Consider the following 60,948-nt stretch of genomic DNA (forward strand, 5'->3'; position numbering starts at 1 on the left):
CCACACAGGGGGTACGTTAAAATCGGCTCAGCTCAAGGCCCTCCAACAAAGATGTGGCCATGTTTTCCTGCCTTCAAAAATGTCACTGAGGAGTCTTGGGACTCTTTGATATGTTCTAACCTTCATTAGCATCATCTCTAAGGTGCAGGCAGCTGCCTGCGGCGCCCTGGGCTTTGTTATGTGTAAATGCCGCATGAATACATTTTTAAAGTATAAGTGATGAGATACCTCTTTCTAATCATATACTGTGAATAATGGCTTGTTGTTAACACGTTGTTAGATTCCCTGTAGAGTTGTTGCGTAGTTTTGCAATTAAAATGCTATACTTAAGACATTGATAAAGATTAAGGCATGTTTTTTCAGCAAAGTCTTCTGCCAAATTTGTCAAAATAAGAGATAAAAACTGTCTTCATTAGTAGTTAAAAAAATATTATGCGCTTCAATGTGCACTCTGTAACCCAACGCCCACTCTGGACTATTTCCAGGTGATGCCGAGTGAGCGTTTGAGTGACAGGCTTTAATTAGAGGTACTCAACCAGCTCTTTTTCTTGTGCAGCTTTGTGAGTACGAAGTGCCGCCATTGGTCCCCTAAAAGGACTCACAGGAGCAGATTATCAGTCCCGACGATCTGGAGATGCAAACATCTGCTGTAAATCCAGCATTGCTGAAATATGATGTCCCTAATGGGATAAATGCTCTCATTAGGCTGGCTGCAGCTTTTGGAGAGCTGGTACCAGCAGCAGCACCAAGGACAAAAGCAGAAGACAAATGGTTTGGAAGCAGCTCCTGGACCACCAGTACTGCACACACTCAGGGGAAGTAAATGAGCTAGTAATAAGACCAAACACAGGTTCACGGCTGCAGGGAAGGTTTGTATGAGTCTGCAATTAGTACGGCCTGCCCTCAGTGAAAGTAACAGCCAAACACGGCAGTAAATCAAGCTCTGTTTGGTGCTTCCTAAGGATGGCATTTGACTGCTAGTAGGTAAATTAGGAGACACAAATGCCTTGGGGAGGGGGTTGTCTGGACAAGGCATCCAGTGTAAAAGTCTGCCCAATCAAATGTGCACTGGGGCGAATCCTTGTGAATAAGGGAGCAGCTAAAATAGGTCTGGGTAAATACAAACTATAGAGCACAGAGTATTGTGTGGTTTGATTAAGAAGAAAAAAAATGTGGACACATCCGTATGATGTCATAGAAAGTGGATCCCTAATATGGTCAGCTCAAGCACACATACAGCTACAGCTGTCAGCACAGAAGGTTTGCTGTTCTGACCTGCTGTTTGCAAGGGGTGGCCAATCAGAAGAAAGTTGGCTTACAGGAGAGGAGCTACAAGACAATAGATGAACCACTTGCTTTGACACTTAATCATGCAAAGCTACTCTAGTGAAGTAGAGCATAAACAAAAGCACCAATAAGTCATGAATAAGTTAGAGGTTTAGACAAAAAAGGATCAGTTATTAAGGTATTCTGAATTAAAAGCTACAATCAAGTTCAGTTAGCTTTTTTCATTATTTGTTTACTGTGTGTTTTAGTAGGATTTAGAGTTGTTTGTTGGTGGTTTAGCCTTAGGACACAGGTTAGCGGTTTCTTGTCAGAGGATAAAACCACGTGACCACCAACCTGTCTAAAATGTCCAGTCCAATATGAAATAAAATAGTTTTCAGAAAAGCTTCTGAACGACTTATAATTGATACACAACACTCACACATAAAATACTAAGTCCCTATACTTATATTTATTTAGTTACATTTCTATGAATTTTATGTCCAGCAATATATATATATATATTTTTTTAGAGAGTGTTTATTTCGGAACTTTAATTCTGAAGTCACACTTCTAACATTTCTGGTGAAATTTTAGCACGGTCTGTTTGACTTGATGCGCCCTTGCACAGAGAGATGCGGCGACTGTGGTGCGCGCGCATAACGTCAGAGCTGGAGATGTTTCGTCAAATCGCGTTAATTAAGTAGCACCATACCGGATGTTAATCGAAATTACCGACAAAATAAAACGCAAGCTAGGTTTCAATTTGTTTAAATGTGATATTCTGTATTTGTAATGTAATAATAATAAAGATAGTAATGACAATATGATTGTGCCTTGGTTTGTTACATAATGCTAAACTTTTAAAATTATTGTGTGATTTTTTAGGTTTTCATTATTTTGCTTGAAACATTCTTTTCCTTCTTCATTTCATTTAAATAAAGAGGTTGGGTATTGGTAGTTTAACATTTTCTGAGGGTTTTGAATGTGTGGTTGAAGGCTTCCAGAATAAATCTAAAGCGGATCCAAGGCAGAAGATTTTATTTTTTCTTAATTAATTTTACTTCTTTATTTCTTGTTTTAATTTATTAATTTATTTATTGTTTGATTTTTTTAAAAAAAAATTGTGTTGATTTATAGACATTTTCTTAAAAAAAAAAAATCAGTACCCTTAAAAACAAAACAAAAAACCCCTCATTTTGGAAGCATGGCGTTCCTAAAAAGCGGGAAAGCTGTTAAAACGAATCACTCGGAGCGCCTAAAACGAGCCTTTATTTTGAGCGGCGTGACCGGAAATGCCGCCCGTTATCGTCGCCGCCTTCACCCAGCTTCCAGCAAACACACACCATCTCTTAGCGAACATGGCGGCAACTTGATAACGGCAGCGAGCCGAGGATGGTGAGGGCTTGAAAAAGAAAAAGAGGTCTGTCACAGGCTGTAGGCCCATCCGCCGACACAAAGGCATACAGCTTCGCCATGTTGGAAGAGGATAGCGCCTTTGTCCCTGCACGACCGAGGCCGGGGGAAACGTAAACGCGTCGGGAAGTGTTTCTAAAAACGGAGTCGAGGCTACGCAGAGGAGCGGAGCGGAGCGGCGCGGCGCGGAGGAGAGCTCGGGGCGGGCGGGCGGGAGGATAGCGGCTTCACCGGTCAGCCATGGAGGATGCGGCCCGTGGTCGCCAGCGTTTGATTTCCCACCCGACCCACGCTCCTTTTAATGGGAATTACCGCTGATAGCAAAGGCAAGCCGGGACAACCCACCGCCCGACACTTGAGGGGAGGAAAACGCGAAGCGGACCCGACGTCAATGACTGTTGCGGCAGAGGAGCCCCCACGGTGGAGTCGGCCGGTTCCCAAAATATGACCAGGGGTGCTGGGACGTGTTGGCAGCAAGAAGATGACGACGGCTTCCAAATCTGGCTAGAGCCCCCCCGCGACAACCAAAAGCCATTCACCGACTCAGAGAGGGCGCAGAGATGGCGACTGTCCTTGGCATCCCTCTTGTTCTTAACCATCCTCCTCTCTGATCACCTGTGGTTCTGCGCCGAGGCCACGCTGGCCCGGACCCGGGACAAGTTCGCATCCCCCCACCCTTTGTCACCTCAGACATACTCAGCACACAGCAGCCTCAGAGGAAACCCAGATGATATTTTTATAGGAAACTCTACCAAACATTTGTGGCGGCTCGAAACTTGCCACCGGGATAGTTTATCTAACGACTGCTTTACTTTCTTGGATGCCGACGAGTTGTGCAGGGGCCTTTCCGACAGAGAGGGGACGCGGGCTGTAAATATGAGCAATTTGTACCTTTCCTTTTGTAACTCCTACTCCTTGCTGGATTTGTTGTACGGCTCGACGAGTCCGGACAATTTGAACTGCAGCCTCGACGCGCTCGGCGACGGCGACGCGAACCGCTGCAGTCTGTGCGTCCAGGCGTACCAGCGCTACGACCAGCACGCCCAGGAGAAATACGAGGACTTTGAGCTCCTCACTCAAAAATACGAGCCGGGGGCATATTCGGTGAGGACGTGCATGGCGCACTGCAAGGTAGGCTGCAAACAAACAAATAAAACCGGCAAGAAAAGAGAGAAAAACAAACAAACAAACAAAAGGGATGGGGTGGGAGGGTGTTGGGGAGAGGGGGGGTGATGTGGTGGTGGCCATCTGTTGATTTGGGCCCGGATAGATGCCAGTTTTGTGGTCCTCCTCCTCCTCCTCCTCTTGTCGCCATGGAGACGGATGACAGATTCAAGGAGACTCCCGGCTTCGGGCCTCATGTTCATTCATCTCCTCATCGTGTTTAGGCCCCATGCTAATGTGCAGATGGAGGCCCTACTCGTGTGTGTGTGCGCCCCATCCCCACAGTCCTCCCTTTTACAAGCTTGTGCGCTTCATAATACCGAAGACCGCATATGGTTCAGTAAGACCACTGGATAATTTAATGCAGTGGTCCAATTTACCCCCCCCCCTCCAAATGTGTCTGCTCTTTTAAATGTACAAGTGCCCTTGTAGCTCACCTGGTTGAGCAGGTGGCTCAGTCCGCTGCTGATCATTGTCTTCTGGCCTCCCTGTTAGCCCCCCCCCAGGAAACGCACATTTAATGAGTCCTGCGTTTTCTAACAGCCCAAGTTGTCTTTGTCTGTTCTGTTAATCAGTTGAAATCAAAATCGCATAAGTCTTTGGAACTACACAGCAGTATTTTACTACTTGAAGTCTAGAAGTGCTTTAAATTTCCAGATGTTGCCAGCATGTTTAGCAGCTCATTTTACCGAAAAATTGGAGTAATTATGTACCAGCCATCAAGCTGGGCCAGATCGGACCCTTCCTCGGGCCTGTTTTGGCTACTGTGCCGCATAGTTGACACTCCAGTTTTATGGCCTTCTAACAGTTTAATGATCAGGAATGAGGCAGGCACCTTATGCAAACAACTCTAGGATCCACGTGTGTGTGCTTGTGTGTTGCTGCAGTCCGCCAGGTGTTCACCACCACTGCCCCACTCCATATCAAGAGTGTTTCATTACAGTCAAGAGGTGGTTTCCCTGCCTAATGTGCCGGAAGTCTCCTTCCCGCTGCTGTTTGCTTATCTCCATATCCGCGCACACACACACACACACACACACACACACACACACACAAGCAAACGGCCTCGCGTTGGCTCCAGTGTTTGATCGTTTACCATCTCCTGACAGAGCACGGCGAGGTTAATGTGGGCTGTAATGGGTGCCCAGTTAAGAGCTGCCTCTGACAGTCAGTTGGTTCAGCACCATGGAGCTGTCCACAGTGCTGAATGGCGCTCCCCGGCTCCATTCACAGAAGCCCTGGCCAATCCCAGATGGCCTCCATTCACCCAACCAGCGGCAGAGACACAAGCACAGGCGTCAAGCGAAAAATCTAACCAGGCCATCTGCCTGCTTATACAAACCCGATGTGTGGCATGCACAGGAGCGGGGCCTAGTTTGGAAAAAGTAGCTAGGATCTAGGGGAAGGAAACGTGAAAAGGCAAACCAAATCCCTCTTTTGTGTGCATTTGCAGTCAGCAAACTATGATTCACTTTCTTCTTTATATCTCTGTTCTATTGAATGTCTTAATGCTGGTAAAGACAGCAGCCTTTTTTAGGTTCGATAATGCATATTGTTGCATATAAATACTCTGATTCTTTGAGTGCAGAAAGGCGTTGGAGGCAACTGCTCTTGAATTTATCTCCTGCACAACAGTGGATCAGGATTTATTTTCTTTCTTGACAGTTTTGCTGTCAGTGTTTAAAGCCAGGCTCCATATTCAGTCTGCTGTTACAAGTCTCTTTATATTTGGAGTATTTGTGGGATCTCGATACAGACTTGGATTAGCTACAAAAATACATACAAAAAATGCAAATGATAGATGTTTTTTTGCTGGGCAAGACACTTAAAGACACCTTGGGTGTTTTTTGGATAAAAGATAAAAGTAGCACAGAGATCAATTCCAAGTCTCAAAGCCTGTATCAGAGGCTAGTTTTTGACAATATAAGAACAAACTGAATGGATTTATTGTTCTGCTTAGTATTTTTAGCTGGACAAAATTAATGCATTTTTACTGCACGTGAGGATCAACAAAGGCTATGCACAATTTTGTGACAACAAGCATCTCAAGGTAAAACACACTGGAATGTGATCCAGGAAAAAAAAAAAAGTCAAGTTTAATCATCTGCAGTTAAAACTCTTACAATACTTACAATAAAGGGAACAATAGCAAACGTACATAAAAAAACATTAGTACGAAGCTTTTCATTAAAATATATATGAGCAATTTATATAAATAGATGTACAAATGTACAAAAATGCTAAATCATATACAGAATAACATTCTGACCCTGTGCAGCCAATCGCGTCTATACAATGAGCAAAATGCACAATGTTTAAATTGAATGGCATCAAATTTAATCTGTGAAAGGGGCATCCATAAAATGGAAATCCCAGTAGGCGGTTATTATAATAGGCTACAGGAAGCAGCTCAACATTCATTCTTCAATTTCTAGTGTATGAATCCAAAATGCTCTTCTTTTTAACAGTAATCTGTCTGCATTCCCACCACTTTTAGGAGTAATTGTAACCACTATTTCTATTTCTGTATGTATGTTAGGTAAATTTTCAATGTACCAGGGTACATTGAAAATTTATAATGTGTGAAAATTTACCCATTCACACATTGTCAATGTGTGAATGGGTAATAACTTAGTTATGTAAAATTATACTTTTCTTGACTCTTAACAGCCAGTGGAGTGACTTTTCTACAAAGGTTGAACATCCAAAGGATGCAAAACCTATGCTCATTACTAAGTGCCCTGCTGCACTGCCTCTTTGTTGATGCCAGCAACAGTGAGCATTACTAGCTAATAGTAGTGTAGAAAGAGTCCACTAACCTGAGTGACAAATGGCTGACTCGCAGTGCCAACAATTGGCTTCAAAGTGCTACTGACAGTATCAGTTGCTAAGTTGGGTATCAAGTCTGTGTTAGCAGTCAAGCTAATGTTAGCTACAGTGCAGAACTAGTTGACTAAACGACTAATGGTTGCTGTTGTCAGTAGTCGGTACCAGACGTACTAGTCGTTAAATCTAATTGTTAACATTTGAATTGATGCCAGTCCTAAATGTTATGCAGCCAGCTGCCACCAGATAGAGCACTGAATTTGAGAAACACCATAAATGGATCTTTTTGTTAACACTATTAGAGATCACAGATACAAGCGGTGAAAATGAGCTTTTTCCTAAGGGTGGATGGGCTCTCCCTCAGGGATAGGATGAGTTCAGTCAGTCGGGAGATGCTCAGAGTAGAGTAGTCCTCCACATTGAAAGGAGCCAGCTGAGGCTGTTGCCTCCTGACTTTTTGTTTATTTTTTCAAAAAATATTTCAGTAATACAAGAGAATCTTTTGTAGTAATATCTTTTCATATCATATTTAACATCGGTTTATTTTAGGTTTTTCTTCTTCCCTGTCTGTTTGGAGTATTATGTACAACGCTCATAATGGGCCAGTTACGTCGCATAGTTCATTATTGAAGAAGTCATATATTAATGGTTTCAAATGCCTTTGTTTAAACAGTTTTTGACATTAAATTATTCTCAAATTGAACTTTATATCTGACTGTTTCTTAGTGTAAGACTAGTCGGTTAGCCTAATTGTTTTTTTCAGGTAAAAAATTAGTTGCCAAGATTATCCCTAGTTATCCAATATTAGCTAAAAGAAAGCCAGTTTTATCTAATGAAACCGGTTTGACCAAACCGGCTAAACCAACAGCAACAATAGCAGGGTGTTTCATTCATGTAGAATTTTTGTTTCTCTCTCGGCTCAGAACCGACTCAGTGCTGTTGTTTTTCAGACTATTGTTAGCTAAAGCTAGTGTGCTTGCTCACATGGAAAAATACTGTCTTGAGTGGATAAAGCTAGCTGTTTTATCCAAACTCCCAGGGCTGATCTGGCATCTTGGCTGTCCTTTTTCACATTATTTTGAGTTAGTGTTACTAACCAACCATCACCAGATTTGTGCAGTGTAGATAAGTTACAGCAGACTCACTGTATGTCACTAGCTAAGGTTATCACTAGCAAAATCTTTTCTGAGTATAAAGGCTAGTTGACTAGCCTGCCATATTTGCTTCATCAGCCAGGCTGTGGGTGTCATTGATAATACGAGTGTTAAGGAGGTTGTTAGGTCTATGAGTTGGACTAAATGATATCTGGAGAAAAATAAGAATGTAGAGTCATAGTGTAAAGGAAAATAAATAGCTGATCTTGCTGGACTATTGAAGTTTCCCGCCATAAGTGTGAGACGGCTGTGCATTTTACTCCAGCCGCCATGTCTGACATTCTTTCTTCTCCCCTGCTGAACTCAAGCCCTGCTCATGATTTCATGTTTTATCCACTGCCAGTCTTCAGGCCCATTCTTCACACTCACCTCTTGGCATTTGAAGGGAAAACAGTCATTTAGTCAAGCTGCTAATTTCTTTAACAATGACCCTTCTCTGTCACCTTCTAGATTATAGGGTTGCCCGAGTCCTCCGTATGGTACGGAAAGAGCAGCATGACTCAAAGGATAATGTCGAGCTCTTGTTGAGTTAATGGCTACCTGCCTTGGAGAAACTTAGCGGTTCAACTTGTGTGCCCGCTCAGATGGAAAAGTGTGAAAACATTAAACAAACAGAGGCCTGACTCACTGTCTGGTGCACGGTTAACAGTGCAGACAGGTACAGCAGGCGTTTGCTAGAGGACAGTCTCTGACATTTTGAGCGAGGATATTTGACATGTAGAGTCGCGTTTGTTGTGCAGGAGTGACTCCAGTGGTCCGCAGGTGGTGCTTTGATTCCTCTCGCCTGAGGTGAAACATCACACAGCAGACACAGCCAGTGTGCTGTTCCTCACAATGGGATCCTCCATCATCGGACTCTGTGAAAACCCACCATTCATCCTGACAGCAGGGCGGGCTTGGAACATACAAACCAGGGCAGATGCACTGAGCAGCGGTATTTTCCAGCTTTTGTTTTTTTTTGTTTTTCATCTCGAGCGTGAACCAAAATGTCAGACTCACTCAGAGTTTTACAGGAAACAGTGAAGCTCTCCAGAAAGCATTTGACTGGAAAACGACTGTTAGCTAACAAAGGCAAGGGGTCACATTAATTAGGGTGTTCCCTACTCTGGAAGCAGGTGCACAAAACTCACGGTTTGCTATGAGCCTTGTTTTTAAAGTGGTGGTTTAGTAAGTTTTGTAAAAGCTGGTAAAATGAGAAGACTGGTTGTCTGTCTCTGTGTTAGCCCTGTGAGAGACTGGCGACCTGTCCAGGGTGTACCCTGCCTTCTTCCCTACCGGTGCTGGGACACACTTCAGCCTCCCTGTGACTCGATTCTGGACAGTATTTAAAAAAGAACATCATGCTATGTTCAGTAAGAGTTGAAACTAGAGATTGACTCTGTGAACTCATCAGAAAAATCTATACTGAGGTCACAGTTTGAGGGAGCCAGAGACTCATTGTAACCATAGATCTCTATAAAAACCAGACTTGTTATTCAATGCAGAGGAATTCTCAAGAAAGTTAATTTCTGTGGCATATTTGAAATGACATCAATTGACCAAAGTGCTGTAAAAGGTATACAGAATATACACTATATATACACTATATACATATATCTATATAGATATATAAACAAATTAATTAAATAAAGCAGTTTGCATAAGAAGAGCCAGAGTAATCTGCTCAACTAGACCCGAAAGCAAGCGAGAACAAATAGGTTTTTAAAAGTGTTTTAAAACGATTAAGAGACTTGGCAGCTCTTATGTGAAAAGATAAGTTGTTCCAAAGATTAGGAGCCACCATGAAAAAAAGCCTCTCTCGCCTCTGCTTTCAAGCCTGCATCTAGAAAGATCACAGGCCTCAGTGCTCCTGCAGGATTGTACGCCTTCAAAAGTTCTGTTAAGTAAGGGAGCGCCAAACTACTGAGATCCTTAAAAACAAGCAATAAAATTTTAAACTGGATCCTGAAATGGACTGGAAGCCAGAGGAAGGAGGCCAGTATAGGTGAGCTGCTGCTTGGAAGTGATAATGAATGGATTATTCTCTCAAAATCACGTGGCACGGGGTAGGTAAAGGTAACCTCACTGAGGAGCCTGAACTTGATTTAGACTTCTGCAGGAAATCGACGTCTTTCTCAGGAGGTGCACGTGAGGTTATTTGGAAGTTTACAGCGTGGGGTTAAAAGGAATTTCACAATGTCACAATTACAGTACAATTTCCATTTAAAGCATAATTCATGCATTAGTTGAAAGAAGCTGATCTTAACAAGAGAGCTAATCTGTTTATCACACTGTCAAAAATTACAACAAGGTTCCTTGCAACCGGATGACAGTAATCGGCTAAGAGTGTTTCCTCTAAGTTTGTGTTTTGCTTTTGTTCAGATTGAGGAAGTTCATCTTCAGCCATCATTCTTACTTTTGATCTTTTAAAAAGATCGCAGGTTTTTTGGAAGTGCAAAAATATCACATCTTACTGGGAAAGTATTGCGGTAACAATGAGGAAAGTGTTTGGGTATGATGTGCTGTGCGAGGCACGAGTATTGTATTTTGGACTATTGGAAAATATAAGAAAGGAGTACTGTTACTTGTTTAAAATTATGTTGCTGACAAGCAAAAAGGTAATAACAAGAAACTGGCTGAAAAGTGACCCCTTAAAACTGGAAGAATGGACCGATGTAATTGAGGAAATATATATAATGTAGAAAATGACCTACTCTTTGAGATTGAAATCCGACAAATTCCGAAAACATTGGACAAAATGCATAGCCTATAAGACCCACTCAACCCCATAAGGCATGGACCCTTCTTTGCTGAAATGGTTTCTCGAATTCAAGCTGCTTCTGTTTTTGACCCTTTGAGGTGCAGGCGGATGGCTGGACTCTGACAGACTGGTACTTTGTGCTTCTCGCCTCTGGGGTCAAACTTGCTTTGACTGGGGATGGAACTGGACCTGTCTGGGAGAGGACTGCCTCCGTCTGGCTGTCTTTCTGTGGATGTAAGGGGCGGGGTGGATGGTGTTTTGGGATGGGGTCGATTGGACGTTACTTTGGGAATGCCCTGGCTGGCAGGAGTTCCTCTCTGAGACAGTTATGGTTACATATGTGGGGTTTTTTGGGGTTTTTTTTGCATCTCTGAGAATGAGATAAGGGAATTCTGTGAGATATCTGAACATAATGTGTAATCTGCCCTTTTTTTTTTCTTTGCCCCACAGATTCTGTTCATTCTGTTTAGTCTGTTTCTTTTGAGTTCCCTCCCTTTTTCTTTTAATTTTGTTTATACGAAAAAGAACAAAATAAAAAGTAATTTAAAAAAAAAGATTGCAGGTTAGCAACACTTCTGTATTGGCATTGCTTTAGAGGCTCAGAAGCTCCAAATATCTTTCATGGATTAGAGATATTTCGGGCGGCATGGCGCCGACGGAGAATGAGAAGGGCGAAATGGATGAACCAGAATTGGTTTGTAAAAATGGTGCAAGTTCATCCGTCAGATACACTCCATGGTATCTGCATGGTGTGTATCTACCATTGCCTGGTAGAGCATGCAAGTGGGTCGTCATTATTACCATGTTTTTCGAAAAATACGGCACACTTAAAATCAATCCTTTGATTTTCTGAAAAATCAACAGTGCCCCTTATAATCCCGTGTGCCTTATGTATGAATTCTGGTTGTGCTTTCTAACCTTGAACTGATTTTATGTGGTACACGGCGCTCGAAAATCTGTCAAATGTTTTAGTACGACTTTGATAAGCTACGAAGCCGCACCGCTTGATGGATTGTCGGAGCATTACGGCTATCGTAGGCAGGAGCCTCGCGGAGTGATACGTACTGTGCATCAACATAATATTACCGTATTGTGTGTGTATAACCTCTTTTTACGTTTTGTGGATATTATACATGGTTATGCTGAGGATATGTCGGCCAATTTCCACTGGAAATACCTTTTCGGTTAAATTGTCAGCAAGGAATTTGCATTTGCACTGTTAAATTTGTATATAGCTTTAATGCACATAAAAAAAACAGCTGCTTGTTTAAGTGAAAATACATTGATGGGATTTTTTTTTTGCACTAATAAAGTTGTGAAGTTGTAAAGTATTTTGTCTTGCGTCAATGATATCGTCAGTTATATCGTTATCGCCAATTTTCAAATATATATTGTGATAAATATTTTTGGCCATATTGCCCTGCTCTATAATCAAATTTGAATTCTCCTTACACGAAGACACAAGGAGGGGCTAAAGACCTTTAATGCTTTATCGTCCCCTTTGACCCACTGTCCTAACAAGCATCATGTTGTAGTCAGTAAGACTGCAAACTTCTGTCTGAGCCCATAAACGTTTCACTGTAAACATCTATACAACTTTTTGTAATAACAATGCTGGCTTTAGGCAGTCTAAGGAGCTTGGAAAGAAAAGCATTGAAGTTTCTTGAAGACATTTCATCTGAGAAGCTTCTTCAGTTCTAAGAGCAACTGGTAGAGAGTCCCTGATTTTAAGCCCTATGGGAGTGTCCCCATGAGGGTCATGGACCCCCTATTGATCCTCTGCCTAATCACACGAGCCAGGTTGTGAAAACTGGTGTAGATCACAATCAGTCAAGGTTTCAGGTGAACCCATTGTGAAACCTAGCCCCACCCTATCATGTGATTTAGTGAGGTCAAATGGCCGTGGATGTGAGTGGGCGTTAAGCCGTCTGGGAAGGGATCTCAAAACTGGATTATAGATGGCAGACGGTTGGTGTCGTAAGCCACCTCCTCTGTTCAAAGATGGTCGTTCACAGTGGACATAGATGGCTTTTTTAGGCACTTTCACAATGGCTTCACTTTTCAGGCCTTGATCCAGAGGCTAAAGTTGGCTCGAACGTTAAAGAGATGCAAATTGCTGTTGAATGCGTTCATTTTAATGAGCCTGGCCTTATTTCCAGTTGCATGGAGTTACTTGCTCAGTAATAAGAAAATATTACCTACAGCACGGTTACACACTTTTTCCCCCTTCTCATCTCTGCGATCCCTTCATGGGGCAGATGTAAATAAAGCTGGAGTTGTGGTGTTCCACATGTAGCCTGGAATATAGAAGAGGAGCAAGCATTAATGGATTAGTGTTTTCTTAAGTGGCAGGTCATTTCAAATGTAACATTTCAAACAGCTCAACAAATAAATCACCAAACACACAAACTCTTTCTGCACAGTGCATCTGCTCAAAACGTTAGTGTGCTCCACTCTAAGAGATAAAGATGCAAGAAAGCCAGGAGAGGAAGAGGAGATTATTTTCAAAGCTTATGGAGTCACAGCAAGTGAAGTTTGATAAACTGGAAAATGAAAGCTTACAAGCAACGTATTATTTCACTTTGGAGATATTAAATTCAGATGTGTTGTGGAATTATTATACAAACTCATACTAAGCTGGAGTTTTGCAAAGGTTGCATGGAAATACTGTACCGGGCAGTTTTGTGCAGGTTAGTTTGCAGTACTGTGGAGAAATTTACTGTATTTACTGATATAGAGCTGGCTGTGGTGCTCAGGTCAATGCTAGGCTACGTCAAGGGTAGCAGACACTAACTTATATTTAAGGTGATGGTGTTAATTAGATTCACCCAGTTTTTATGGAGCTTATGAATCAAAAAATCAGCAATATAGTGTGTGATTCTTGTTGAATGCAGCTGGCTGAATGCACAAAGAGCAGTGAATATTGCAGTAGTGTCACAGGTCAGCTGATCACAGCCTAGAAGTTGTTTAGAAGTTGTTTTTCACCTTTATAGCCACACAGGGGACGTTAAACTGGGACTTTAAACGGTAAATGTTGGCATTTTTGCTTAAAATATACTAACATAATGATAGGATGCATGGTTTGATTCAGAATCCTGATGTTTTGTTGTTTGTAATGAAAGGATTTGTATTCCAACTGAGCAAAATAGGAAGCATCCCAGTGGGGCTGCACACCTCTCAGAAGGGCTCTATTATCTTCATTTCCAGCTTTTATATGTTTTTATTCTTCATCTCTGTGATCTCCCACCAGAAATGATGAGCCTGCATCCAAGTCCATAGTTTAAGTCAGAAACGTAAGTAAAATGATGCATTGTATTCACCCAAATAATGCTCCATTAAGAATTCTTTAATACAAATAAATACTGCTTTTCAGGTAGTTTTAATGTATTAAGTTGAACAGAGCTGGAAGTGAAAGCAATTATGAACCATAATAATATATCCACCGGGCAGCACGGTGGTTAGCACTGTTGCCTCACAGCAAGAAGGTCCTGAGTTCAGTTCATAATAATAATCTATACTTTATTAATCCCATAGGAAACTAGGCCTCTGCATCCTTCTCTTAGAACACCTGCTCATCTCATTGAGCTGAAGCTAAACCAGTGCTCCACCATCAGGCCGGGGTCTTTCTGTGTGGACTTTGCACGTTCTCCCTGTGATTGCGTGGGTTTTCTCTGGGTACTCTGGTTTCCTCCCACAGACTAAAGACAAGCAGGTAGTGGGGTTAGGTTAACTGGTCATTCAAAACTGCCCAGAGGTGTGACTCTGAATGCGAATGGCTGTCTGTCTCTATGTGTTAGTGCTGTGACAGACTGGTGGCGTGTACCCTGCCTCTCACCCAAAGACAGCTAGAATAGGCTTCAGCCCCCCCCCCCCCCCGTTGGTCTGATGTTGTTTCTATGAAATGCTGTGTTAGCTTTTTACCAGATGCAACAGGACTCAAACCTTCCAAAAAGTTTATGGAATATTTTCTCCAAACGTCTAAAATGTGAGACAAGCCTTGCGTTAGATGAGTCGTCGCAGAGTCCTTGGAGTAATTGGAGATCGGTCACTCCTGAAAAAGTTAGCCACTAATCCAAGTTTTTTCCATTTGTGGATTTGTGGCTCCATCTGTGGTTTGCTCGAGTCCCAAAGTGGCTTTGTAACCCTTTCCAAACTGATAGATGTCACACACTTTGTTCCTCAGCTTCTTCAGATTGTGGCGTGATGTGTTACTTTTTGAGGCCTTGGTAATGTTAACAGATGTTTTTACCTGGAAACCATAAAGTCATGCGCTTCACACATCTGCAGTAGAAAAGTTTTTATTATCTTTTATTATTGAGCCTTATCAGCTCACAACAATAACTCAGTCAGCTGGCTAGTTACACCTACTCAGTAGCCTGTTTGTGTTTTGTATTATTACTGTAATCATAATCAACCAAAAAGATGCAAAAATGTGTAAGTGATAAATGAAATCAAATTTTCTTGAGGAGGCCCTCAATAAAAAAGCCCTTAGGCTGATCTCATCTTAATTTGGACCTCTGCATCTTCAAAATTTTCTCAGTTCTTGACGCAACGACACAAAAGTATCTGCTGTTTTTTACTGAATCGCTGGGAAATATGCTTCGGGAAGAATAATGAATTAACGGTGCAGGTGTCTGCACCGTTGTTCCTCCTGGGTAATTTTACTCATTTGTGGATTTGAAAGGCAGAACTCTCGGCACCTGCATGGAAAGTAATCACAGAGTCTCTGGAAGTAAAAAACTTTTCCTGCTTGTACTAGTGCTTCTGTTATTGCTCTGTTGCTGCTGGTTATTTGGATGCTTTTTGTACTACACCACATCATTTCGGAACACAATCCCTGACCAGTCCTGCCACAAACTCATGTCCTCCGCCCCTCCCTTCAGGTCCGATTGAAAGTCTAATCTTAGCCGGTGTTGTGTGCAAATGGAAAGGAGGACAGCATCCACAGCATCCTCGCTCTTTACATCCTTGTCAACCGCACACATCTGCATTGATCTCAGCCCGTTTTGAGCCAGAGGGACGGGTGGCAGCGATATCAAGAGGTTGATCCCTATTGATTTGAGCCTAGCGCTGCATGTTCACACGTCCTTCATTTGATAGTGGGCAGCTCCTCTGACCAAAATAGGGCAGCTGCTGAGCTCAGTGAAGACATCACGTTATTATCTGAACCTGTCTGATTGTGCCATTCGACCTGGGAACAAACGTGTGTTTCAGAGAGGGCATGTACAGTTTATAAAGAGACCAGTGTTAGAGTATCAGCCGCCTCATCTGTTATCTCTCAACCTACAACATGGACATCTATGCAATTGTGCAGCAAATGATGTGTAACAACAAGGATATCAGCTCTCAGATGGGGGGCCTTGAAACTAAACCTAAACACAGATGGAGCTCAGTGAAGTAATGTGTTTTCCTGTTAGGGTTTGGAAAAGGCTTATGCGCTACATTTTGAAGAAGAAATCAGCAAAATCTCATTACAGTTGAATATAAAACCAGTGTGATACTTTTACTTTACTATGTGCTGGATGGACTTCTCCTCCTCACACAGTCATCTGATTTTAAGATTAAATTGTCCTGTAAAGACTGTCCCATCTATATTAGTTGTTGTTTTTCATAATTAGCTTGCTCAATTGAGAATGATCCATGTTGCATGTTCTTTATCATACTATTTCTCTTGATTGCAGGCATGGTTGTGAAAGTATCTGGTCAGCTGTGTCTCTGTGTCAGCCCTAAACCAGACCAATTTCTCTGCAGGCCAATAATATTAGCTGATATTAGCTATTTGCCAGTTTATTGGTATCTGCATTTACACCAGTGAATACATGAAAATTAAAGAAGTGACAGGAGAAACACCCTTCAGCTATGTTATGAGTATTGACTTTGCATAGTTTGTCCACCAGAGGCACTCCTGTTAGCAACACATATGTTTGGACAAACACAACCAGCTGATCCAGGCAGAGCGTAAATGAGTATATAAATAATTACATTTATATGCAGGGAAATCTGTTTAATTTTTGTGCATCTGAAAGAAAAACAAATGTTAGCCAATATACTGACATATCTGAGTTATAATCACAAAATATTGGGATTAAAAATCATATATCGATCGGGATCTAATACAGTGTAACAGATGGATGTAGATTCCTGTTCTGAAAGTGAAGCCATCGTGGGAGTGCTTTAAGACTGCATTCTTTTTAATGGTGAACAGGGGCCGTCCAAATATTCCCTACCTAGTGCTCAATCGCTAGTTTCAGGTCATATTGAATAAAACTTGATTTATTTTCTAAATCCTCAGAGTCAGAATGGAGGGTTATTAATGTTATGCTGAATAGCCAACAACTTGCCAGTCAAAAGTCTTTTAGCCAGTGACTGTGCAGTGTCTCTGAGTTTCACAGTCAGATCCACCCCACTCAGTTGTCAGGTCCGGTTTCAAAATAAGAAGATGGTGACAGCAAAGCAAAAATGCTGACTGACTACTGCCTCTGCTTTAGTTGGATAACTGGTTAACAAATGGACACATGGACTAAGAATGCTGATATTTGGAAAGGATATTCTGAACCCAATCCAAAAATCTCAATTGGGTATGGGTGATAACGGATTGCTAGCACTAGCATTGTATAGTGAAGGTAAAGCAGAGGATCGTTGTATGTTTGCAGCAGAATCTGACTTAACCACTAAATGTGGTCATGTGAGTCAGCATGAATGAAAGGCTCCGTCGGTGCCTCTACCATTGGCTTCTCTTACTCTGCCTCACTCACATGTTTGTGCATCATGTGAAAGCACAGAAAAGACAAACTAGCTTGCCTAAACGACAGCAGCATGCAAAGTTAAGACTCTCACACTGAGCTGAAGCGAGACTGGTGAAAATAAAGTAGGTGGAAACTGTAAATACAAGTTTAAATTATTTGTTTTGTTCCCGTTGGCATTTATTATTTAGGAGTAACTACCATTTCAGTCGAATTTGATGTATTTATTTGCTGCATTTTACTGTGCAAAGTGGAGCCTTTCTTGAACAAATGACCCCTGGAACTGGCAAAAAAGATGATTTGCTGCCTACCGAGGATGGCTGGGACACCAAGACATCTGTGGATAAAAAGGAGCTATTCATTACTGTGTTTATTATTTTCTCTTCTAATGAATTACTCATTTAGTCTTTAAGAAATGTGATAATTAAGGCTGTCTCTTGAATTGTCTTATTTTGTACAAAATAAGATTTTACAGAAATATGGGAAAAGGGGGGCAAACTCCAGCTAGACAGTGCATCAACTGTCACCTAATTTTCTGTGAAAAATCGTTATCCTTTCATCAGGAAAGGGCCAGTATCACTGTGCAGATCCCTCACTGTGTTGGCTTTATTTTGAAATCAGCTTACAGATGGATTCTTTGTGTAGCGGTGACTCTGTGCGTATACATCAAACCAGCAGTGATTATGACGGCTCTCGGAGTGGAAGTGGCTCACATACGGGTGCTGCTGCAGCTCTGACTCGCTCTCTCGCTCAGCCCACAGAACCTCCTACTTGACAGCAAGACATAGATACAGACTCTCTTATCCACAGATCTCTCCCTTATGTTACAGTGTTAATGTGCTTTAACTCATCTGCATGAATATCCTGTGATCACACATGCTTTATTAGCCATTATTTATTATTCATATTAGCCAACACGGTGCGTGTGAGTCTGTTACAGTCTTACTGAGCCTCCTGTGCATTGACGAATGAGAGACTGTTGCGGTGCATTGCATTGTTCGCCTGTCTAGGTTGCAATAAAGCCACGGATGGACGCACTAGCGAGCGATTTCCGCCATTGTGCCTTCCTGCGGTGGTTGTGAATGCTGACCTTGGAGAGGTTTTGTCCCTTCAAGATGCCTGGCCCACTCCACGACGCCCCCTTTTATGAATGGGCCGATCCCTGAGCAGAATGGTAATGAGTCAGGGAGAGGAGAGAGGGGAGGCTAGCTGCTGCAGTGCACGGCAGCGCTTCCATATTGTTTTTGAGTGTCCAGGGAGCAGATCCGATGAGATCACTGGAGATAGCGGCAGGGCTGGGAAAGAGGAGAAACTACCCACTCAATAGGCCTCATTCAACCTTTATGGCATTTCAATTAGAGATGACACATGGAGTCATTTCTCTGACATAAACTAATGTTGTCAAATCAAGGGCAAAGACTTAAAGTAATCATAGCCAGATCATGTTGGATTATGGGAGTGGAAATTTAAATATTTCAGTGCTTTGGTTTGGAGCACCATAAATTTACTATAACACCAGTTCTCGTTACACTGGCTCTAGCCCCAGTTTGGACCCATGGCATTTAAAAGGGTCTTTGAACAACGCTTCAGAACAACATTTACCGTTGTTCTGAAGGCATCACGAGAAACCTTTTCTGCCCTCATCACCTAGGTGTCTTACAGGTCCCCGTTACTTTTTTAAATTTAATTTATTTTTTTGTAATTTTGGCTGTAAAATTACAAAATAATTCTGCTCTTTCAGGAACAATTAGAATTTTCTCTCAAAAGTGTTGAGGAGTTACAGTAATCTGAGACGCACATGGTAAAAGAGCTGATTTTTCTGTCTGTGTTCAGATAAACATACCTCGTGAATGTTTTGTGCTACCATGATGCAACGAATATCACTGTAAAGCTCGCCTTCTCTTCTTTCCCAAAACATTTAATTTTTGACTCTAGCACAAACAGTACTGGAGTTAGTGCCAGTTAAAGAGTGCTTGTAAAATGAGCTGCCCGCCCATGGTCAGTAGCTTAAAAATAAAAAAGGGTTAACAGTCTTTTGTCTGTCTCATTGATGTCAAACTCATTTTACATTGTGGGCCTCATGCAGCCCACTTTGATCTTAAGTGGGCCGAACCAAAGAAAGTCCCCTTTCTGTCGGTGTAAAGATGCTTAACTACGCATTTAATCCCATTTAATATAAAAAGAAGTGCAATTTCAGCAGTACATCTCAGTAAATGCTGCTGTACTAAGTAGTGCTGGGCGATATGACGATATATATCGTGTGGACGATAGAAAAGTGTCTATCGTGCCATTTGTCTTCTATCGTTTCTAACCCTAATTTTATAAATTATTACATAAAATATATAATTAACCCTTTACAACCGGTCGGAGCAGGCACACTCCGTTTTGCCTAACTATTTTTAAATCCCTGTAGAACTGGAACCACGTAAGGTAGCAATATTTTTTTTTTTGCATATGAAACCGTAGGAGTTGTACTTACATCTTATTCCATTAGCTTGCCCGAGGTCACGGTTTCCTTCCACATATAGCTTTGCAAAAATTGCATAAAAAGCACTTCCAGCAGCAAAAACATAATATTCCAGACTTGCAGCAACAAAAACATAATATTCCAGAAACAGGCTTTGCCGATCCGATCAGCTGTTCACAACACTTCCTACGTTGGAATATAACTCAGCGCGAACTATTGCATGTCCGCCAGTGATGTCATTTTCGCGGAAAAGGTAGTTTTGTAGCTTCAAAGCCTATGTTGGTGTTTTTAAAAGTCATGTTTGACTTTATGCTTTTCTGTATCGTTTCTGGGATGCTTAGAAGTCAAATTACACTGTTGGAAATAGTTTATTTTGATGCACATGCTGTGTTTTTGCAAATTTGCATTTATTTATTTTCATTTTTCCTGTAGTGTATATAAGAATTAGTGTATCTCAAAAATAAAACTATGAAGACACTCAAAATAAATTTCTCATGGTTGGAAACTATTTTGTGCAACTTTTTTGTATTTACAGTTTTGAGGGATAAGCCTCTGAAATTTCTCTAACTAGATATATAATATATACATGTAAAAAACAAAACAAAAACGATTTTCAATTTTTTTGTAGTTTGTTGCACTTTTTTGCAATTTATGTAGTTACTATGGACTTAATGCATACATATTATTAAAATTTGGGCTATAAGAGTTGTATTGATGTATAGCAACTAGAAATGCTCCCACAAATGGCACTACAGCATGTAAAATGTAAAGATAAGCTCTGGCGGACTTGGTTCTATGGTAGGTCTTAAAGGGTTAAATAGCCTGTGGCAAATATATTAGTGTTGTCTTGTCACTATACATACTCTTAACTTTATGCAAGAGAAAATAAAGTATAAAAAAAAAGATATTTTTCGCAAAGAAACTCCGTCTTGTGTTTTTGACACATGGTGCTGCTGTACGTGCACCCGGATTTGCAACATGCTTTACGGTAACTCAAAACAAAGACTGCACCCTCTCCACTCGCTGTTTACAGACTGCATACTTTCCAGATGACCACAGGTCAGGTGGTATATCGTTATAAATATATCGTTATCGTGATATAAAATAATTCATATCGTGATAAATATTTTTTCCATGTCGCCCAGCACTAGTACTAAGTGCAAAAAATCTGTCATTCGTAAATAAACACCTGTATTAAACTACTGACAAAGTTCTGGTAGTTCACTGCCAAGAAAATGCTTTTTTTCTCTAAAAAGCAGAAATTTCTAAAGTAGAAACAATAACTTTTCTGTGATTCCATGCTGATTTCTTGCTTTGGTGTAGAATGAATGGTAATGGTGGAGGTCTTTATCAGTAGATAAACACTGTAAAACTTATGAAAATATAGTTAAAAGTCCAAAATCTATGTCCGCCATATTTTCCATACAAGGCCCTGGAGGCCTGATTCTGGCCCTGGGGCCTCGTATTTGACACCCCTGGTCTATTTTAGTGCAAAGATAACAAAAGGTAAAAAATTTCTTTTGATGCTTGTGTTTTCTGTTTTGACTGTGGGCAGGTCGCCATCTTTGTTTCGACTTTCAAAGAGAGACTCAACATGATGGATAATAATCTGAAAGTCCTCCTCAAGGCACTTTGTATTGCAAGGGCAACACCTACAATGTTAGAGTCCAACAATCAGATAATCATCTATGAGCATGCATTTGGCAATGGCGGGAGGGAAGAACTCACGTTTAACAGGAAGGGATGGTGATCTGCTGTGACCGGTTGGGGGGTGAGGGGAAAGAGAATGTCAGGTTTTGAAATGATAGTTTAAAAAAACAAACAGATGTAACCTTTTTTAAAAATTTAATTAAATGTAAATGTAAATGTAAATATTCAAGGAAGGAACTACAGCAGCCACAGTGTACTGAATGAACGCTGCATGCTAGCCTATTAGCTTCACTTAGCTTGTTTATAATGTAATCCAATGACAGACTGAAGAGACCAGAGTGCACCTACCCACAGAGGCAGATTCATTTTAAATTAGGCCAATGTCCCCCTTAGAGTCATCTTCACATGCACCTCTGGATTGATTTCAGTGCTGCTCCTGTTGAAATCCCATTTTTCCTGTTTCCACCTGCACCTCTGTGGCGAGTGTTGGATTTCTCCCAGTGTGTCAAAACATCAAAAGGAATGGAATTTTGTTTTTGTGGCCTCAAAACCCATTTAAAGTTCACCATGTGCTGGGTCACAGTGGCACAATGGTCACTAAGATGCCTGGGCACTTGGATGATCTGTGCAATAGAAATTCACAGTGCATAACCTCATAAATGTGGAAAACATCTGCCTGGTCGCTCTCCTGATCTGACGAGCAATCTTTGGACTTGGAAAGTGTGAACTCTTTGAATGCATCCATTTGCTCTCTGGGTGGTTTCCAGAAATCCACCAGTCAGGTCATTTTAACAAAGAAGCTGATATTTTCTCTGCTCAGCTTTAACATCCATGTTACATTTGCAGATCACACCTACAAACCATTCAAAGTCCCAAGCACCAAGTTGTCTGAACATCCTAGCGATGCTAGTCTGTTTTTAGATGATATGTTAGTGGTTGATGCCCTGATACACAAACTGGTGGGTTTTTTGCAAAATTTAGACTTGATATTTTTCGGTTGTTTGTTTTAACAAGATGCAACCAGCAACTTTTCTGATATGGTGTTAGTGAATTTTGAGCCAACCTTGCAAAGCCTTACGTTAGAAGTTAGACCTTGCAGTCCCCAATAAGGTAGGGTTCATTTAAGGGTGTGAGAATGTGTGTTTTTTTTTGTAACAGGTGCTTAGTCTCTTCTTCCCACTGCAAAAAAAAGAAAAAAAAGACTAAAACTTGGAAAGCCATTAATGTAATGCTTTTCTCCTGTATTCTAATAAATAAGAATGATTCCAGATCAGCACTTATTGGCCAACAGTTGACCAGATGGCCTGGAGCCCTAGTTGTTTGGTCATAGTCAAGTCCGGATCAGATGGACACTTAATCATATTCTTATAGCTTTGGATTTATTCCGTGTGAAAATGTTCTGCTACTTCCTGTTTGAAGATTAAAAAAAAAAGAGTGTATGCCCCAAAGAAAAGACAGATGCGTTATAGTGACACATCGTTCAAAAATCCTCCCTGGAGATGGATTGCATTTACTTGCCAAGCTGTTCTCCTGATTAAGCAATAATGGAACAACGAAAATTTAATTATAGTAAAAACATTCATTAGTTTGGCTACGTAATTATGAGAAAATGAAGACATTTCAAGCAGGATGTTCTTTTCCTGTGAAACACCTAAGGGTCAGGCAAATGCCTCCATTCATTTAAGCACATGGCATCAATTAGTCTAACAGAGCTATTGTCTGCATAGGTATTTAAATGGATTATTTTTACAGGGGCTGATATAAGCCTGAATGCATATCCCAGTCCCTTTGTGCTATATTACATTATGGTATTTAGCTAATCTGGAAAATGCCTGTTTGATGCAGGGTGGTGGGGGTGGTGGTGCCCTTGTTTATGAAGCACTCAGCGGTGTTGTCCGTGGTGGTGTCATATATGAAGACTGATGACAAGCGATCCTGAGTGCTGCCTTCAGATGATCACATCTAAAATTCCCCACCACTTGGCACTAATGGAATTATCTGCCTTTCCCTTTAGTCAGGTACCGCTCTCTTTAGCTGCCACCCCCCCTTTTTTTAAGCCAGGTGTGCATGTATATACAGTACAGTGAACTGGGTAAAAGGTTCTGTTAAGCTCTGTGTGGCCCATTAGGATGATTGAGGATCATGTCTGTCCTGGTAAATGAATTGTCAGTTTCTGGACATGAGTTTTGTTTATTAGAGCATAGTGTGACAGTGAGCAACAGATTATTTTTTTCTTTTTTACAGTAAGGTGATTTACAGTATCACAGAGTACACTGCCAGCCTGTGAGTTATAGGATTGCATAATGGTTTTTGTGTTTTTAAAAATGCAGCCCTGTAGGATACAGTGAAACCTAATTTACTTAGCTTTACTATCTGCAGTGACGGCACATGCCATGTTCGGGAGAACCAGCAGCTTTTCATTCAGGATTTGCTGCAGTGGTGATTTCATCAGCTTCCCTCACTGCTCTGAAATGAACTATATTATGCACAGTACAAAAGGTGGCAGAAAAGCCAAGGAGAGGCGGGGAAAACACAAAACAGGAAGTGACAGAGGGAAAAAAATGCTTTGGCAGAAATTGGTGGATGTGGACATGAGCAACTGACCATAGAGTCTTTTTATCACGTATACTTTTTCAAGTCTACTTGGAGTTCGCTGCAAAGGGTGCATGGGTAGTTGGTGCACCGTGGTGTAGTGTGTCCGTGGACGAGTCAGTGAATTTGCAAAAAAAGGTGGGAGATGCGAGCACGTCCGCTTGGAGCCTTTGATGACGAAATTTAGGTCGCTCAGACTTAAGCGGACCTTTGCATACTTGCGCGTGTGGAAAGCATAACATCAACCCAACTACATTCAGACTGACAGCTCAAAGAGTTTAGTGAAGAATCGTGGACACATTCCCGCCCTTAATGGACAGTTCGACGGTTGTGCAGGTCGCAACTTCTCATTACCAAAGTAGCAGCCACCTCTAAAACTACGCCCTGTTTATCGTATGTTTTTGCCTTAATTGGACTATAATTAACATGAACACCATGCTGTATGGAAGAAATCTCGACCTTATTAGGAAAATATTTAATAAGGTTAGTGAAAAACAAGGTCATTGCTTTTTATACAGTTTAACCTCTTTTAGCAGCCAGAACAGACGCCATCTGCTGGCCACTCTGAACAATGCAACAGACTTTTATCATCAGCTTCACTTTTTATAGGTGTGAATGTGAGTGTGAATTGTTGTCTGTCTCTATGTGTTAGCCTTGCAGTAGACTGAGATTTAATCAACCTGAGCTCTCTCATCAGTGTGTTCTTTTTGAATTGATGCTTTACCCGTTAGGGCTAATATTTAGATGTGGCACCTGGACTTTGTGTTACACATTTAACAGTGTGGTGCATTTAAGGAGGTTTTTTAATCATTACCAGTGAACATGTTAGAGCTGTTCTTTTACAGTGAAGCCTGTCTAATATCAAGGAATACCAGTTTAAGGATATGTCAAAACAAGGAGAAAACATTTAAAATTACAATTAATCTATTCAGTCAATATAACATGTACTGGTTGTATCTGAAATAGCCTTTCATATTTCACTGTATAATAGTACTGTCTGCAAACTAATCTGTTAAACTGGTCTCTTAGTAAAAGCAGTACGTCTTTGACATCAGTGGTTTTAACAGAAAGTATTTTCTGTGGTCTGGTTAAGATAAGATGCGACTGATATCTTGTCCTTGGGTGTTGCACCCAGTGATTGAAAGAAAAGGCTATCTGTGGTATCCCATCCACAGTTACAAATCCACTTAAAATAAAACTGTCTGTAATCAAACATCCTCCGTCCATTTTACACTGATTCCAATAAGAGATAAATCTCCTGTAAATGTGTAATGACACCATTTTGAAATTACCCCTAGCGACTTTTCCTGCATTATAATTCATAATGATGCAAAGTCAGTACGGGAATTGCCAAAAACAATCCTGCGATAAACCAGTGTAGACAGGTAATATAGACCAACCAGTGTCTCTTCTGACTTTACATCTATCATTCAGGTAAATGTAATTCGCTATAAAAATTCAGTATAGTTGTTAAGAAGTACAAATTCCATTAATAATTCTGTTAATCTGTGTTTCTGTGCACTAAGAGTAAATCTGTCACAGAGAAATAGAGAATTATTCGTTATGGATGGTTAATAACAGCTTGAACATTCAATTTCTGGTTAGAAATACTACATTTTGAGTTGGAATTCACTATCATGTCAAAAAGTCAGAAACATCTGCAAATTCCACTGATAAATCTCTAATTCTGAGATTTTGGTCCAGTGATAGCATCACAGAGTTAGTGCCGATTTGTCAGATTTGTGCATGATACGAATCTAATGTTCCACCACATCCTAAAGGTTCTCAGTTGCACTGAAATGTGGTGACTGTGCATCCCATTTGGTAACAGTGAACTCATTGCATTGTTAAAGAAAAAGTACTTTGAGATAAGCTGAGCTTTGCGACATGGTGCATTATCCTGGGAGCAGCCATCAGAAGATGAGCACACAGGTCATGAAGGGATGGACATGGTCAGCAACAATAGTGTCGCTGTTATCATTAACAGCCCCCCCCCACACACACACACACACCACAATAATAGTATGGTGTCGTATACTATTATACTAAGGTATAATAGTATACGACAAGGCAGAATGGATAGATCCATGTTGCAGAAATCACCAATCATCAGACCAGGCAGGTTTTCCAAGCTCCTGTGGTTTATTTTTTGTTTTTTGTTTTGTTTTGTTTTTTTTGAGGCTGTACAAATTATAGCCTCAGTTTCCACAGAAGTGGCACCCAATGTGGTTTTGTAATGTTATAGCTCATCTGCTTTAGTGTTTGGCAAGTTCTCTAACTTTGAGAACCAACAAGATATTTTCAACCAGAGAACTGGAAAGTTTCTCTTTGTTTAACCTGAACAGATCTCTGTAAACCTTAAACAAGGCTTTGATGCAAAATACCACAGATAAGAAATACTCAGACCAGCCCATCTGGCACCGCACCAGTACCGGGCTACGCTCAGAGTTACTTTAAATCACCTTTCGTCACGATTCTGATACTTGGTTTGAACTTCAGCAGATGGTCTTGAATAGGGTTTTCAATATTTGGCTATTAATCAATACTAATAATTACTATCAGATTAGAAACTCATTTGCAGTAGTACTGATACAAACAGTGCTGTTTGTGCCTCTTCCAACTCATGCACAACTTCATACAGCACCGCTGCAGAGAGTCTGGAACCCTTCCCATCACTACAGACTAAAGTAGTTGACACTCACGTCACTGAATTTGGTTCAATAACACTGAAACATTAAACTGTTATAAATAAAGTTTATAATACATTAATGTTAACTGCTTAACTGTTAGCAATTACGTGATAGCCGCAAACTCTTCCTCAGGGGGTCATAAGCTAGTGTAGTGTGGTCCCAAACATGCGTAATTAGGAGGGTTTTATCAGGAAGGGCATCCGGCATAAAATCTTGCCAAATCGACCATGAGGATCCATCTGCTGCGGAAATAGAGAAGCTGAAAATACTTTTATTGGATAGCCACACTGGCTGTCTGTTAAGTTATCACTAAGGTAGCGGCTAGCAGCTTTGGCTAATAGTAAGGGAAGTGGGATTGTCTTTAATCACTCTGTAGCAAATTTCCAATCCAGGGAAGGAATGAGAAAGATCGACCGATCGATTAAGAGAAATGGAACACACAAACTTTGAAAGCAGTTAAATGATTATATTTAAAGTAAGAAAGCTTGTCGTTTGAATTTTTGTGTTAATTTAACACTAAAGATATTTTAGTCAGTGGTGTTAAATGATTTTTTTCAGTTGGGTTGTTGATTTTTAGCTCGAGTTTAAAAGCATAAACACTAATTAATGCATTTTTTGGTGAACTGTTCAGGAAGCAGTGTCATTAATGATCTGTTTAAACTCAGGTCTCGTGGGCCAAAATTTGTTGTTTTCACATAAAAATTATTCATGCTTTTCTTTTTCTTTTCATAGATCTATGCTATATACACCTACAAATACAGGTATCATATAAATCCCTTCATGACCTTGTACTGCCTACTCACTAGTCTTAGTGCAAAGCAGAAAATATTTTATTTATATTTTATTTGCTGAAAGATTAACATGTGCTGCTGTAATTACTAATGGTAAAAATAACATCTGCCCTCTGATACACACCAAGATTATGAATTAATGTGTATTCTTTACTGAGTAAAGACCTGTGGCATAAGTAGTGTGAATGTAAATCATGTGAGTACAGGGATTTTATTCCGGTAAATCACAAACAGTTGAAGCTGTGGTTTGTAGCCTCTGTTGACTTTCTCACTTCATTAAGTCCACTAAAAACACAGAGCAATCCCACAGTCTCTACCTGTTTTTCATTAGTATTCAAGGCACAGAATAACAGCCTACAGTAATAACCCACTAATAATCCTCATTGTCAGTTTTTATTTTTACTTTTTTGTGAGCGGTTGGTGCCACCAGAGACTATAAATATACATGGGAAGTATTAAAACTCATAGTCCTGCTGTCAGTCACCAGAATCTGATTTTCCCTCATGTCACTGAGTAATGAGCTGGTGATGCAGGATGATGTCACTAAATCTCAGCTAATTCTCATATTTGTTTTCTAGTATTTGTCATCCTTTTCATGTATTGAAACTCCCTGAAAATCTATCCCAATAGCCACTGTGTTATTTTATTTTAAAATGAACCCCAATACTTCCCCCTTAGACCGCCATTATGAAATGGAAATAGCTATAGCTGGATACAATTCCGATCAAAGGTTTAAGAGCACTTGAAAAATGGCAACAAATCATATTTTGCATGGTTGGATCTTAACAAGGTTCCACGTAGAGCTTCAGTGATGTTATTCTCCTGGAAGAAGTCCCTTGTCCTGCGGGCATTGTGTACTGTAGCGTTGTCCAGTTGAAAAACCCAGTCGTTACCACACAGACGAGCACCCTCAGTCGTGAGGGATGCTCTCTGCAACATCTGGACACAGCCAGCGGCCGTTTGATGCCCCTGCACCCAGGCTCCATTGTTCTACTGAAGGAAAAAGCACCCCAGACCATTATGGCGCCCCCTCCACTGTGGTGCATAGAAAACATCTCAGGTGGGATCTGCTTGTCATGCCAGTAACGTTGGAAACCACCAGGACCATCAAGGTTACGTTTTTTTCTCATCTGAGAATAAAACTTTCTTCCACCTTTCAATGTCCCATGTTCAAAGTCCAAACGGTCAGTTCTGTGGCGTTCAAGGAGACGAGGCCTTTGAATACGTTGTTTTTGAAGCCCTTCAATCTCAGATGCCGTCTGATGGTTTCGGGGCTGCAGTTGGCACCAGTAACGGCCTTCGTTTGGGTCGAGGATCGTCCAGTGTCTCAACAGACAGCCAATTGGATCCTCCTGCTCAGTGCTGGTGAAATGTTTTTGGGTCTTCCACTTGACTTTTTTTTCCATAACCCTCAGGATCATTTAAGAAATTTCAAATGACTGTTTTTCTGCGTCCCACCTCAGCAGCGATGGCGTGCTGCGAGAGACCCTGCTTATGCAGTTCAACAACCCGACCATGTTCAGGGAAAGTTGTTTTGCCTTTGTTATCACAACGTCATGGCTGAGTTACTACATGACAGAAAATGACAATGAATCCACATATTTGCACAGATTTGGCCTTTTAAAGGCATGAGGTCCTAAACTTTTGATCAGCTGTTAAACAGCCTGTTTCAGTTTAAGCGTTGTTTTCAATAAATTGCATGCTCCAAAAAATGTTTTGTCTCACTCCCATTTCTTCTTGTTGCATGTTGAAGCTCTACTTGGAACCTTGTTAAGATCCAACCATGCAAAATATGATTTTTTGCCATTTTTCAAGTCCTCTTAAACTTTTGATCGGGACTGTACAAAGCACTTTTTTTTTACCCTTTTGGGTTTTTCCCCCTAAAAATTTCTTTAAGAAAAATGCACCATTGTTAACCACCTAAATAGCCACCTGCCTGTCTACATGTAAACATGTTTACCTGCTGGGGCTGGGTTTGTGTCTCCTCCCACAAACCAGGAATCTTTCACATGTAGAGTGAAATATGTTAACAACATGCTCATTAATGAATATTAGAAAGGCACTAAGGACAAACGAATAGCCCTGCAAACATAAACCCAACTCGGGCTTCCTCCTTGATGTTGAAACAAGTTGCATCCATTTAAATTTGCATACAAAAAACTTAAAGCAATACATTTGATCATATTTCTAATTTTTCAGTATTATTTCTCATTTAGCTGTAATCCTAACCATATCATTAGCAAGGGAGTTTCAAACTTTATTTTTCAAAGTATTGCAAGATTTTGCAGACTGCTCCAGTTTGAGCATCCTTGTCTGGCAATAGATCAGCGCAGATCATGCACCTCTATCTAAGAGAGCTGCTCTGTTTAGCACAAATAGAGAGAATGTCAAGCCATTATCAGAGCCACCTGGTACACCCACAGTCCCGATGCCGTTCCCACGTGACCTCCTCTCCAAATCCTCCCCTCATCTAAACTGCTAAGTGGCCACCTGAGTTGAGAGCCACTTTGGTGCGTTTCGAGGAGCTGCACACTGCTGTGGAGACCCTCTCCCACCTCTTCAGCAGTGTTCAGCTCTGTTAGAACAATAGATGTTAAATGGGAAATCGCGCTCCTCAGCTTTGTCTCATTTCTAATAGATGCTCTTTCGCACTCGACTGCTACTGTAATATGTCCCAGAGATATTAACAAATTTCTTTCGCAGTTAGCTCTCAAGGCTGCAGAGATGGCAGGAGGAGGGGGTGTATGAACACAGGAACTTGTGTCAGGCTCCTGGTGTGGGTGGAACGGGAGGCCTCTTGGCCGTTTAACTTCCATTTTATTGTTATATACACTAATAAACACAAGTACAGTGCATACCTCTGGTGACATTTCTGTGTGTGCTATTCCAGAGGTCTATAAGCACTCTTTTTTAATTTGATGATGATCATCTTATTTTTTGATCAACAGGTGGATTCTTTCATTTTTCCTTATCAATTCTATACCTACAATGCTTTGCATCAGTTTCCTGATTTCTAGTTACTTAAGAGACATGTATGTCTTCACTTTTCTCTGAGGTCTCTGGGAAGTTAGAACAGTAACACAGTTAACACACACTTAACTTTATAATGCAATCATAACAATGTCTTCTACTGTTGGGGGCTGGAAAATAACCAGAAGATCTTGTCTCTGTTAATGCCATAATCCTGTGATAGTACTGGGAGCTTGTTGCCCTACTAGCATTAGCTTTTAGTGCAGCACATCACCATGTCTACATACTACATTGAAGAGCTCTTAGCATGGCTTTTGGTATTCATGTTCTAGTTACAAAGTTTTTTTTAAAATTATTAAATGTTTTAGAAGAGGAAAGGACAATAGCATGATAACAGCAAAAAGCTGTCCATCTGATAAACTGATCACTTATCATGTTATGTAACTATAGTGTGTGTGTGTGTGTGTGTGTGTGTGTGTAATAGACAAGCATTTATACAGTTACAGGTTGTTGTTGTTTTTTAATTCAAAAATACATGTCTTTTGGCTAATAGCAGGGAGTTATAATTTAATATTAGCTTAGTAAGCTTCTTTTTTTTTTTTAAAGTTAATGCTATCTGTGGCTTGTTAGCTTGGTTAATGAGGTGTGTCCATAATTCACTGTGATATTAAATGTTCAGTAGCGAAAAACAGGAAGATTTAGCTCTGAAGATTCAAGATTTACCAGTGGATTGGTTGTTGACTGGAATAAGTTGGTACATTTACCTGTTATTAAAGTTTACCTATGTAGAAATGTAATTACGTATCAACAAAACAACACTTATTGTTTGTGCTGTTAGTTGAAATTCTTAGAAAGTTAGCCAAAATTAAAATTGGTGATCTTAAAAATTGGACTTAATAAGTTGGAAATGCCAAGTAAATTGGAATTGTTGCATCTCAAAATAGGGGGCAGCACCCCACACTAACTGATCATCAACATCAATATCTTTGTGAACGTTTGCGTTTAATCTAAATCTGTCTGAATCGAGCCATAAAAAGTGGGCAGTGTGACGACAGACTGTGACAAATTTATTCTACGATGAAACTTTATTTAGTTTCCTTTTTCTTTTTTTGCTCACACTTGCAATCCCTCACTTATTCTGAGGCACTGACCGAGTGAAGGCTCACACTGACACTGTTAAATTCTCCGAAGTAGGGGTGCAGTCCATTTCTCTGCAGCTGCACGCTACATAAATATACCCCTCACAGCTGATCATTGATCTCAAGGTAACTGTTTCTTCTTGAGGCCCTAAAGCGTACAGTGTGCTCAAACAGTAAAAGATACATATTTGCACTCTTTCTTATTTTTCTTAGATTTTAGGGGTTTACTAGGCAGAGGTTAGAATCTTCTTACAGACATGGGATAGGTAGTGCTGGGCGATATGACGATATATATCGTGTGGACGATAGAAAAGTGTCTATCGTGCCATTTGTCTTCTATCGTTTCTAACCCTAATTTTATAAATTATTACATAAAATATATAATTAACCCTTTACAACCGGTCGGAGCAGGCACACTCCGTTTTGCCTAACTATTTTTAAATCCTTGTAGAACTGGAACCACGTAAGGTAGCAATAATTTTTTTTTGCATATGAAACCGTAGGAGTTGTACTTACATCTTATTCCATTAGCTTGCCCTAGGTCACGGTTTCCTTCCACATATAGCTTTGCAAAAATTGCATAAAAAGCACTTCCAGCAACAAAAACATAATATTCCAGAAACAGGCTTTGCCGATCCGATCAGCTGTTCATAACACTTCCTAGTTGGAATATAACTCAGCGCGAACTATCGCATGTCCGCCATTACCTGTCCGAAACCGGACGTGACGTCATTTTCGCGGAAAATGTAGTTTGATGCACATGCTGTGTTTTTGCAAATTTGCATTTATTTATTTTCATTTTTCCTGTAGTATATAAAAATTAGTGTATCTCAAAAATAAAACTATGAAGACACTCAAAATAAATTTCTCGTGGTTGGAAACTATTTTGTGCAACTTTTTTGTATTTACAGTTTTGAGGGATAAGCCTCTGAAATTTCTCTAACTAGAAATATATGTAAAAAACAAAAACGATTTTCAATTTTTTTTGTAGTTTATTGCACTTTTTTGCAGTTTATGTAGTTACTATGGACTTAATGCATACATATTATTAAAATTTGGGCTATAACGGTTGTATTGATGTATAGCAACTAGAAATGTCTGTGAAGGTTCTCAGTCATCCAGGTCATCGTAGTCAAAGGAGTTTGCAAAGAAAAGCGTCTGGACTTCTTTAAGTTGCTTGAAGACGTTTCACCTCTCATCCGAGAAGCTTCTTCAGTTCTAAGGTCAAATGGCCGAGAGTCCCAGATTTAAACCCAGTGGGAGTATCCCCCCAAGGAGGGACAAAGGACCCCCTGGTGATCCTCTAATCACATGCGCCAAGGTGTGAAAGTGGGTGTGGGACCTAATCAGCCAGGGTTTCGGGTGAGCTCATTGTGAAACCTGGCCCCACCCTATCATGTGATTTCCTGAGGTCAGATGGCCCAGGATGTGAGTGGGCGTTAAGGCGTCTGGGGAGGGAACTAGAAATGCTCCCACAAATGGCACTACAGCATGTAAAATGTAAAGATAAGCTCTGGCGGACTTGGTTCTATGGTAAGTCTTAAAGGGTTAAATAGCCTGTGGCAAATATATTAGTGTTGTCTTCTCACTATACATACTCTTAACTTTATGCACGAGAAGATAAAGTATAAAAAAAAAAGATATTTTTCGCAAAGAAACTCCGTCTTGTGTTTTTGACACATGGTGCTGCTGTACGTGCACCCGGATTTGCGACATGCTTTACGGTAACTCAAAACAAAGTCGCTGTTTACAGACTGCGTACTTTCCAGATGAGCACAGGTCAGGTGGTATATCGTGATATATATCGTTATCGTGATATAAAATAATTCATATTGTGATAAATATTTTTTCCATATCGCCCAGCACTAGGGATAGGTAATAAAAAGAGAAATGAACCAAATTTACACCTTTTCTAAAAAAAAATCTATTTTTGTTGCATTGTGGTAGAAAAAAGAAACTACAAGAGTCAAAAGGGTCAAAAATAAGCAATTTACCCCTAAAGGAGTAATACTTTTTTTTCTGATCGTTTTCGGATTACAGTTTTGACATCTATATGCTGATTGCTCTCCTCTCCCACACTGGCCCTTCCTTCTCATTCCCTCTCTGTCATTATTCCCAACACTCGGATGTGATGATCACCGTTTACACTTTCTACCTTGAAAAGCGATCATCGGTGATGACGTCAGTCGCCTTGAATTTATTCTCTGCAGACGTCAAAGAATCAGCGTGTAGTGACAGTTTAGAAATGGATTGAATCCAGAGATTAATGTTGCCAACTTGTTTTAGTTGTCTGGATATTTATAGATCTGTCTCTCCCTTTGTCTTTTTCCAGTATTCCCACCTTTGAACCTTGTCTTTTTCTGGAGTCCTGACATGTTGGTACTTACCTGGACTCCAGTTCTTTCATCCTCATGTTAGCGGACACATAAACAACCAGGTGTTTTAGACGTCATGTTTCATTGCTGATAAGAGTGATGTAGCCGAGCTCAGTTTTGTGGTTCCTGTGTGTCATGGCGACAAGGTCCCTACTCAGCATTTATCCCGCTGTGTGTATCATGGAGCGCCATCTCGGGGGTTGGATGGTTCAGTCGATATGTCCCAGGCTTATGTCAAGCCACCTGCAGTCAGCAGGGTCTGCATCAATGAAGAAAGCAGAGTCACACTGACCTATTCAGCAGCCTTGCTGTTCTCTGATCCAGCTGAAAATGATTTCTTTGGCTACGGTCACACTGCAGGTCTTAATGCTCAATTCCGATTTTTTTATCAAATCCGATTTTTTTGTCTGCTTGTTCACACTACAAATAAAATGCGACAGCAAACGCGCTCTAGTGTGAACGCTCAAAGCGGACTTTACATTTCCCAATTTTTGCTTTAAATTATTCTGTTATTTACATAATAATGTAAATAACCCAATAATTATCCTTATTGCTGTTTTAGAGAGGAGCGGTGCTTCAAAGGATAGCTGCAGATTTCTGTCAGAATCTGCAGATTATACAGTACAAATAAAATGTTCACACTGTCTTCCCAACAGTTTCACTGACATCTACACTGGATGGCCAGGAAACGTTCACGATGTCTTCTCGGGCGCTTCTCCGGCGCTGATAATTGGCGTCTGTCTTGTGTCAGTGACGTAAAAGACGGATGTAATGCGACATGACCGTTCAAACAGCAGTCGCTTTCTAAAACATCGGATATGTATCGGATTCAGTACCACATACGAAAGTGACCCAGATCGGATTTGAAAATATCGGATTCGTGCCGTTCACACTGTCATACCATGATCGGATACGGGTCGCATAGGGTCAAAAAAATCGGATTTGATGCGCTTTCGCCTGCAGTGTGAACGTAGCCTTTAAAACTTGGGAGAGGAGAGCTGCAGAGCTGGCTCCGAGCCAAGAGGGATTCTGCGACCAGAGCACGGCTTAATCTACTCACCGTGAAAACCAAACCTGGGAAACAACCTCATGCCTAAAGAAATTAGGTTTGTTTTTCACAGCAGATAGGATTTTTACATGGGCTGAATGCCAATTGTTAGACCTGCCTGCTTTGTAAATGGAGCCAGGCTGAAAACAAATCCCGCCATGCACAGTCATGATCATGTTTTCTCAGAAACGACGAACAAAACACGGTTCAGGGAAATGATGCTATGTTTGCATCTACGTCCTGATAAGTGGATCCAATCTTGCAGCATTGGGCGCAAAGCAGGAACAGATAGCGTCGAGTTGGATCGTAAAAATCTTCCGGTTCGTGTCAGTCAAGCCTAATGGGTCAGACGTCTCATAAAGCTGTGTCCTCTAGAGAGGCTTTCCAGCTAAAAGGGTCAAGATTTCTAGAAGCCTGTCAATATGATTGATCTTTAAGGCAGTGTTTAATGTTTTCACCTTTAAACCTTTCTTTTTGGGCTTGTTTACTTCTGAAAAACTGGAGAAACTGACAATTTGTCAGCATTTACACTCGGTTTCAGTTCACAGGTTTATCAGAGCTGCTTTACTGTCAAATGCTGACATTTCAAAAATAATAAAATAGATTAAAATCTAATTTTTTGTAATTTTTAAAAATGTTTTATTTGTTGAACAGTTGAAATGGTTGTATAAAAATAGACAGTACTGAGCAAATGTCGTGCGCCAACCTTCATTTCCTTATATTTTACTTCCAAAGAGCCCACCTTTCTTATTCTTACACTTTTTCAGTGGTCTTGTGCAATAAGTCTCCAGCCTTTCTGAAGGTCTTTCCAAGTTTTTCACTCATTTTCAATCCAGTTCTTGTACCTGATCATTGTTCGAAGAAAGTTTGGGGTTTTTTTGTCTTTGTTAAGCCACTTAACACTGACCCATGAATAATTCCTGCGTGAAAAAGGCCCCTAACTAGAGGCATGAACCAGTGTTGTGCCTTCACATAACAGACAATTGTAAATTATATCTTTAGGGACTTTGTTAGTAGCTGCCTGTAACAGAAACACAGAATTTGTTTCCGTTTCTTTGGTTCAACCCACTAAAAATGTCAACAGTAACATAGTTTGACAGCCATAAAACAGTATTTTTGCAACACTGAGGTGATTGCCAAAGAGCTATTAGCTGAAAATTTGGCATATCTTGACATAATTTAGCAAAGACCTGACACAGGGCCTAAGAAATATATGTGTCCTAGACCCATCTGAAATACTAGTAATAACTTTTTTTGTATAGCACTTTTTAAAACACACAGTAGTAAAGTTTCTCACAGTTTGAATAGAAGCTACACATTAAATACAGACACGTAATCGAGATACTGCTTGGGTTCAGCTGATCACATGAGAAGGTTTTATAAAAACGAGACCTTCTCTGGTATTAAAATAAGGATGTAGGAACGTTAGGAGACCTGATGATCGGAGAGGCTGGCTGCTGTTACAAGTTATTAGTATTTCTGCTATATAAGCAGAGCCATGTATCTATGTAAGTTAATAATAGAATTTTAATTCTGAATTTCACTCGAAGGCAGTGAAGGGAAGCAAGAATCTGGGATATATGCGGATATAAGTCTGCTAGTTCTTATTGGCAGCCTAGATGCTCCAACTGCCTTCTGGACCAGTTGAAGTCGGGCTAAAGAGGACTGAAAGACACACGTTAAATAGTTACAATAATCAACACAGTCCTAACAGTGATGACGTCCTCTGAAAATCTCATTATATCCTAATTAAGGTCCTTTAAATATATCTGTGAATTTCTGTATATTTATTTTTATGCTGTCCAGAAAGTTGTTTTCTTTTTTAAGTCCTTACTTGCCGTCATCTTGGTGTGATGGTGTCTTATGCTTAGTTTCTCCTCTGGGACATTAACTGCTGGCATATTGTTATTGAAAAGTAATGGAGGTAAGTGTTTAGTCTTTATGTGGTTAAAAAAAAACGATTTTTCTTTGTTCACTCCATTTTTCCCAAGTGAGCACTTGTTGGTAGAGGCTGACACGGTCAAGGTAGGAACAAGGGTCGCACTGAAATTGCAAACCATCTAATTTGGTGAGAGCGCCCTGCCTCGGTGTCACACACAGAAGCTCTGCCTGGATGTGTTACATCACCAGAGGATGGGATGCAGTAAGTGCACACATCAATGCAGGAAAACAGGCAACCCTGTGTTTGCCTGTCCTGCTGGATTATCCAAGTGTTGCATCATCGACCCAAGGCGACCACTGAGATTTAAGCTGTGAATGATCAAAGTCCTATCAACAAAATTTTGCCAGTATTGATGGTGTTTTTTTTTATGTCCTGCTCTGTGTGGTTTATAAAATTCTTTTTCCTGAATGAAACAGATCTTATTGGCTTGTTGATTTCCACTTCAAATGTGAGCTCTTCAGTATCGGGAATCTAGCCCTGATATTTTGCACACTCGGTACTGTACGGTACTTTAAAAAAGCCTCGTCAATCCGCGAAACGCAGCAGAAAATAGCACAGGTAGTGTAAGAGCCGCTTCCTGTTCTAACGCAGCCATGATTTGTGTGAGTGGTAATGATCTGTGTCATTCAGCTTCTAACTGGGATCTCACTCTGCTGCTGACTCATATGCTTTTTATAGCCGTCTCTGTCATTCCACTTTATAGCCGCTGCGTGTGTGTGTGTGTGTGTGTGTCTGTATAAGTGTGTGTGTGTGCGACAACACTGTCCTGCTGGGAAAGAAACAGAGTGTTGATACTTCACAGCATGTTGAGTTAAAGTTTTTTACATACCCGGGAGCTTTAAGCCAATATGAGTACAGTTAACATGGCACTTCATTTATGAGGCAGAACTCGGGGATACACTCGTTGTGGCTCAAGACATCATTTCATGGCCTGTGTTTAGTATTATATTAAGGCTAAAAAAAAAAATATGCACACTTAATGAGTAATGTTTGGAGCTTCCGACTCAAAAGCAGCCATTTTACTGTTTTATGATCCCCATTTTAGGAAACACACTCATTCACTTCAACAAGAGTTGAAAAGATACAAAAATTAACACATAATATCTCCACATATATGCACATAGTAGTATAGCATAAAAACTTGAAACAGGGGAAGGGGCTAGCTTGACTCTTAACAAAAACTAAAGGGTATGGAATACAACATGATACAAGACATCCGGTATTTGGTCAGTTCTTTAGTAAATTGGTAAATGAGTTATTAGTTATTAAGAATGAATTAGAGTAGTTGAAAAACAGCAGTGCATATGGGGGCTGCTGTAACAGGCTGCTGTTCAGGAACAAAATAAGCAGATTTTTTATAAAACAGCTAGCTTGACTCTTTTCAAATGTAATATAATTGACTATTCAAACATGAAGGTCATTAGCTTATCATAAAATCTAAAAAGCAGCTTTCTTGTTTTTTTTTGTTCTTCTTTTTTCAAAATAAGAAAATTAACAGTTTAAGTCAATTCTGTAACATAAATATTAATTTTAGCTTAGTTTATCATCACAGCTGGAAGTGAAACGGGCTAGCTTGGCCTCTTTTAACAAAATTAAAATAATATAATATGAAGTTAGATTATGTTAGCATATGAAACAGAAAGGGGGTGGGGGTTGGGGGAATCTAGCTTTGATTTTTCTGAATTTAACAAAATTAACACAATTTATTTTATGTCTCTAAACTAAATACGAAGCTAGATTGGGTTGGTGAGGGGACGCTAAATGTTAGCTACCTTTCATGTTTGAACTAGTACCAGTACCTGGAATTTTTTGACACTTTATTCACGTTAATAGTATTGTATAATAATACATAATAAACAAATTATAAATAATACAAAAATAAATCAATAATTCTTAATTGAAATTTTTTATTTTGCACACCACAACAGCTGTGTTGGTCACTGTCTGACAATGTCTGTGATGTCGACACCACTGTCACAGTGTCTGCGTACTTCATTATTAAATAATAATGTTATATTATTATTGGTTATGGTTACGTACTGAGGTTTTGGACATCTTGCATAATATGACTTGTTTGCAACAAGTTTCTCTGTCAACAACTTATCCAACGGCCTAATTAAAATTACTAATTAAGGATAACGAAATTGATGATAGCAATGGATAACAACAATTTAGTTCCCTAATAGTCAGATTTTTTTTCATCATAAAGAAGCAGAATTTAGTGTCTCTTATATCTGACAAAGAATACGTACAGCCATTTATTTCTTTAGATCATCATAATGTAGCTCCACACAGGATCTTTGGGCCGTCATTCGCCCCATTTTTTCCCTCTTGTTGGTCTGCACTTGAAAGTAGAAAATAAAGGCACAGTTTTTTTTTAACGAGTGTTTAACGTGTCTATATAGTGTTGATTTTTGTGCTGTTGCTACCAAATGAATACCGAGCAGACAATTACATGTGTCTGCAATTCAGCAGCTCCTCTTGTCTGCAGACAAGCTCTCCCACAGTCCTCTCTGTGTTAGATGACAGGCATGCGATTGGGAATGGTGAGGGGAAGCCCTGCAGCCCGGGAAAGCAGAATGGAGGACGAGCTGCTTTGCATGTCAGATTTACAGTAGCTGTCAGCCTGAGAGCCGCTTCTTGTGAACAGCTCTTGGTTTTGGTGGAATGACCAAAAACTGACCCATTTTTACAATACAAAAGTCACCAGGAGTGGGTGATATCCGTTTGAGCTTAGGAGTGGATCCCCTTTTAGCCAAGCAGAGAGAAGTTATTTGTAGGGTCTTTTTATTACATCGTAAATGTGACTTTTTTCCTATCTGGCTGCTAACTTTTGCAGCATGTAGCACCAGAATAGCTCCGTTAATCTTTATCTTTCAACATACAGCACAGCTGTAATGCTACCTGCTGGTTGCAAAACCAGTACATTATGGAATAGAGTGACCACCCCCCACATGCATTCCCTGCAGAGACACAGTTGCTCCACTGTTTGATTTGAGAGTGTTTTTTGCTCTCCGATTGATTGATGCTACATGACAGCACACAGGCAGAAAACCTTCCCTGAAGGCATCAGATGCACTTTTTTCCAACCTGCCAATTATTTCATGTGGCAAACAAAAGCATTAGAACTAAAATCATTAAAGTCAGATTGAATTTACAATTAAAATACACATTATATTCTCCCTTGGCTTTGAATTCCATTCAATTCAAATTGATTTTAGTTATATAGTGCCAAATCACAGCAATAGTTACCTCAAGGCACTTTATATTGTAAGGTAAAGACTGAGAAAACAGTGAAAACACCAACAATCAGATGACCCCTATGAGCAAGTGCTTTGGCAACAGTGGGAAGGAAGAACTCCCTTTTAAGAAAAAAACCTACGGTATTAAACCTCGGCTATTAAATGCCTTTAACACATCTACAGTCTTGATGGTTGTGAGGTCAGGACTCCACAATGAAGTTCTGTCATTGTTAGGTTGTAAAAAGCTGGTTAGTCAGTAACAGACAGGACCACTTCTTCGTCATCCTCCTGTCGGTTGTCTGTGTTTCCTATGCCCTGCATTACACTTTTTCAAGTTTCACTACAACTTGGAGAGTAGTTGGCAAGTGGCTGCAGACATGCCAGCTTTTCAGTGACTGATGGTTGCCAGATGGTCGATGGCTGCTTTCTAGACCCGTGTGACCCCTAACAATAGTTGATCTGTACTTTGTAATTAGGAGCCTTTACCCAGAAATAGTAGATGAAATGGTGCTTATGTATTGAGTCTCATTTACCCAGTCACACAGATTCATGTAATGCTTCTATCTGTACCTAGGCGCTTTGATCTGACATTCATGCTCTCAGTAACACTCTGATTGATACAGCTGGGACAACTCGGGGTTCAGTATCCTTCCCAAGGACACTTTGATACATGGACTGTAAGGACGTTTTCCCAAATATAATTTGTTTCCTCTGGTCCGAATAAGTTGATGAATTTGTAGCTTTTTCCTGTGGTTTGTTTTAACACAGAGGAAAATCCAAGTCAAGTCCAAGTGAACCAAAATGTGTTGAGAATTTATGTTCATTCCACAGCTAGTGCTAACCCATTCCGACCCTTGCACTTTTATCATAACTTGCCGCATCCCAGAATACAAAGCATACGTGGTTACGAGACTTATTCTTATTTTTAGCTCAGACTTGTAACGTAGACCTCGCAGTAAGTTTGGATCGAGGTCGGATCACATTCACACCATGAACAAACTGCTCTGGAGTTGAAATCAACGACAACAACTGCAGCGAGACTCTTTGGAGGAGGTGATCTCGGTGCGGTTCCTTTGGTCCGCACTTCAGCGATTACTGTATTCACACCTGCACAAACAAACCGCACCAAGGGAGAAAACAACACAGAGCTTGATTGAAATGGGCTAAACACTGCAGGTATGACAAGACCTTAAAAAAACACCCTAAAATCCTATTTTTAGACTGCCCACTCTACCACCTAAGCCAACCTTAAAGAAACAAAGAAAAGCTAACTAGCTTTTCCCAAGTGAATGTGCACCATGAAAATGGACAGGTAGCCTTACTTTTTTAAACAGCAAAAGACCAAACCCACAGTAGTCAGTGCTATAGAAGTAAAGTGTCTTGTGTAATAGTTATCAAACTATACTAAGCTCTGAAATTTAAAAATAATTATTTTACTGCATACTGTAAACAACCATTGGTTGTTCTAGCATTAAACCTCAACCTGTCTCATATAATAGTCATCACTGCTGACACTTATCTGGCAGAACATCAGCACTTCAATCAGAATTTTTTTTTAAAGTTATTCTTCAGCTTTAAATTATTGGCTTGGGAGAAAATTACTTATAGCTCTAAAGTTAATACCCAAAACACAACGACCAACCGACACATGAGGTGTTGACAGGTGTGGCATCTAAACAGGACTGAAGCTCTTTGTGCAAATAGATGGGCTTTTGCTGAAATCAGCTGCAGGGAGTAAAGCCCTGGTGGAAGCAGTTGCCAGCTTGGTGTCTTTCCTGTCTGCGTCTCTGGGCTTCAGTAAATTGTACGAAGCAGACTAAGCTGCATGGCGACAGAGGCTTTTTGAGTGCCAGGTTCCCATTCACACTGATCACACATTAGACTGATCAAATCAGACTCCAGGCCTGCTTCCTGACTAACTCAATTTGCTCTTGTACGTTTCCCTTTTCACGCTGAGCATACGCACGCACACATTTACACACACACGCAGACACACACAGACCTGCTTGCACGCTTAAACATGTGCACACAAACAGACAAAACAGACAAACCGACAGAGAGTGGGGCAGTACCCATTGAGCTCTAATGAAAAGCAGAAAAAGCCGTTACCTTGGCAACTGCCAGCATACATCTTCAGGAGGACCCAGATTTCCTGTCTCACTGCGATCGTATTGTTTTGGCTCTCTTTTGATAGCCACGGTATCCCTAGACGGATTATCTCACAGCGGTGAGAATTTATATAAAATGATCGCAAATTAAACAGCAGCATATGCGCAGACAAGAAGCCGGCACAGTGAAAATCCTCGGTCACGGATTTAACACGTCACACTCCAACAAACTCTTGAAAGATAAACCCCCAATCATTGATCTGACTGATTTTTATCTTGGCCCTGAGCTTGTTTTTTCCTCTGTACGTTCAGCTGTTGAGCCCCTTCACAGTAACAACACTTTTACCAAAAGCAGAGAATCATGGGAATTACACTGTCAGTGTGGTTTACCTAAATTACCCTCCAACAAACAAAGAGGTGTAGTCACTATAGTCCACAGCAGAGGTTTTTTTTTTTTTGCAAGTGTGAGCTTGGATTAAAACAGAGATGGTTTTCCCTCTAAATCCCACACACCATTGACCTTTTTTTTCCCCTCTCCTTTTGCTTTGAAGGATGAGTGTATTTCCTGGAAATAAGCCCAACAGTACAGTATGTCGCAGATGCATGTAGAGTGAACATGAAGTCATACGTGTCTGGAATATATTAGATTTTACAAAGCACATTGTTCTCATTATGATTCCCATCATCGTAATCAGATTATTATAATTAATATAATTGCCTGTGCACTGTTTGTTATCTTTGTATATTGGCATAAACAGGAAATCAGACGCACATGTGGGAGGCCGGTGCAAGAGGTGAAGATTTACCTGGGTGCAATTTAAACAAACATCTAAAACCACGAGGAGTCAAACCACAATGACAGCCCCACCTCCAAAGCATGGATGCCTCTGTGTGGTTAAATAACACGGAGGGATAATTAACTGTGCCTGCACCGGTTTGTCTTTTCCTTTGGATTTTTTTTGTTGGTTTTTTTTGTTTAGTTTCGGGGGTTTTGTAAATGACTATCATTACACATACCAAATTTTAGATTTTATTTACAAACATTATTTAAAGGCCCCATCAGTTGTTTAATTTGTTAGTTTAATTTATTTGAACAGTTTTGTATTTATTTGGTTTGCCTAAATTGCTAAAGTTGTTTACTTAGTTTTTCACTTAAATATTTAAAATCGGATTCATTTTTTATGATTAAATTGAGTTTAAGTAAGTTAAATTTTAAAAAGAAGAAGACAAAAAGGAGCAAAGTATTTAGTCATTTGAAATCATTCAAACCTGATGTAATGTTTCTACAGGAGACACACTTAAATATTAACTCCCAAAAAAGACTAAGTTGTAAGTGGATTGGACAAATATATCATTCACGTTTTAATTATAAAGCCAGGGGAACAGCAATTTTAATTAGGAAGGGGGTTCCATTTGAACACTCTGAAGTAATATCAGATCCTAATGGCAGATATATTGTTGTAGTGGGCAAGCTGTTTAATACACCATTAATATTGGCTAATATTTATGGACCTAACTGGGACAATGCACAATTCTTTCTTAATTTTTTTTCGACTCTCCCAGACCTTAACTCCTACAAACTAATTCTAGGTGGAGACTTTAATTGTGTCCTTCATCCCCAGTTGGACCGATCAAGCGTAAGGTCGAGCAACAATCTCTCGTCAGCTGCAGTGACTATTAATTCCCTCCTTCGTTCTTACGGCTTATCAGACCCTTGGCGTATAAAAAATCCAACTACGAAGCAATTTTCCTTTTTCTCCCCTGTTCATCATAGTTACTCCAGGATTGATTACTTTATTGTCGATAACCAGCTACTTCCCTTAATTTCCAGCACCAAATATCACAGTATAGTGTTATCAGATCATAGCCCTGTGCAGATGGGTCTAGTTTTTCCAGGCAATGTAGCGCCCCAACGAACATGGCGGCTAGACCCCCAATTACTTTTATGTGAACACTTTAGAACATTTCTCAACAATCAGATTGACTTCTTTTTGGAAATTAATGACACTCAGGATGTGTCAAGGGGAGTTTTGTGGGAGTCTATGAAAGCCTATATTAGGGGCCAAGTTATTTCTTATGTGGCACATAGAGACAAGGAGCGTTCTAAACAACTTAAAGAACTGGCTGACAAAATTGCAGATATTGATAGGCGCTATGCTCTTTCACCTACGCCAGATCTCTTTAAGGAGAAACTACTGTTGCAAACTGAATTTAACACGCTTATGACATGGAGAGCCGAAAAAAATATTTTTAAATCCAGACAGGTATACTATGAGCATGGAGATAAAGCGGGGAGGCTCCTTGCACTTCAGCTCAAACAGCAGTCAGCTGAACAAGTGATTTCAGGAACTGAAATAGGTGCTGACTCGATATCCCGCAACCCCCGAGTCATTAATGACCAGTTTAAACAATTCTATTCTACCCTATATCAATCAGAGGTGGGTAGTAACTCACTTGAGATCTACTCGTTTCTTGATTCGCTGGATCTTCCCAAGCTTTCTCCAGATGCTCAGTCGTCTTTAGAACGGCCATTGTCGATTGAGGAGATAGCGAGTGCTATCAAGTTGTCTCAGACTGGAAGGGCGCCAGGTCCGGACGGTTTCCCCATAGAGTTTTACAAGGAATTTTCTTCAAAACTCACACCCATCCTAAAATCAGTCTATGATGAATCTTTTGCTACTGGAAATCTGCCGCAGACGCTTACCCAGGCCACGATTTCAGTCTTACTAAAGAAAGATAAGGATCCTGTACAGTGTAGTTCATACAGGCCAATAAGTCTTCTGTGCTGTGACTATAAGATTTTAACCAAAACTCTTGCACAACGGTTAGACCCTATTATTTCCACCGTTATCAATGAGGACCAAACAGGCTTCATTCCTGGACGGCAGTCATTTTTTAATGTGAGAAGACTATTTAATGTGATATTTTCCCCCCATTCAACAATACATCCGGAAGTTATTCTGAGCCTTGACGCTGAAAAGGCGTTTGATAGAATCGAATGGTCCTATCTTTTCGCAGTTTTAGAAAAATTCGGCATGGGGCCTACTTTTTGTAGGTGGATCAAAGTCCTATATTCAACACCTATGGCTGCAGTCAGGACAAATGGTCTGATTTCGGAATATTTTTCGCTCTACAGGGGAACGAGGCAGGGTTGCTGCCTGTCGCCCTTCCTGTTTGACATTGCAATCGAACCACTGGCAATTGCTATCAGATCTGATGGGAGGATTAAAGGTATATCCAGGGGTGAAATAAACCATAAAACTTTGCTTTATGCTGATGATCTCCTTTTGCAGATATCAGACCCAATTGAGAGTATGCCCTACCTTCTCCACTGGCTACAAGAGTTTAGTAACATATCGGGGTATAAAATTAATTTGTCAAAATCTTTATTGTTTCCATTAAATAATCTGGCAAAACAGATCACTTATGAAAATTTGCCTTTTAAAATTGAAAATGACAAATTTACATATCTGGGAATAGAAATAGCTGGCTCAATTAAGGCTATTTTCCAGTATAACTACAGGTCTATCTTAGATCGTACCAAAACTGATCTGGATAGGTGGTCAAAAATTCCATTCTCACTGGCAGGACGGATAAATGCAGTGAAGATGACTGTAATGCCCAGGTTTCTTTATTTATTCCAAATGATTCCCATTTTTCTCCCCAAATCCTATTTTGCTCAGCTGGATCGCTTTATCTCTTTGTTCATATGGAACAAAAAGCCTGCACGTATAAGGAAAGCAAGCCTGGAGAGAGCTAAATCTGATGGTGGTTTGGGTCTACCCAATTTCTTATTTTACTATTGGGCAGCTAATATTGTCAAGCTGACATATTGGATAACCATGTTTGCAGATAAGGAGGGTCCAGTCTGGACTGATATGGAACTGAGAGCTACACTCCCAGTCTCTCCGATTTCGATCTTAACTGCCCCTCTCCCACTAAATATCAAAGCACCTGAGCTGAACTCCAATTTGGTGGTTCAAAATTCGATTAAGATTTGGGGTCAATTCAGGAAACATTTTAATTTGACAAATACATGTAGCTTCTCTCCAATAATGTTTAATCATCTTTTTGCACCATCCCAAATAGATCATTCATTTGCAGCTTGGCACAGAAGTGGCTTGGTCTTCTTTCGAGATCTCTTCACTGAGGATGGCTTTGTTTCATTTAAATCTTTATGTGAAGACCATAATTTACCTAAGTCTCACTACTTCAGATACCTTCAGGCTCGGAGTTTTGCCTCTAAATTTCTCTCAGGGTACCCATCTCCACCCTCTAAAGACCTACTGTATTTAGTTCTTAATGTGAGTCAACCCACTAAAAGAGCAATATCAAAGATCTATGCATTAATTCTTGATAGCTGCCCTCATACATGGGACAAAATTAAGGCAGCATGGGAAGGGGAGGTCGGAGAAATTATACCAGAAGACACCTGGAAAAATACCATACAGCGTATACACACATCTTCTCTCTGTATTAGACATGGCTTGATTCAATTTAAGGTTGTCCACAGGTTGCACTATTCTAATGACAGACTGTCTAAATTATACCCTAATGTTGCACCAAACTGTCCTAGATGTGATTATTCTCCTGTTTCTTTGGGGCACATGTTTTGGTCATGTCCCTCTTTGTATGGTTTCTGGTCATCAATTTTTCAATCACTGTCAGCTATATCTGGCGAAACACTGCGGCCTGACCCTTTGATAGCTATCTTCGGTGTAGCTCGTGATGAGCTAAAGCTCTCCCACCTCCATAAAAATGCAATAGCCTTTGCCTCGTTGCATGCCCGCCGTCTGATACTGTTGAACTGGAAGGCGACGAATCCTCCTTCCTATGTCCATTGGATTAGAGAGGTGATGTTGGGATTAGCTCTGGAAAAAATTAGGTATACAGTGCACGGCTTGGAGGGTAAATATGACAAAACCTGGTCACGGTTCATAACTCATATCAAAAGTCTGCCTTTTGCCTGACTTATTGTTCTTTATTTGTTGGTAATTTATGCTCTCGCTCTCTTCTCTGACTGCCGTCCCTAGTCTCCTCAATGTCCGTACTTTGACTGTTGGGATTTATTTATTTTTTTGTTACTTCTCTCATGTGCCAGAGGTCCGGATGCTGGTGCTATAATGATTGACACAGATTGGTTTGAGTTTTTTTTTTTGTTTGTTTGTTTTGTTTGTTGTTTGTTTGTTTGTTTGTTTGTTTGTTTGTTGTTGTTGTTTTGGTTTTTTTGTATTGTGCTTTCTTATTGTGGGGATGCCACCTGGATGGGGGTGGGGGTGGGGTTCACGACTTTTGTAAGAAATGCTGAACTGTTTTGTTGAAACTATAAATAAAGTTGTAAAAAAAAAAAAAAAAAAAAAAAAAAAAAAAAAGAAGAAGACAAAAAGCTAAAGTTTGCTACTTTTTTATTTAAAGTCTGAAGGAGGACGCTTCTGGAAACTGGCCAATCATAACAGAGCGGAGGAGGGGGAATGCCTTAAAGAGACAGACACAGGCTTACATTATCACACGTATCAGGGGATCAATTCTAGATTAAAAATAATTTCATGAATTCTAAAGATGATGGTGCAAAAATCTATTAGATTATATTGATACTGGTGAGCATCTACATGGTAACTTACAGTTTTAAGGTTAACAATAAAGAATAGTTTTAGTGCTAAAAATAAAAAAAACAAATTTTAAAAAACTATTAAAATAGAAATAAAAGCAGAATGCAGTGATTTGCCAATCTTATTAACTGACAAAATGTAGAATTTGAAGAAAAATAATTGATGCCAGAAACACTTCAGAGAAGTTGGGGCAGGCCCATGTTGAACACTGTGTAGTATCCCCTCTTCTTTTAACAGCAGTAAAGATGCTGCTCAGCAGTCCTGAGTCTTCTTTGTCATAGTTTTTGTGTCATGGTGCTCCAAATGTTTTCAACAGGTAAATGGCCTGAAATGCATGAAGGCCAGATCACCACCTGGACTCTTCCACTACCAAGCCATGCTTTTTGTAATAGATGCAGTATGTGGTTTAACATGGTCTCCCTTGAAAAAGATTTCATTTGGATGGGAGCATATGTTCCTCTAAAACGTGTATATACCATTCAGCAATGATGGCGCCTTTCCTCATGTGCAAGCTGTCAATTCCATGGGCACTAATGCACCCCCCTATTTATTTAAGGATGCAGGTTTTTTAAGTGCATGCCAATGGCAAGCCGGATGGTCAACTTCCAGTTTATCTGGCCACAGGGCAGTTTTTTGCTTTGCATTAGTCAATTTTAAATGAGCTTTGGCCCAGAGAAGATGGATTGTATGGTTTTCAGCATGCACAAGCATGTTCCTGTGCAGTCCTCTAAAAACGCAACATCGTGTAGCTAGAATGGGCATAGGTCAGATGTTGATTGGTTGAGAAGTGGGTTGGAATGGGGAAGAGAGCGACAGTTTACTAAGAAAGGGAGAAGTGTGAAGAAACATTAAAGATAAAAAAATATAGCATATCACAGGCTTCACAACGCCCAAAATGGGCTTTTTATTTTCATTTTCCCAACTTTAAAAGGCTTCTTACTAATGTGGAACATTGGTGGTGTTCCGCTTAAAACTCCGATTGCGTTATTGCAACATTCATTAGTAAGTGCAAAACTTTGCTCACGGCAAGATTTTAGCATTGTACTACTTGGCAATTACATGACTGTTGGTAATGGTTTGTTTTGTCTTTGATTCATCACTTGAAAATTGCTGTTGTACCTCTATTGCTTAAATGTGTCAGGCAGCCTAATGACTCTTTTAGTGGCTTTCATCACTTAATAGCAGCACATTTCCGCTGTTATTTAACTGACACAGCTTTTCATTGCGTGTCTTTGTGGCTTCTGTGAGACAATAATTGAAATATTGTGTTGCCAACTCCAAGTAGAGCGAAGATAGCTGGATCATAGGAAGCATGTAACAATGTAAGCAGTCCAAGGAAACAAAAGCGTCCGGTGTGGTGTGTCCCATCATGCTAACTCTTGTTTTTGAGGCATAGGTTGATTCAGCTTAAAGGTTCAACAAGTGTTCTCCCCATCCCAGCTAGCTACAAAGGTAGATCGGATGGGGGGAAAGTGCCTGTCCACCTTTAAAGACTGTGTTAGAGGCCACTTATCGAACTTACAGTGATCTTTGGTCCCACCGGGTTGGCACAGTAGGCGGTGGGGTCCTAAACAAATCTGATTTCAGTCTCTGCTTGATATCATCTGTGCTCTTTCCCTTCTCCTGTGTTAATCCCAATAAAAACCACACAAAGAAATGGCTAAGAATGAGAATGAATCCAGACTGCGGTATGCCCTTGGTTTATTTAGTTTTGCCAAGCTTTCCAAGCTCGAGGCTTTGGCTATTACATGTCACCATCTGTCTCCTTATGCACATAAGTCTGTGCGTTTTGTATTACATCCTGCCTCACATTGAACTAAAGCAAATTTAACTTGGAAGAAGACGCAGGATGAAATGTGGTGAGTTTATTTTGTGCCATTTGGTTTTGATTGCACTGGCATGCAGTAAGCAGCCAAACACACCACAGCAGATTAAAAACACCCCTTTGCTGTGAAATAAAGTATCATACATTTTTGTCATGACTGTTTTTTTTTCTGTTAAACGATTTTCCAATTGGCTGTTTCAAACAGGCAAAAAGTCTCTCAGAAGGGGGGCGGATGTTAACCAAACCCTGCCCCTAATCCTAGATGAGTCACCGATGACATGGTGGATATTAAGATATTTAGTGCCTTTAATGGCTTTATTGGAAAAAAAAGTCCTGCCTGCCAATGATTACTCTGTATTTGGCGTAGCTTTGATGAGCTAATCTCTGAACAGTAACCTCCAATATCCCAGTGGCTGTTAGATTGATGTGTGAAGTGTTGCTGTTCTACTTTGGTGGAAAAAACATAAGTGATGCTTAGTGGACCTCTAGATATTTATTTGTTATTGTGAAGAAAGCTATTTGAACCAAGGGGAGGGCCAATACCCAGCAGAGACAAATGCAGTAACTTCCTCCAGTCCTCTAGTGGGCCATGAACCTGCATCTATTTATGTAATTTTCTTGCCTTTTTTTTCTTCTTCCTCCTCCTCCTTCTCCTCCTCAGGCGGCCTATAAGCCCTGGCTGTGTGCTCAGTATTTCCCCACCACCCAGCAGTCCTGCCAGAAGAAGGTGCCGTGCCACCAGTACTGCCTGGAGGTCCAGCAGAGCTGTCCGTTCATCCTGCCCGATAATGACGACCTGATCCACGGTGGCAGCCCCAGCTTCATCTGCACAGGTTAATACCCACTTGCTGCCTAGTGCCACTTCCTGTATCCTGGAGATGAGTGCAGTTTGTGTGCTTGCATGCGTGGGTGTTCATGGGGCCTTGTATCCTCTTCACAGAAAAACCTTTAATTTAATTTATGCTAGTGAATAGCTGGTGAGTAGCATTTTGCAAAAGGACAGACAGTAATAAATCATCCAGTGTGTGTTTCTCTGTATTGACTGAGCGGTGTCTCACCAGGAAAACAGTGAAGTGGTTCTAAAGGCTTTCTGATGACATCTAGTGGTGTTTTTGAGCACTGCAGTGCTCATGCAAGGACGTTTTAACAATGCATTTAAGTCTTTAGTCCTTCAATCAATATCTGCTGCAGAACTTTTTTATTCTGTAATCATAAAGGTCAGCTTCACAGGTTACCTAAATGAGACTGGCAACATAAAACATTTCAACACCTAAAGGCTTTGAGGTTTGTGCATGCTTATAATAGATGGAAGTCATGATTTTATTTTGACCTCAAATTTTGATTTTCAACTTTCCCTGTGTGATGATTCTTTGAAAGTATAATGGGGTTAAATAGCTGAAAACAATTCCTGTAGTGCTAAATAAGATTGTCGGGTCAACTACAACCCAGATTCCAAAATAGATGGAATGCTGCGTGAAACTGAATTGAAAACAGAAAGCAGTTATTTTCTTTTAAAGCCTGTATTGAACTGAAAATTGTACAAAACACTTCTTATCAAATTATAGTGAAAGGTTTTCAAAACGTTGTGACAGAGGCATGTTTCCCTTTTGACAGCAAATTTTAATTAAGTGCTGTCAAAATTTAGGCATTGAAATTATTTTAGTTTTAGTTGACTAAATATCATTAGATAGACTACATCCAAAGTTGATTCAGCTGAATTAGATATAAAGTGTGAAAGTTAAAGTGTTAAAGCGTCTCCTCTTCTCTTCCTCCCAAGCACTGACATTTGTCTCGTTTCCTACCTGTTCCTGGGGGCAGATCAGATGTGCGCATCTGACCTTACTCCACAACAAGATGACTTCTGATTGGATCACTTTGAAACTCGTCCCACCTTTCGCACACCTTAATTAGTTGTGATTGGATCTCATCTCTCCAGAGTATTTTGATCTTGTTTTTATTAGTTGATTAAGGTGTCGATGCATTTCATCGTGCGTTAGTTTTTATTCAGTTATCGTCTTGTTTCCGTTATATAAAAAAAGGTTATTGAGGAAAACTGATGAAAATTATTAGTCTCCGTGGATTTCCAAAGTTCAAAGACATGCATGTTAGGTTAACTGGTGATTTTGAAGCTAATGAATGATGTGAATGAATGAAAGATTTTCTAATGGTTATAATAAGTTAGTTTGCCATAAATGTAAAAATATGTCATCAAAAATATTAATGGCCCCTGTAAGCAAACTGTGAGCCAAAGATACTTTGTGAGGAGAAAGGGGCAGGTGCGTGCAGGTGTTCTAGAATCAACAGGAAGTTAGTCATGCTAGTTTAGCTCCTGATTTCGGTAACAGTCAGCAGTTTCAGCAACACGGCTGTCTGTGGCGCTCAGCTTTTGGAGCCAATTAAGTGACTTCCAATCCTCTTTGCCTGCCCTTCCATGTTTTGCTTTAAAAAAAACTCCTTTCACATCTTAGCTAAATGTAAGCACCCAGCTGTGATACTCACATTTTTAGATTCAGTGTGCCTTGCACTTTTCAAACATATCATTATCTTAGAAACCCTTCGTAGCTACAATCTAGATATTATTACATTGTTAAGCCTTCTTCAGCGTTGAACTTATCTAGCGATACACTATATTGCCAAAAGTACTCACTTGTCTGCCATCAAACGCATATTAACTTGAGTGACATCCCATTTTAATATGATGTCACCCAGCTTCAACTACTCTGGGAAGGCTTTCTATAAGGTTCAGGAGTGTTTATGAGAATTTTTGACCATTTTTCCAGAAGCATATTTGTGAGGTCAGATACTGATGTTGACCCGGCGCAGTTTCCACTCTGTTTCATCCCAAATGTGTCGGTTGGGTTGAAGTCAGGACTCTGCGCAGGCCAGTTAGGTTCTTCTACACCAGGGGTGGGCACCGAGGGCCGGTGTCCCTGCAGGTTTTACATGTGTCCTTGAACCAACACAGCTGATTTAAATGGCTAAATTATCTCCTCAACATGTCCTGATGTTCTCCAGAGGCCTGGTAACGAACTAATCATGTGATTCAGGTGTGTTGACCCAAGGTGAGATCTAAAACCTGCAGGGACACCAGCCCTCGGGGCCTGGAATTGCCCACCCCTGTTCTACACCAAACTGGCTCATCCATGTCTTTGTGGACCTTGCTCTGTCTACCGGAGTGCAGTCATATCCTATCACGGTACCACGCTGGAATTCACTGAGCTCCTGAGAGCAACCCATTCATTTATGTGTGTTTGTAGAAGCAGCTTGCATGCCTAGGTGCTTGATTTTATACATCTATGGCCATGAAAGGGATCGGAACACCTGAATTAAATGATTTGGATGGGTGAGTGAATTGGCAATTTAGTGTACTCGTCCATAAACTTATTGGAACATTGCAACCAGGAGCTGCTAAAATTAAATTGGCAGTGCTTTGCAACAACAAATAGGGTTCACGTTATGACACAAATCTATGTGAGTCCAGCATAATCCAGTCTGCATCTATCAATACAGCATGGGAGCAGATCCAAAAAGATAATCCCCCAGTTCAAAGTGACAAAATGCTTCTTGTGGTACACAATATTTTACCTACACTAGCAGTATGGCAGCATTAGCAGCATGGCCTCTTACATTAGTGGCATATCAACGTGGAAGGGGCCAAAACCTCAGGTTGGAAGGGTTGTAGGTGTGAAATGAGTCGTACTAGTTTAAGATTCAACAGCAAACTCAAACCTAATCGTTTTCATTATATCTCTTAAAGATGATAAAAGGGTAAATCATCTCACTTGTCACAGGTGCAACAAAACCTACAGACGAGTCAGGCGAGGTGTCAATCCACACAGAGAAGGGGTCTAATCCAGCAGCTCCATCAGTCTTCCATCTGCTCTCGTCATCAATCACATGCTCTCTCCTTGTGCTTTGCTTTAGTTAGAACTAAATGAGCTTCTCTCTCGGCGGTTTAAGTTTCCCCGTGCAGATGATGACAGCAGTGTTGGTGCTTTTTTTCTTTTTCTTTTTTTTATAAACATGCTGGCAAGTTAAGACTTCCAGAACCATCAACTGATGCAGTAATGCGTCACCCTCTGTGCCGTGGTGAGCTCTAATTGGAGTTCATTTGAGGGTCGCCGTGTCTGGTCGTGATTAGAGCCACACGCTGAGGTCTAGTGCATTTGATCCGTTTACCGAGGCAGCAGATGAGCAACAAGGTGGCTGGTGTTAGAGAGATCATTGTCGTTTGTGCTCCATGTGAGCCGTTTATTGCCTATAAGGTTATTGTTTCAACTTTTTAAAATTATTATTATTAAGCAACTTCACAGAAAGCCTCCATAGAGATGTATCAGATTTAGCTAAAAAGGCTAAACGGAAACCAGTTTCTCTTTCCTCTGTTAGTCTCTTTGTATTAGATAATTACTGTTAATGTTTGACATATACTGATAATATTAATTATGAGGCTACCTACAGTCTCTATAAATATCCAAAACATGCCAAGGGCTCTCTTTGCATCCTTGAACAATCAATACAAATTTCAGTTCATGTCCTTCTCAGCTAAAAAACCTTTTTTCACATCTTGCTGTTACGTTGGGTTTTCTTCATGGATCCAGTATTGACGGGTGAAGCTGAACTGTCTGATATCACTGGCTGCTGTTGGAAAATCGCAGAAATTAATGGATTAGTGAGGTATGCTGACCCTAATGCACAAATTTGACCCCCTTTTACGTTGGCTGGTTCATTATAACTTGTGCTGAGCACATTACTTTTATTGCAGGAGCCCTACAATAAGCCGCAAATGCGTAAATATGTTGTTGCCATCAGTTTTGGATAGTTGGAATTGCAGCAAACAAAACTGTCCATTTTTCAGCTCATTTATCACCAAGCATAATTCAATTGTCTTTGATTTGGAAAGAAACTAACTCCTTCACCAGGCTACAAGACGGCATGAGACCTGAATGCACCGGTTAGCTTAAATGTTTAAAAGTCACATTAATAATGTTAAAATGTTTTAGTGTCACATCTTGAAGCAATTATGGTGTCACGACTTTAGTTTCTTGTGTTTCAAAGTTTGCAAAGCACTGAATGCACTTTTACATTTAGTGGCATATGAGCCATTTCTTATTTTTGGTTGGGTTCTTTCTGGCCTTCCATATGAGCGTGTGAGCAGCTGATTGTGCAGCAAAACAGTGGACTACAGAACACAGTTGTTATATCTGTAATATATGCTGTGAGAACACCAAACTACCAGTGACCCCCTGTTATAAATACAAGTGCACAGCAGGGGAACGTCAGCTTTTTCATCCAGTGTCTTCTCTTTCTCAGGTCTCTTGGGAGATCATCCATCAGACAGTGAGGCGGAGTGCTGTGACGTCCGATGGGACTCCAAAATGGACAACCCTTCAGGCGGCACGCTAAAAAGAACTGCTTCTTCCTGCCAGCCTGTGGGGGCTTCGGTCACCTCCGCTGCCACCCCGAGACTGTGCAGCGGGCGACTGAAGATCTGCCTGCTGGCCCTTGTCCTCCTACACACTGTCATTATCATTTCAGCCTCCCATAATTCTTCGTTGGTGGGCGTGGCTGCCATTTTCTCGCCAGAGGAAAGTGCTTCTAATGAGGAGTGAACCTTGGGTTGAATCAGGGCTGGAGCTTGCGTAGAGCAATTGTTGACAGGGAGGAAGACCAAGGCTTTTTACAGTGTCATGGCTGCCAGGGACACAGCTGGTGAGATGTGCTGGAAATGCCTCCACAAGCCTGCTGCCGATGAACCGCCAACCACAGGAAGTGGGAAGGTTTTAATTGGAGCGGAGGGTGCTGAGATTGGACATCAACTGAAGAGAGATGTTTGAGAACCACCACCCCTAAAAGAACTGACCTCTTGCCACTTGAAACCTGCTCATTGTTTCTATTCCATCCAAATGTTTTCTAGCATATTGTCCTCCCCTCCCCCAACCTCCCTCCCCTCCCTTCTCTCCGCCCTCCTCTGTCTGTTTTCGATGTGTGTGTACGGATAGCATGTCAGAGGAAAAAATGGACATCGATGAGGTCTGCACTCTCATTCGTTACTTTTAGATTTTTGCTGCACTTTCTTTCAGGTGCCAGAATGTTTTTGACATATCAGCTGTTTCCCACTTCCTGCTTTCCATCACCTTAGAGGGATCTTCTTTACTACCTTGTATGTCATGTTGCTCGAGGGCCTGCCGGGCCCAGCTCCATCTATCACTCGTGGGTCTTGTTTCCCAGAAAACAAAATGTATGTGATTCTGTATTCTGATGTTCAGCTTGTGTTTCTGTCAGACCGGACCTTTCCTCAACCCATTATGACAGTACATGCCTACATATTTTAGGACCTTAAGTGCTCTGAGACTGGCTCACTTTCTCCTCTAGCTTGTTGGGTTGTTAAGCAAGTTAGGAGAGGTGGAGTGGTTACAAAAAAAAGAAAAGGTAGTGACGGCTCAGCTCACAATTGCATGGTGTTGCAGGAACAGGAAGCTCAGATTAGTCACCGTGTAGCGCTCCTGGGCGGGGGGAACTGGTGTTTTCTGGTTTCTAAAGTGTTCAGTTTACCTCATACAGTGGTGTTGGTGTTGCAGACAGGCAGCACGGCGAGTACTTAGACTTGCAGGGACAACCCAGGGACACTAGAGGACAGTTGCATGAAGCCAAAACACCAGGGGCCTCATTTATCAGCCACACGTAAGCTATCAAATTATCAGTTACACTTGACAAGACCTTAGTGCTAACCTTAAGTGCAGTCATGTTGTTATGTAGTCCCTCATTAAGCTTAGCCTATGGACGTCATAAACTGTGACATCACCACAGCCCTGTATCCATTTACTGATGCTCAAGGCACGCCAGACTCACTGTAATATTCTCCTGAGCGGTAGATGTTGCCTCTCAGGGAAACACAAAGAAGTCATAACAGTGCTGTTGGGATTAAAAGAAATCCAAACTGGAATCAAAAGGATTGCAGACTTTGTTTTGTAGAAAGTCTCGCCATTTCCAGCTGTAGTACTCTCCGTCTTTATAATCTGGGAATCACAGCACTACTCCGCTGATGTATCATGGAAGCGACCCGCTCATACAGCAGGTTACAAAAATCAAGAATTACACGACAATCTGAAACACCAAAGTGTAGCGCACGCCGGCAGTTTTGATGTCACTTTTACTGCACAAGGTTGTTTGTGAGGCCAACATCAGGCTCTAATAGGCATCAAGCTTTTCTCCAGGATGCTTGGGTTACTTGTCATTAATTATGACCCAAAAAAAGTTCCGTTTTATCTCAGTATCTCCTAAAAAGTCATTAAAAAAATAGAAACAAAAAATTGTTATGTAGCATTATTTCTGCCATTGCGCTTACAGTTACAGTCATGACGTGTAGCTACAATAATATTATACGTGCATCGTCGACACAATACTACGGTGGCCCTGAGTGGTCAAATGCAAATCAACTTGAGAGAACACCAGGAAAAAGAGAGACACTGCAGAGGCACACAAAATACAACAAAAGTACAAAAATCCCCCCTCCCAGGTAAAGCGTTTTAATCGTGAGTCATATAATGCTGTAGCTACATTTTTGTTATTAGCTGTTTAATGTTAGCTTGTCACTTCCGCCACTGTTCCGTGAAGTTATCGTCTCTTTTTTTTCTATTTACATTGTTTTTTTCATTTAACTTCATTGGTTTTTGTGAGATTTTGCAGCTGCTGTGTTCTTTTTTGAGAGAACATGAACAAATTCAAATGATACGTTTTTAAAATTTCTTAAATGGTTGAAGCTTCAAGTTACACATGGCGCCATAGGCATCCCTCTTTCCTGTAGCCCAGACAAAGAAAGGGTGCCACTCCCTAATTAACAAAGTTTTTATATTTTGGTACAAACAAGACATGAATTTGATTTGTTAAAAATCTGGGGAGGAGCCACGGCTTAGGCTCTCCCTTACTGGTGTTTGGTCTGGCATCCGGCTCATGCTTCATCTCTGCTCCAATCACAGGTCTTCTTCCTGTAAAGGAAAACTCCTTCCTATCTCCCTGTTTCTATGCAGTCTAGTAGCTTTCCACGGCAGCCTCACCCTGACTTCACATGCATGTGGGTCCTGCGCCACACCCTACACAAACCACAAATGTGTAATTTAAAGATAAAAAGTAAAGTCCTAAAACACAATTTTTCTGTTATGCTGTTTTCCTAAGTTGCAGTGCATTTGATCTCTCAGGGCCACCGTACAATACCGATGTTTAATTGTGAAATATCGGTGTAATCAACAGTTATCGCGACACCCATTGTGGGAAAGAAGGCAAAAGATTCCCGTTTTTATAACAAGTGAGTGTTCACTTCACCAGATGACTGAGGATGGCAACTGTCTTATAAATACTAGCTAAAATCAAGGAGAATGGCACTGATGTTACTAGCTAGCTGGAAAACAGAAAATCATAATTACAGGAAAGCGTACGAAAGTTCAACAGTGTCAAATGCCCCTAAATGTTCACAGAAATCGTCAGTCAATCGGTTGTAAAATCTTTTTACTCCACATTCACATGCTCCTCGCGTTTTCCAAGTAATTTAGATCTGACATCATTCTTCAGACTTCAATGTGCAAGAAAGATGTTGAAAAAACGGAAGCGCTGAAAGCATTTAAACACATTGCATTATTGATCATTGATCAGTTTGTCAGTATTAACCAACAACAACCTGGCGAGTGAACAAATGTCTCCTTTCTGATTTTCAAGTTAGTTGTCTATTAAATTACTACAGAAAACACTAACGTGCCTAACCAGCCAGCAACTCAGTGCTGCAGGCCCCATTCCATGCATCCCACAAAACGTCATTTTTAGTTCTGATAAATGAGGCCCCGAGATCTTTGAGTGCCTCTGCTGCATAAATCTAATGAGGCAAAAGTGCAATATAGGAGGGAAAAAAACAAACAGCTGGGGTTAGTGTCCTACTTTGTGACATCTTCACTGCTGATGGCTCAGCTTGTCAGTATCACAGAGTTGGTGCATGTGACTAGCCAGCCACCCAATCTATCAAACCGTTGACTCTTACATCACCCTTAGACAAGCTGATCAACTGCTATCTTTCACAGACTAGCAAAGGGCTGTGTTACTGTCAGCGTGTGAGGAGTGTGAGGAGTTTTCAAGGGCTGATCCGTGTGATTTTTTTTTCTGTTTTTTTTCCTTTTTCTTTTTGCATGGCTGCTGCTAGTAAAGTGCACATTTACACAGGATGGATCACGCAGGGATTAAGATTAGTTTGAACTCACCTATTAGGCAGCAGAAATAGGGATTTTAACCAACTGTGAGCAAATAGTGACAAAAATCTTACAATAAGTACACCAAATCTAAATGAAGACATTCTTTTGTCCTGCTTATGGTGAACTTTGTTTCCAGATTGGCTTTTTCCTCACTTACAGCCTCACATTATTTACCACCCATCGATTTGCTCTTCGCTCACATGTCAGAGCGAAACGATAAAGTCCAAAAGTAAGTCAGGTTTTTAAGATGTCCATAGTTTTACCCCTACGTCTACCACCGCCATACAACCTTTCCACATTGGCTTTCATTTTTTATTTTTTATTTTTTTATTTTTTGCAATTTGTTTTGATTTCCTTGACAAACTCTGTTGACAAGAACTTACATTCCCTTGAAGACAGCAGTGGATGTAATAGACCCACACTTTGTTCTCCCTCCTTCCTTCAATCTCTAGCTGTTCATGATCTGAGTCCTGTGGATCTATGCAGATGAACCCCACCCCAAATCAACATACCACTTTCCAGCACCGCCCCCACGCCAACCCATCCACCGGCTCCTTGTCCTTTATGTTGTAAATATGTCCTGAGGATGTGGAATCCCAAATATCTTCCCTAACCTCTCCCTTCTTCCCCCACTGTTGGAATCTCACTGTGTTTTCTGTTCGGCTCCTTGGTTTTTGTCTGTTTTTTGAGACCTTTGCTGCATTTTTCTGTTGTCTAAAGCTGTGGTGTGAGTTGAGGAGATGAAAGAGGTATTAAAGGAAAATATACAAAAAATGAAGCTTGGATTGAGAAAAGGGTTCAAATATAGAGGAAAAAAATCTGATAAAGTTGTCATATTGTCATACTAGAGATGCTTTAGTTTGCTAATTTACTTTCTTTTTTTTCTACAAAAGACTTGGATGAAATTATTTATAAAATGCGTCCCACGAGTCATGACCTTTTTTGGACGTAAAACGAATACATTTATTAACATTTTGTTCAAAAGAAAATAAATATAAATTATGTTAAACATTACTGCTGTTTGTGCTTTTTTCCAGTGTCATTAAGAGCTGCAAAGTATTTAGTAATGAGAGGAACCAGGAGGAGTGGGTTGGGTGAAGCAAAAACTGGGGTGTGGGACATGTTTGGTAGGACGGTGAAGCAATGCTTTGTGCAAACTGTATACGGTAGGGATGAAGTGCTGCATCAGACGAGGGACGCAGCTTGCCTATCAGTGGAGCAGAGGTCACTGAGGTAGTTAAAAAAACACTCCTCGATGCCCAAAGCCCTCTGGATTGATGGATTTGTCCTGAGTCACTCAAGGATCTGGATGTTGTGGGGCGGTCCCAGCTGACGTACCTCTGCAACATCAAACCAAGGTTGGGTACAGTGCCTCTGGACTGTCAATTGCGGTTGTGGTTCCCCCTTTTAACGTCCACTAGGCCTCTAACAAACTAGAAGTTGTTACCTTTCAAAGTAAGTGTTTTCATGTATTTTGGTCGGATAAATAGATTCTTTATTGGTCCCACGAGGGAAATTATAGAATCACAATACTACCTTTATTGCCAATAAGTAAACAACAGAGGTAAAGTGCCACAGGCTCAGAGTGAGGACTTAGTGCGAAGAGTTTACAGAGTTTACGTTAGGGTGGCGCGGTGATTAACACTGTTGCCTCATAGCAGGAAGCTCCTGAGTTCAATTCCACCACCTGGCTGGGCCCTTCTGTGTGGAGTTTGGATTCTTTCCAGGTACTCTGGTTTCCGCCCACTAACTGCACAGTCTAAAGACATGTAGTTAGTGGGGTTAACTGGTCATTCAAAACTGCCCGTAGGTGTGAATCTGAATGCGAATGGTTGTCTGTCTCTATGTGTTAGGGCTGTGAATGACTGGCGACCTCACCAGGTTGTACCCTGACTATCGCCCTGTCATAGCTGGGATAGGCTCTAGTGTTCTTTATGGCACCAAGGTTGGATCAGTCT

At 40.6% G+C, this 60,948-nt stretch overlaps 2 protein-coding genes across 2 annotated transcripts in view; both read left to right on the plus strand.

Moving 5' to 3' along the window:
• The window catches only part of lig4 (ligase IV, DNA, ATP-dependent), an 8,720-nt gene extending 8,388 nt beyond the window's left edge, over positions 1 to 332 (plus strand). The window contains exon 3 of the mRNA XM_003440901.5: positions 1 to 332. This exon is cut by the window's left edge and continues 2,787 nt beyond it. The gene's annotated coding sequence lies outside the window, so the exon portion shown is untranslated.
• Positions 333 to 2,559: 2,227 nt separating this feature from the next.
• nalf1a (NALCN channel auxiliary factor 1a) lies at positions 2,560 to 60,004 on the plus strand. The gene is made up of 3 exons (XM_003440902.5): positions 2,560 to 3,813; positions 50,419 to 50,590; positions 55,068 to 60,004. Exons 1-3 carry the CDS (start codon positions 3,127 to 3,129, stop codon positions 55,364 to 55,366), a joined length of 1,158 nt encoding a protein of 385 aa, XP_003440950.1. The 5' UTR covers positions 2,560 to 3,126; the 3' UTR covers positions 55,367 to 60,004.
• Positions 60,005 to 60,948: the final 944 nt, after the last annotated feature.

The sequence above is a fragment of the Oreochromis niloticus genome, linkage group LG23, assembly GCF_001858045.2.
Source record: "Oreochromis niloticus isolate F11D_XX linkage group LG23, O_niloticus_UMD_NMBU, whole genome shotgun sequence".
Taxonomy (NCBI): Eukaryota; Metazoa; Chordata; class Actinopteri; order Cichliformes; family Cichlidae; genus Oreochromis; species Oreochromis niloticus.

What these genes read in the sequence shown, in the direction of transcription:
- nalf1a (XM_003440902.5), top strand. Translation starts at nt 3,127, where the DNA reads ATGACCAGGGGTGCTGGGACGTGTTGGCAGCAAGAAGATGACGACGGC. An exon ending in CGTGCATGGCGCACTGCAAG is followed by an intron (nt 3,814 to 50,418) that starts GTAGGCTGCAAA and finishes TCTCCTCCTCAG; the next exon opens with GCGGCCTATAAGCCCTGGCT. An exon ending in CCCCAGCTTCATCTGCACAG is followed by an intron (nt 50,591 to 55,067) that starts GTTAATACCCAC and finishes TCTCTTTCTCAG; the next exon opens with GTCTCTTGGGAGATCATCCA.